We start from the raw sequence: 53,893 nt of genomic DNA, 5'->3' as shown, positions 1-53,893 counted from the left end.
CACTTTGAAAATCGTCCGCGGGGCCTGCATGTAGCACGTAAGAGTGGTGGCTATGCCGATTTTTTTTTCTACCCCAAGAAACGTTTTTGCTTATTACGCTACTGATTACACACATCAAAAATCACTCAAGCATATTTTTTTCTCACATAACTCACTGAATACAACTACACTATCTACTGTTTCAAAGACACCATACTTTTTTTCTCCAAAGATTGGTCTCCAACTTCAATTATCAGAGTAGGCGTTTTTTTTGCAGTTCAAGCACTAAAATGGAAATTTCTGCAGAGATTCAAGAAGGTTTGCAGTTAGCTGGGAGCTCTGCTAGAGTACAAGATAAAGCCTTTGAGCCATTATTGCAGAAAATATTCTCAGACGTGTCGGAACCTGGTAGAAATGAAGATGGTGGTGAGTCTAGGTCATTATTTTAATATACAATTACAAGTCCCATACGTTGAAATCTATGCTGGATAACGATGATGTAAGAAGAATCATGAACACGACGCGATGCGCGATGCGATGTGGATAAAATTGAAAAATGATGAATGATGAACAAAATATAATAAGAAGATGATAATGGTGATGATAGTAATGATGAACATGAGGAGGAGGAGGTCTAACATTAAGGAGGTAAGAATAGATGAAAAGAGTGGGCAGAAATAAATGGAGAGGTGAAGAAATAAAGTTTATTAAAGTCAAGAGAAAAAGCACTCTAGCAAAGCATAGTAGGGTCTAGACCTAGTCGATGCTAACACGTATTGACCTCTAGCGCTGTATACGTGCTGAGAGGCATCAATTTTGTACACACTTGAACAAAACAAGTGGGAGTAAATGGACATTATTGTTGACTTGTTGTACTGTAGTAGGGTCTACTTACTTTTGTAGTTTTGAATGCGATGCTCCAAATTTAAAATGATGATTTTGTATGGTCAACACCATTGCGCTCCCTGCATAACCATAAGTGAGCCCTCTCTAACTTGAAGTCAAAACTGCTCGAGCAAATCAGCCAATCATTAGCTCAAAGTACAGCGCTCAGTACGTAAATTTCTACGTGCTTGTGTTACTCCTCATCCTCTTATTAATATTAATGAGATCCTGTGCTTTTATTAATTTTAACATTATCATCATCATTATCGTTATTACCATAACATCATCTGTTTTGCTCTTGTGCAATTTAATACTTAGGCTCTGATTGAGAAGTTTTTCAAATTTCTTACTAGTTTTTATTTGTATTTAAAACGATATTACCGGTAATGTACATGTATTTACCACTCCCATCCAAGTCCAATACAGTGTAAATTGTACCTAGACAAAATTATTCCTTGAATGCTCCAAGTTAAAGCACATTATGGCAGCTGGACTAAAGACAAGGTAATGATAGTACTTAGTAATGCACCTTGAGCATCCCCTGGGATGAATACCATATGTGCTTAATATTAATATAGTTACAAAAAACATGTCTCATTATTTTTTTTTTAATTATCAGAATAGCAAATTATCATTCATTTTAGATGGAGCAGTGTCAGCTATCGAACCAGCAGTATTGAAGGAAAGCTATGCCTCCCTGTATACACTGGTGTTAGAAGCAGCTAAACATGATGCAGACAACAGTTCCATCAGGTGGGTTAAAATGATTGCAGGTGTACTATTCGTCTATTCAGTGAAAGTTATTATTCCCCTCCCCCCCCCCCTTTTTTGGGGGGGGGGGGGAGAGTGCATAAGTCTCATCACAGTGATCAAGTTGATGGAATGCAAGGAAGCAAAGTGACTGAGAGGAGTGGGGAGGAGGCTCTTTCCCTTTCTTTCACTCCCTCCTCCCTTCGCCAAACCAACATCATTCAAGGGTGTCAAACTATCTTTAGAAGTATTAACTCCACAGTTTTCTCTTATTGAAGGTGTCATGGCATATTTCTTCTTTGAATTCTTATGTACACATGTAGAATCAGATGTTTGTTACAGTTTTTATAAATTGTGCTTATACAGAAAATAACAGAATTGAAATTAGAAATCATAAAATAGTGCACTATTTGCACGATTGAAATTTATCAAATTATTAAAGAAAGGTTAAGAATTTAAGAGGTAGCTATTGAATTTCGAAGTATTAACTATTGCTGAGTTGCATAACTACGAATGTTATGATACATGAAGCAATTGTTATTTGCAATGCTGATTACAAGTTGTTTATTTGCAAAGCTGTTGATTATAATTGTATTCTAGTCTCAGGGTTCCCGATGCTCACTTTTCTCAAGATTTAACTCAAAATCCCATTTCCCCAAAGTGTAGACATTCCTGGTGTTCATAGACTTACATGTGTACTTAATGGGACTTTACTCTAGATCTCCAGGAAAGAATGGTATTGCAATTTTATATTATCAAATACTTTCGAATAGGACCTACAAATGCAATGGAACCAGGCGGTTGTACTTGCACTCATATGTATCAATATAGTTCTCAATCAAATATATTTTTTAAACCTCATTTTCCACATTGAATTGTTAGCTCCTTCTTAGAAGACAATAAGTTCAGTCAGGATAGGATCGATGCCTTCCTCAAGCATTTCCAGGAGAAGAAGCAAGAGATAAGATCCATGCTGAGCAACATCGGTCACACTCCTCCTCATATTGTTGATGTCGATTGGCGGTTAGACTTCTATCTAAAGGTATGTATTGAATGCTCCAACACTTTCTCCAGTGAGAATGGTTTTTGCTTTTATTTTGTTAAAGATATAATGCTTGGTTTGGGGTAATGTAAACAATATGCATTATTCAAGGACATGTACTGGTTTTGTGTCATGAATTGGGCCCATGACCTTTGCATCTCAAGTCAAACGATCCAGCCATTCAACTTTGACTCCTATCAAGAGCACAACTCAAAGAGAGAATTGTTCTCTCTTTTCTCATGACAGCAAGTATTATAAATAAATGCCATTATTGACCATCTGTGTGCATTCACAGAGCTGTGAGCTAGTGTCAGCCTAGTTTCATCTTGCTAGCATCAATATGTATACCATAGCCTGTCCAGTTACCTCTCCACTGAGCCAAGTGGCTTATTAGACACAAGGGCTGTCTTCCATCACCCAAGTTTCTCTGGTGCGCAATGAAGGCATGCAACTATCTTGCCTATGACAGCATACACACTGCAAGGAACATGTGCATAAAATATGGTACACTGTCGATCGTGCAATGAACAGAGATACACATAGGATGTCACTATGCAGCAGTGAGCATTGTGCTTATTTAGGTGTGCATCATTATTTAAAAATCATTAAGTTCCTATTCAGAACAGTCAGAAAGAATTACCTGAGCAAATTTCTTGCGGAAATTAATATTTATGAAAAAGTTATCGATGCTTGAACTTAGCCATGCAGCCCTACCATTATCAAAACAATAAACAACAAGTTGCATGATTTTTCAAAGGCAGTAACTGGATATGTTCCCCTAGAGATGATAAGTTTAGCATGACGAAATTGATCAAGATCTTTCTTGAGTTTCATAACTGCATGTGAGTGAAATTAGGGCGGAAAAGAGCAGGAAAAATGCATGATCTGATTTCTGAGAAAAACTTTCAATTATTTGAAATTTCTGAGTAGAAATGTAAGGGGTTAAATTATTTGTATCTCAAAGTGCTCAAGATTTCATATTAGATCATACAGGCAAAATGTTTTTCATTATATGATAGGAGTATTGCACTCAAAAGCATTTACTAATCGATTATATTTCTGTTCTCCATAATAATTTGGATAACGAAGCACATGTACTCCACAAGATTTCTTAGAATTTGATAATTAATTCTATCTTTGAATCATGTTGATTATCACAAATTACTGTCACTCAATCATCAAGTAGGCAGTTTTTATGTAGTAAGAAAAGAAGATTGTTACTGTCCTTTCTTGGGTCTTATTCTCAGAACAAGCACATCGATAAGATCAATCAGCCGACCTATCTGATAAACCTCAAGACAGAGCAGGGTCATCGAGGTGCCAAAGATATACAGTTTAGCTGTTCGCTTGAACAGTTACAGGTGAGTTGAGTTTTGTTTCAACTGATGATGATGGTGGTGGTGTTGGTGGTGGTGGTGACACTGATGATGATTATGATGATAATTTAAAAAAGGAGGAGGAGGAGGAGGAGGAGGGTGGTGGTGGTGATGATGATGATGATGATGATGATGATGATGATGATGATGATGGTGATGATGATGAAAATGCAAGTGATGATGAGGATGGTAATGATGATCATGATTATGATGATGAGGTTAATGATAATGTTGGTTTTGGTGGTGATGGTGGTGGAAATGATGTTGATGATGATAGTGATGAAGGTGATTTTGTTGATGATGATAAAGGTTATGATGATTAAAGTGATGATGATGATGAACGTGATGATGATAATAATGAATGAGTAATGATGGTTAATGATGGTAGTGCATGAGGATGAGGATGGAAATGATGATGCTGATAGTGGTGTTGGTGAAGATGATTAGGATAATGATTATGGTGATGATAATATCACAAATAGCAGTTTACCTAGTATTTAAATGTATTTAGGACTTAAAGCAGGACTGCACTACTCATAGCCACTTGCGCCCTCTTTATAGCAAACAATGGTAACGGCTGGTCCCCCTTGGTCCCCTTGTTCTTATGTTAATTGAGAGCTGATTTGATGAGATATTAACCACCTGTCAGTGACCATGCAGGGAGGTCTAATCTCTCCTGGCCACACTAGTACAGATTGGCTTTAACAGAACCTCAGACTGGAACAATGATCTAAATAACAATTGCAGTAATATTGTAGTCTTGACTACATGAACAGGCATGAATTCATACAAGAATACATTTTTCAAATTATTGTTCATATTAATGAAACTCATTGTTCTCCTTTTCATGTAAATGAATTTATGAAATTCATATTTATGGCATACATAAATTACATGTAGAATAAAATTTTTCAAAATATCTCTTCAGTAGCCAAAAAACCCAGACAAGAAAATCCTTATCTGCTATTCAGTCAATTCTACCAAATTAGATTGTAATTAATAAAACAAATGATTGTGTTTTTATCTTGCAGGACCTAGTTGGAAAACTGAAGGATGCAACAAAAAGCCTAGAAAAAGCAGCTCAAGGCTCATAGCAGTACAACCTTTTAGATGTAAATATACAGAGAGTAGTTTTATACGGGCGATAGCTGAGGATAGTAGAACAATATCTTATAATATTACACGCAACTTATGATAATTCATTCCAAGGTTTCTCAAACCATTAGCATTTAAAGATGTTTTTCAAGAAAGCTAAGATTTAAACTGTCAACATTTGAGAAACGACAAACAATGGTCAACAGTGAAAATATAATATAGTTACAATTTCATCCTCCAGAAATAGGGATGTTTGGTCTCTTCAAAGGCATTATAGATCTTTGTGTCTCTTTTAAATTAAAGATAAACTTTAGTACTGGTAATGCGATTGCATTGTGAAAGAAAAGGTGTGGAAAGGATCAGAAACAGTTGATCATGTAGCATGTAAGTATTGGTGTGCACTGCAAGGTTCTGGAGTCATCAAAATCATAATAAATTTGACCGAGTCTTGGTAAAGTAACAAGCACTCACATAGAAAGCTATATATGGGACAACACACATGGTGTCGGGGCTAGTACTACATTGATTTCCTGTCTTTCTATGCTCATTACTCAGCCAGTATACATTTTCTTCCAAAATTGTTTGGCACATGTCATTTATTTGTAATCTTGCACATTCAGTGTAAGTTTCGTTTGATTCTGTGAGAATTTTTTTTTTTTTTTTACCAGTACTGGAGTTTATCTTTAAGGTGATGTTGAGTTCTGGTCACTTGTTTACATTGTGAGGTTTTGGAATTGTAAAAACTATAAGAAATTGGCCCAGTCTTGATAAAATTCACATGCCCTGTACATAGAAATGTGTATATGTGACTACACAAATAGGTGGCATGAAAGTGTGGTCGACAACATTTACCTATTACTTGTCGTATGTTGAACTTGAGGTTAATTGAAGAGCCATCTGTTTCAGTGGACATTTTTCTTATCTTACTGATCATCTCTGATATAAAAAGAATAGAAAAGATCTGACAATTATTTTTTCAACTTCCCCAAAAGTCAAACATTCTCTATAACGCCAGATGCAGGCAAGTTTGTGATTTTTATGTGCTCTTTCCTTTGTACTAGAAGTATCAGGTAGCTTCTGTATGAAATCCAATAAAATACGCAAAATATGTTTTGACATGTGTTACTAAGTGACGTTTAAGTGACTAGTAGTGTATCGAAACAGATGTAGAAATTTGACTAAGCTTGAAATATGTAAATTAAGTTTTGATAGTGACAGTCACTATGAATATGACTGACAAAGAAAGCGGACAAAATATACAGTTCCTCAGGTAGACAAAGGAACATCCCTTCACTGCTATTATGTAAAAATGTGTAGAACAGGTGTCACATGCATATTCACCTTTTTACATAATAGCAGTGAAGGGATGTTCCTTTGTCTACCTGAGGAACTGTATATTTTGTCCGCTTTCTTTGTGGTCATATTCATAGTGAGTATGAACACAATTTGTATTGTGTCTTCAGATTAAAAAAAAAAATCTTAGATATCTGTCAATTTCACAGCTCATTCATGTATAAGTATTTGCAAAAATATATCTTTGTGGAGTACCGGTACTTAAAGTAGTATTTCAAAAATTGGTCATGGTTATGAAAGTAGGTGAAATAAAATGATCCCTGACTGAAAGATTATCAACTTTAGTTGTGTATTAAAGCCAAAGGTAATTTTGTAAAGGAATAATCATATATAAACTCTATTTTGTACAAATAAATCTAATATACAATGTAGATATCATGTATAGAGGGGAACTTTCATAGTATATGCATTACATTATCCCCATCCACATGCCGCTTCTCTTTAATTCTTTGCATTGATTTTAAACACTTATTTACTCAAAATCAAGTTTTTTTTGGTACTTTTCATATTGAATACAGTCGATGGACCGTTGAAATGACTTAAGTCCCTTTAAGTAGTTGTAATTACCACCGTTAATTTCATCTAATGCTTTATCGCTGTTCATAACCAAGCATAACTACAGGTAGCTTCTCTTTCTTTCTTTTTTTACTGAAATAAAATAGTTTTCTGTTTAAGTGGAACTTTGAGAGAAAATTTGTAGATCACTCAAGCAGATTTACATTTTTTTTAGTCGGTTTTAATTTAGGATTGTAAACTCAAAATGCACAGACGTTGACGAGCTATACATGTACATAAAGTACAATTATTTTGTATATACATTTATTCTAATAAAGACTATTATCAATAATGATTGAAGTTATTTATTTATTTTATTTTATTTATTATTATTATTATTATTATTATTATTATTATTTTTTTTTTTTTTTTGGGGGGGGGGGGCATTCCGCCCAAGCCCCCCTATAATTTATGACCCAACCCACTCCATTCCGTGTTTGGCCGCCCCTATTCACTGATTCACAATTATTCTAAACCTAACAGAAAGTTGTCATAGTTAACCTTTGAATGTCATATCAAATGTCATAAAGATATAGAAAGATCTATCACATCCCTTTTACGGCACACAGAAAAAAGGAAGAATGGAAGAAGAAAGAGAAGAAGGAGAGGAGAACGACTTTTGCTTCATGGATAACGTCGCGTTCAACAGAGAAAGGAATGACTGGAAAGAATGAAAATAGAGAGGGAGAGAGAGAGAGAGAGAGAGAGAGAGAGAGAGAGAGAGAGAGAGAGATAGGAGAGAGAGAGAGAGAGAGAGGGGGGATAGGAAAGGAAGAGATAAAGGGCAAAGAGATTTAAAGAGAGGAAGAGGGACATAGGTAACTAGGGGAGAGGGAGGGGGTAGGAAGAGAGAAAGGGGAAAATGAGGAGGTGGGGATAGCAAAAGAACGAAATAGAATTAATGACGAAAGGGACATGTTAAATATGAATTAAAGGTGATCATAAGTAAGAATATTTTGCTGCTGCTGCTGCCGTTGTTTATGTTTTGTTTTTATTGTTAGAAGAGGCCAATTGCAGATGAGTCTATATCCTAAAATTGATAAAAAATCAAATATTAGTAATAGGCATAATTACTCCCTTCTCGCTTCTGATAAGTCACCGGACAAAATGGAGTCTTTATTTAATATTTTCAAGTTAAACTCTTTCATCAAAACGCAATAGAACGTGATAAGTTATGAAGGGACTCGCTGCTTAATTAAAGCATCGTTGCTGTCAAATGAGAAGGTGAATGATTAAAGTTACATCTTGAAAGTGAAACTAGATTTACGATGTATGTGTCCATTTAAGGGGAAGTCCAGAAGCGCTCGCATGATACGTCTCAGTGTTGCCAATTTTTGTTTCATTGAAGAAAACAGTTTGTAACTTTCCTATTTCTAATTTTCCTCAAAATTTCACTAATTTGTTTATCTAGTTTTCTGCTTTTATTAAAACGAACTTGATATCAGGGTGGGCTTCCCCTTTAAGAAAGAATTGACAGTTTTAGCTTTACATTAGCTCAGTAGAACTACATGAACATGGTTATAACTACACTGTGATAAAGAATTGTGTTGGAAATTTTGAACTGTACATTTAAAAGTTTATCATTTCTTGTGTTATTTGCTGTCGTAAGGAGGGGGAGACAAGCAAATATCTCTTCCAAATGGAAACAAGAAAACCACTCCAAACGCATTGTTTTTATAAATAAGTTATTATTTATAAATTCATAACGTAAAAATTCATGTTTACTATGTCTAGGTGTTTTGATTTTATTTGTGAGAACAAAATTATCTTGCAAATAGAAAGAAATTTACACTAAAAATGACTTATTTATCAATAATTTATTTATCAACTCATATTCCGTAAACAAAATTTATTCAAGTTGAATGACATGAATATGAATTGTCTGGAAACACAGAAACACTATAATGTCTATTTCCATTTCCGAAAACAAAACTTATTCAAGTAGTATGAACATGATGATGTCTGTTCGGGAAACACAGTATGTCGCTATAATGTCTTTTTAATAGGAAAATTCTCAAATATGTCTATTAAAAGCCATTTTGAACAACAAAAAAAAATCAAAAAATCATGGAACACACTAGTCATGGCGAAATCATGCTTATTCAACCAATAGTCCATAAACAGATGTCTTCCTGTATGTAGGAACTTATGTAAATTGGTAACACCCCCCCCCCCCAACAGAAAATGTATGTTCGTGGTGAGAAAGTACTTATCGATCAAAAATAAGATTATTTGGGGAAAAGAATAGGATTTTTGTTCAGTTGGCGTTGGCAGCTCTGTATGCATGCATCTGTGAATTATCAACAGTTGGTTTATAGTATCCAAATAACACACGTGGATGAATATTATGTACTTATAATCACAATTAAACAATCGATCATAATCATTACAGCGATTTTCTAAAGTTGCAATTTTGAGAAGTGGCGTACATGTAGCATGGTTCCAGCCATTTTTTAGGGGTCGGAGGGGTCGTATCATTCTTCTGTTCACGTTCTCTCCCCCTCTCTCTCTCTCTCTCTCTCTCTCTCTCTCCCTCTCTCTTTCTCTCTCAAGCGCTCTCTCTCTCTCCTTCCTTTTCTCTCTCTCTTTCTCTCTCAAGCGCTCTATCTCTCTCTCTCCTTCCCTTTCTCACTCTCTCTCCTCAACTCTCTCCCTGCGGTCTGCGGTTAATCGAAAATACCTTACAAGAAGAATCAGCTTAAACAAGTCATGTAAACGTCGATTTGTCAAGAAGTTTATTTTCTCATTCAATGCTAAAGAGATTATTAATCATAATTAATGATGACGCCTTCTCACGTAAGACCTTCTGAAATATCCTATCTGTTAGAGTTGCTGATTAACAGATTTTTCAACACTATTTATGGTCTGCAGTGTTTACAATGTTAGCAATTTACAACTCGAATGTAGCCATCATAGTGCTGTGTATAGATTAATTATTTCATTACAAACTGTTTAATAATTAAACAATAATTTACTACTGTGTCTGTTTTTAAAGGGATAGTTGAGTTCTCTTTTCAGACCGCAATTGCCTTCAAAGTGCATGGTTATTGCTCTTATTCTATATGACATTTCTAGTGCCCTTTGAGGACCTAAAATTGCTATGAAGATAATTTTAGACCCCAAAATGTGTGAAATTTAGCCAATGCAATCATACCAATTCAGCTCCACTTTCCAAAAAATACGGTGACCGTTTATTAATTAATTAATTAATAACAATATATGGGCGGCTGGTTGGGCTTAATATAACCAACATGAAAAAGCCAACAAAAAAGTCAACATCGGCATTGGCTGAAATACAACGTAAAAGGCGCAATCCGTTTTTTCAACGGCATTTTCAAATTATCGAATATTAATTTTGTGGTGGTACACAAATATTAGAAATCGTTATATTTATGGATATTTTAGCCGTCTCTGAACCGATTTTGATGAACAAAGATGATTTTGACATTTAAATTGTATATGTTCTTTCAAATTTGGCACTCAGTTTTTCATAATCTCACAAAAAATTATTTTGTGTAGCGCCCTCTGCAACAGAACTCAACTATCCCTTTAATATTAATGTGAAAGCTATCAAATTTGGTGAATGTGAACTTCCTGTTTAACTGATTTACGAGCAATTACTTTTAATAAATCGTTCGTTGGTATCGCATGACTTTTTAACATTCCAGTTTCAATGAATAAATAATCATCCTTCACGAAAAACGTGTTTGTCGTTTACTCATTGCATTGGTTAAAAACTTATCAGGAATGAAATATAGGTATCACAAATGTTAGACCTGAATGCCTCTACTGTGATTATGTTTCCGTAAAATCTCGTTATTAAAATAGAAATGAAATAGAAACAAATGTAAACATTATTGAATTAAACCAAGCGTTTCTTTGTTTCCTGTATATGTTTTCCTGTATGAATTTGGATTTTTCAACAACTTGAGAAAGTTAAGATGGAAAAGAGACGACGGGACAGTGAAGCAAAAACAATAATTCTAAAGTCGGAAAGCCTGTTCCCTCCATCAAACGAGTTCACAAAATCTGGCTTTGAGAACTAGGCCTATAATACGACTCCATGCAAGATCATACCTCAGTCACTTTGGCGAGTCTGAAACGAAAATATTGGCATAAGTAGCCTACTCACGAGACCGAAACCAGGTCGACAACAGACAGAACAAACAAAAAAAGATAACACTAACAGCAAACAATGGCAAAGATTCTGTCGGTTTTTAGTCGTTCTGGAGTCACTGTTTGTGACCGAGGTATCAACAGGTTCAACAGTATTACCAGCGTTTTCACCGGGGGGCGAAACCAATATGTGTGTATAAATCTAATAGTACATAGGTTTATGGCTCAAATAAAGATTTACAGCTGTGTAACAATATCATCAAACTGATGTGCCGGCCGGCCCGGCCCTCCTGGCCTCCCATATTAGTAAATATGTCAAAACCCTTCTTCAAATCTGACACGTCTCTCCGAAACGATGGACCGCACTGAACCGGCGTCTCGGGAAGGCATTGAAGCACCTCTCCGCTGGTAGCGATGGTCTTGCGGAGGAGGCGTCTCTCTTGCTGTCTCCTGCTGAGGTATCGGCGGAAGGGGTCGGGATCCCATATCAGGGACAATAGTTCCCCTATCGGGATTGTCCTCTCGTTGAAGACCTGGTGAAAGTGAGCTTGTAGGAACCCCCTCTTTTGTGTTCACTGTGCTTAGAGGGGTTTCAATCTCTTCCCCCTCTTGACTTACGTCGAGGTTTATAGGAAGATGTCTCTGTGGCTCTTCCCGTCGCTCGCGGGACAGATTCTTCTCCGTGGGCCACTCCCGAGGTTTGCCATCATCCGATTTGCAAGGAAAACTGTAGGTGTTAGAGATTGCGGAGCTTTCATGATGTGGACTGGTCATGTCTTCATAGTTCTGATTCGAGACCTGAGGAGCGGGTTGTTTCGATAAAGATGGTGAAGAGCGACACAGTGGATTGTTCCATAGATTGTTGCTTCCCATCGGGTATCGGCCTGAAGACCTTGGATCATAATGCCTTTGAATTTGGCTTCCCCGCGTCTTCTTGAGATTGATACGAATATCCTCTTCTGAGAGATGACAGTCAATCCAGAATCCTCCATCGGTTTCTTTGCAGATTGTCTCCAAAGACCTGGACAGCCTACGATCTTTGAAGCTGTGATTGAACGTTTGTCCACATCCGTCATTTTCCCCCAAGACTTTTGGCCTGCTGGTGTTTTCTTTCATCAGATCAGGCGTGATCGCCGACATCGCAACCGCTAGTGGATTACGAAGCGACGGACGTCGTTCATTGTCCATCTTGAGCGTTCTCTCCTGGTCCGAGCGCATCGACATTGTATCGAGGTGGTCATCGACATGGTGGATGAATATCATGGACGAAGAGTGGTTGCGACGGTGACGGTTACGACGAGAGTAGCACATGTAGATGATCACCAAACTAGAGACCAAAAACAGTGTCCCGAGAGTGATTATTGTGGTCTTTGCCCCTGATCCGACCGATGGAGACACTGTGGATTGGTGAGATTTAGAGACATTAATGACGGAAACTGTCGGTGACAAGTGAATTTTCGAATGATTCTGAGAAGTCGTGGTTTCAACGTGTGTACCCATTCTCCTTGCCAGCCTGCTGTGGAACGAAGATGATTCTGTCCTTACGACTTTACGACTTTACTGCCAGTGGATGGATTTTACTCCAATTGCGTTACTTTCCTTTTAATATCATCAGTTGTTTCTTCAGTGATTATTGTCACTTCTGTTGTAGTTTCTGATGTAAAAGTCGATATCAATGTCAGGTGTCAGTGCAGCATCCGTACCTTTAAATCCAGTTGCCAACAGCAACGATCATCAAAGAAATTTGCGTTCGGACAAAAGATGAAACCCCCAGATAACATGTAAAAGTTTCATAAAAGGAACCTTCCGTTTCCCTTAGTAAATCGTATTTTCTTGATCGTTTATCCCCGGTAGAAGTTGTAGTTTGAAAATATTCATGACATACATAATTAGTAATGCATAGCAATATAATTTCCGTGCGAAAAGGAAGTAGTACCGTATTTAATATGTGAATAGTTTTTAGCATCACCGTCTTTAGTTCTACACAATGAGGATATATTTTATTTTCTTTCGTTTTGATTGAATTCAGAACATTATCATCAATTAACCATGTCGTATACAAAGAAGCATCACAACTAAACCTTCGTTAATGGACTCTTGTACTTTCAGTTTTTATCTGACCCATTTGGCAGGTCGATAAATTGAATCATAAACGGTGGGGGTATAGGCAATGGGGACAAGGTGGCACGACAACGGAGAGAGAGAGATAGAGAGAGGGAGAGGGAGAGAAGGAGGAGGAGAAAAAGAGAGTGGGAGAGTAAGAGGAAGAGAGAAAAAAGGGGAAAGTGAAGAGAGAGAGAGAGAGAGAGAAGGAGAGAGAGAATGAAAGAGAGAGAGAGAGAGAGAAAGGAAAAATGATTACAAAGTAGCGGGCTTTTCGACTACCCCTTTTCTTCTTCTTGATTGACGATTGGAGTGTTCTATTGAATATAATTATGTTTCTTCCATTTTCTTACTCCAGAGACTGAATTGCAATAGTCACAATGAAGTTTACATAATCAAATCACACCAAAACACAACAATAAAACACAAAGAAAGAAAGAAACAAACACACAATGACACAGAATTTAAATAGTTCAATCAATGCTAATACAAGAAAATAAGAATAATAAAAGACAAATACATATCAATTTCGTTTTAAGTAATACTGGGGTATTTATAAAAACAAAATAATTACAGTAGAATAATTGCAAAATGTATTAACTTGCATTATACATGAAGCAATAGTTTTGTGAGTTGATTATCCATATTTTCTACGTAGAGGGAGAATAGAATATGGATCGAAAATAGTATAGACCATACCATTGTTTCAGCACCAACATTCTTCTTCTTCCACTTCTTCTTCTTATATTCTTCTATTTCGTCTTCTTTTCTTCTTCTTCTTCTTCTTCTTCTTCTTCTTCTTCTTCTCCTTCTTCTTCTTCTTCTTCTATTTCGTCTTCTTTTCGTCTTTCTTCTTCTTCTCCTCCTACTCCTCTCACGCCTTTGCCATCGTCGTCGTCTTCTTCTTCTTCTTCTTTTCCTTCTCCTCCTACTCTTTTCTTCTTCTTCTTCTTCTTCTTCTTCTTCTTCTTCTTCTTCTTCTTCTTTTTCTTCTTCTTCTTCTTCTTCTTCTTATTATTATCATTATTATTATTATATTTCTTCGTGTGCTATAAGATAAATGCATGAAGTGATTGATGTCCTATTTATGATAATGATAATATATAAACATATATTTGTTGTTGTTTTGTTGTCAACTTTTTTCCCCAATAAATGTTTGTTTGAATTTTAGCCGCTCCCTGCATTTACTGATTTTGTTTGAAGCCGAGTTGATGTGGTCAATACATAGAGATTTTCTTTCTCCACTACGTTCCGTAAGAAAGTTAATTTATATTCTATATCTACCTTAATACAAAATAAATGACAAGTTTGAAACAGGATATTGGTGAACAGATTGGTACGGAGCAGTACTGGCTCTTACGGAGCAGTACTGGCTCTTGACTCTTCTTTATTATTGTTTACACTTCTTCTTTCAATTTGATGGATAATAACACGACGTGTAATGTAAACCGTAAACATGAGACACGTTTGAATATGTACTTTTAAGTGACATTCTTTTTATAAACAAAAAACAAAAAAAACAGGTAGGCTGTATTTAGGCGCCTACGGAAAGCATTACATGCGCACGAAATATATACATCAATTTTGTTAGGTGGAAGCTAATCGTGCGATTTATCTATATATATATTTTTTTTTAAAGGATAAACCTAGCGAAAATGGAAAACAAGGCGTCCAGTGCCTAGCTAGTGTTGGACACTAGTTTACGGAGGCCACGAACAACCCCCAATGTATTTGTTATTTTTTGGAGGAAACGTGGTTGCGACCAAGGGAACTGAACGAGGGCGCACTCCCTGTTCCTTGTTTATGAAAAACCGTGCACCTACAAGTATTTTGGATAAGAGTTTTGTAGGTGTCATGTAAACATACATGTAAAATAATGAAATTGTTGGCAACATACTACGAATATAATTGCTAGATAGTCAAATATGAACGATAGTGATTCAAATTCCGAGGCTCTGTGAAGGTATGAGGTCAGACTTGGCGTCGGGTTGTAAATAAACGTTCCTGGCCTTTGTTGACTACCATCGTCCGTGCCTTGAAATCAGAAAAGGTGAGACATAGGCGTTTAAAGCTGCAGTTGCCCCTCCCTTCTTTTCCAAGAATGAAGATATTGCTTGGTGGTTGAAGATGCCTTGGCAGTCGTCAGGAGTGAAGGAAGATCATAGACTGCCAAGGCTTGTAATGATGGGTCCTGGAGTGGGGAGGACAGCTTGCTCCATTCTTCTGCCAAATGGAAGATATAAAAAAGAAACAAAACAGCAAATCCGACAAAAATAGCGTGGTCGCATAAAAGGGCGACAACTTTTGACGATCACGATCATGACACAAATAATGACCGGTGTAAATAAATGCTATGCATTTGCTTCTTTAATATGATATACGCGATAGTTTTAAAAAGGGAAGTTATTTTGGGATGGGAGGGTAATAGAGCTCTGACTGCATAACCGAGAATGAGCGTGTAAGCTCGAATCTCGAATAACGAGAATGCATATAACAAAAGATTACGTAATGCAGCTGTTCGCGGAGGTATGCGTTCGATAACGAACATAAATTTCACTTTCTTTCTCCACTACGTTCCGTAAGAAAGTTAATTTATATTCTATATCTACCTTAATACAAAATAAATGACAAGTTTGAAACAGGATATTGGTGAACAGATTGGTACGGAGCAGTACTGGCTCTTGAGAAAACGCCAAAGAAAGTTGGAGAAGGCGGGTAAAGAGTGACACTGATGCTTGTACATTTTTGATGCATTAAATCAATATTGCATACCAAATGATGCATTGAAACGATTTATGCATACCAAATGATGCATTAACATTTTATGCATACCAAATGATGCGTTAAACGATTTTGTGCATGCCAAATGATGCATTTAAATCAATGTTGCATACCAAATGATGCGTTAAAACGATGTTTACATGCCAAATGATGCATGAACAATTTTTGCATGCCAAATGATGCATTGAAAACGACTTTTGCATGCCAAATGATGCATTAAATCAATGTTGCATACCAAATGATGCGTTAAACGATGTTGGAGTTTGCATGAAACAATGAACTAAAACAAAGGTGCATGTCAAATGACGCATTAAACAAAATAGCATACCTAATGATACATTTTAGACACATGTTGAACAGTATCCCATTTCCGTACAACAAGATCCCCGATTATTCTGTCGGGGTGGACGTTTATGGTCGAAACGGAGAGCCAAGGAAAGAAAAGAAGGGTTCTCATTAAAAACGGTTGCGACTCCTAAAGAAGATGCATAGGCAACCATTCGGGATATATTATGACGATATTATGAGTTTGGCACAAATCGAAAATTGCAAGAGCAATGTCATGAAGGTCTGGCTTGACACTCCCGCTCTTGATAATGCGTGGGACATTTTCATTGTCTGTCATCCACTTGAGCTTTTGATTTTGGAAAAGAGAGTGGCCTTCAGAAATTATTCGAAGTACGGCGGCCAGTTCACGCCAAGTAGAACTTTTGAGCGACTCTGCGCGAGTCCACTTTCCGTGGAAACGCGTGTGAGTGTTGTCCTGTACGTAGCCTCCGTAACCGGTATCGCTAGCGTCTGAAAAAAACTAGCGCAGATGGGGCTCCAAATTCTTTATAGGTACTGGTCGTGCTGACTGTGTCAAAGAAACAATCGCTTCGATGCTGAGCAGCAATTTGTTGATCTTAGATTGTGGTACAAAAAAAATGCTCTGTTATTGAATCTAGAACGAGACCTAGCTATTGGATTTGATTGGTGGGTTCCCATTTGCATTTTGTCTTGCTGGGGACAAACCCGCTGCGGGTAAGGGTGTCGCGCACTAAGGTCATGCTCGATAGAGCCGAACTGAGGCTGGGGGAAATGACGAGACCGTCGTCGATATAAACAAAGGAAATAATGACGCGGGCGCGCCAGTAATAGACTAATGGTCTAGTTAGATTGGTAAACAAGTAACATGCGCTGTTGAGGCCAAAAGGTAGAACCGTGAACATGTAATATCTAACAATTGAATCATTATGAACCCAGGAGAAGCCTAAGTATTGCTGGTGTGGGGGAAGATATCGACGTGATGATATCCGGATTCTAGGTCGAAAGAGAAATAAAATTGGTTTGGACCGAGTACTTGCGAAATGTGGGGTAAATCTTCATACTTGAATTTAAACTTCTTAACATATTTATTTGGGTGGCGTAGGTCCAGAACCAATCGTAACTTTTTGCCTTCAGTGACTGTTAATGATTGCAGCATGGCCATTCGACGACGCACTGTCTTTTCAACAAATCGGCAAAGGCCGTCTCAACAAACTCAGAATGATTCAAAACTTGATCTGTTATTCTTGCATAAAACTGAGGGGGAAATATGTCAAAAGGTTACTTATAGACTTCATTGATAAAATCAAGAATAAATGGTGTGGCTTTAAGCTCAGACTTCCAAAAATTATAAGATCATTTAAGTCTACCTTTGACTCCTGGTGGTAGCTTCACTCTAAAGGATTCCTTGGGTGACGCCTGGGGGCCCTGGTTGCTGGCGTATTGGCTGTCGACTGGCTCCGATAGCTGGGCAACTGGTACGCACGTGACCGGCGATGCCGCACTGGAAGCAGACACGGTTATCATAGCGGCGCTGAAAGTTTGGTATGAAGGTGGCCGGGAAGCGAATATTTTTTTTACACGCTAGCCTGGCCAGTTTCGCCGTAATACTCGTAAAAGTGCGCTGGTGGTAAAGGCTACATGTAGGCATGCACACTACCGCAGGTTAACTTGGTTGCTCTCTAGCTGAACGTTCGTTCGTTCGTGTCTCCTTAGATCAAGATTAATGTAAAGTTCCTAAATTAAATTAAATTAATTTTTTTGAATTCCATCGCCCGATGGCTGCGGTGGTCGTCTCATTTACAAGGGTCAGCTATGTCTTTATCTGATGATTGTCATGCATGATGTATGTGTATCATCATGCAGCTCGCATGTAGGCTGCTAGACTAATATTAGTCGTTTCCATGGTGTTTATCATAGAAATGGCCAGGCTAGCGTGTAAAAAAAAATTGCGCGGCCGGGAAGCGGCGAAAAGAACCAAGAGGGCGTTGAACAGGGCGAGGGTATGGGCGGGGCCTTCCCCGGGTCGACTTTTCGGCCGCGGATTCCGCTCTTTTTGCAGAAGCGGCTTTCTCCGCCTTTCCAAGACGCTTATCGCCGGAGTCGTCGGCAAGTTCATCGGCGACATATTCGTTTACGGTTGACCATCCGAGTGGCGACCGATCAGCGATTCTTATCAACTTTTGTTTGTTCCCTTCGCTCTTGAATGTTGGGATGGGTTTGGGTTGTTGAACCGTCGATGTGCAGGTGTCGACCCGGCGCTGTAAGACGTGGATGGCCGACAGGATTTCTTCGTTCGAGGCGGCGGGAATTTCGTCCATATCGTTATGGGTGTGGCAATTAGCTTGAAGTACTTGTTAGGCCTATAAGAACCGAGAGCTCTGACTGCATAACCGAGAATGAGCGTGTAAGCTCGAATCTCGAATAACGAGAATGCATATAACAAAAGATTACGTAATGCAGCTGTTCGCGGAGGTATGCGTTCGATAACGAACATAAATTTCACATCTCTATGGGTCAATACTATTTTTGATCCATTTTATGATATCCCTCTACGTGCAAAACAGGACAATATACAATCGACACACAAAATCTCTGTGAATTCTGAAATCGTACAGTATAAGAAGATGAGTCAATCGAGATGCTAAATTCTGCTGACGACGTACGGGCGAAAGGAGAATATCCTACCAAGGAAATAAAATTGTAAGCCATTTATTGATTTTGTGCAATTTATGTAACCATTAATGCCATTATTATTTTGGCAAACTGTGATAACCCTTACCAATCTGTTGTAAGAAACAGAGAGAGAGAGAGAGAGGATGTTTGTGTGTGTTGCTTGCATTGTGACTCTCGGGGAATGCTTCTTCGGTGAGCCGCTGAAATCTTCCCCAAGGTTCGGGCACGTTGAGGACAACACAGCTGCATGCATCATTGAATATTGTATGCATGAGCGTACTCTCGAATTCAATACATGACCTAGATCTAGACAGCAATAACCGTCTGGTATGGTATGGGTCATTCTTTAATAAACTGACATTTGTCAACATTCCCATTGATCCCAAATCAGATCAACAGGATCTTGCTGATGCAAAACGTACAGGAATGTATGGCGGTGTGAACATAGATCTAGTCATACATAGATCGATCTAACTGTTAGTCATAGATTCTAGACAGTTTGCGCGCATGACGGCTAAGTTCGCCATCTCAAAAAATTGGTAAGATTTCAAAAATCTGATATCACCAATGGAAAGAGGAACATAAAATTACCTATAGGCCTAGAGGGAATTTTCTCTGGAATCAGGTGTGAAATATTGACAAAAGTTTGGCAAATTTTGCGGTCATTTGCGTCCGTTCCAAAAAAATTACTAACTGACCGATAAGGGTCTGGAAATCTTCATTTTGAGAGCAGATATCCTCAAAATTTTAAGTAATAAGTGGTACAGACTAATTGTATGATATCTCGCCTTGCAAATTATGAAATTACTTTATTTTTGATGGATTGTATTTTTGTATAAATCAGCTGTGAACCCCCGTACGTGAAGTTAGGTCTCGTTTTTTAGATGCAGCACGCACGCACGATCGGACATCAAATTTTTAGATAAGATTGCGATATCTCCGAAATCCTTCCAACGATAAATTTTCTAGTTGAAGCATTTGTAGTAAAAAAAAACTTTGCCGTCTATTTGGTAATAATTGAATTAAATAAATTTGAGTAGAATATGAGAAATCATAGATCCAATATCACATTTTGTAATATATTCTAAAATGTCCGCGAACTTTGGTCACCCTTCATACTATTACTAACCACAATACTAACAGTAACAAAATGCAAAAAGGAATTACATATACTATTGCAATTTGCTACATAATAGTAGTAGTACAAAGGATGCAAAGACATTTTATCAATGAATTTTTAGCTGGAAAAAACAGATCACCAAGATGTTCTGAGGTGGATAAACATATCAAGCAGGTTCATGGAGAAAATATGCAACTTACATGTACATACGGTATTGTTAATGAATACAATGACTTTTTGTAAATATAATACATGTACATTACTAGGTAAACTATTTAATAATGGCATTCATGGGTTATCACTTGAAAGGTTTACTAAATGTATTATGTACAATGTACATGTACATGTACATGTAGGTACTTTCTTACACTATGAATATGACTGACAAAGAAAGCGGACAAAATATACAGTTCCTCAGGTAGATAAAGGAACATCCCTTCACTGCTATCATGTAAAAATGTGCTCACTGGTGTCACATGCATATTCACCTTTTTACATAATAGCAGTGAAGGGATGTTCCTTTGTCTACCTGGGGAACTGTATATATTGTCCGATTTCTTTGTCAGTCATGTTCATAGTGTTAGTAACTGATTTTAAATGTGGTCAACCCCATCAAAAAGGAAGACGTGGTATTCCACAAATATCAGTATTAGGGCCAACTCTGTCTTTTATCTATAGATATGAATGATCTGCTATAAGTTACTGATTATTGTAGCTTTCTGCTGCTTGCTGATGATTTCCAACCTATTCTATTCTTTTCCAGGTATATAAGTATGAATGGTAAACTGGAAATCACTGGAGAGGAAATTAAAGAGGTTGATGTTACCACTTTTGTTGGGTTTAGCATTGATCTGTCTTGGAATAGTCATATCTGTTTTGTAAATCAGTGTATTAGAAAGAAGTTGAAGTTAGATTGCATCATTTTTTTTCCTAGGCGTATTTTGATATTTTATATAAATCATTTTACAAAACTACACATTTCTTACAGAATAGAGTTGTGGGGAAGCACTTGTAAGGCTACATGTACATGTAGCCTAAGGCTAATCACAGAAAACGGAAGTTCGTGCTATATAGCATTCAGTGAATGGAGAACTCATAAAACTCCACTATTTAAAAGATTGTTAATCCTAAATGTGTATTTATGGCATGGTCTAGAAATTTCTACTTTCATGTTTGATCTAGTTAATAAAAAAATTTCTCATACGAAATAGAGTAGGCCTACTGTGACATTATAATAGAGCATAGTTATTCCACAAGACAAAAAAGAGGTTTTCAATTCCGTCTTCCAAAGTTTGAACGACATGAGTTCAATGTTTGTGGTCTTTTGTGGGCAGTGAATTTTGGAATAGATAAGCTTTTAATGTCAGATTAACAAGGTCTAGAAATAGGTTTTGGAATTATGTCACTAGACATTTGCTGGAAATTAAAAAAAAAAAAAAATCATAAATGATAAAATCCATGCAAAATTTCATATTATCAGTTCATATACACCTGTATGTATATTGTAAGACACTGTTAAAGTGACTCGGTAACATTGTTGAAAGTTGATGCAAAAACTGCTTAATTTTTGTATGAAAAGTTACTTATTATATTCCTTCTACTGTACTAACCCCCTAACATGCATAAAATCCTGACAAAAATCTTAAACCACAAAGATATTTGTGGTTTTCTTTGAAGGCGACACCCTCTAAACATTAAATTCTCCAAACCATTTTTTAGTTCAGCTGTAAGGTATTGGGCTTGACTAGCACTTGTGCTATTATCCTGCCCCTTTTTCCAACCAATAGTTTCTCTTCTTGTATAAATTTAAATATCATTGTATGAAATTTATTACTGTATTGCTGTTGGTAAATTGGTAAATATTAAATAAAATCAATTTAAAAAATGAGGGCATTTAAAGAGTAGACCTTTGTCAGAGACATTTCTTGAATTTTCTTCTATGATTTTCTTTAATACAAACTGACATTTAAATAGAATGAGACAGCACACAAATTATCTGTTCCAGAACTTGACCTTCTCTTTAATTCATATTAAATTTTAAACTTCTGTTACTGAATCATGGAGATTAGTACAGCTGTCATGGTTTTATACCACAGAAGAACTAGTATCCTCAGTTCTATGTGAACATATAATATGCATTCATTATTATTATTGTTCTTTCTTTTCTTTCTGTCAAGCAAAGGGAAACTTGGGATAACAATTGAGACGACATCATCAAATGTTTGGTTTATTTTTCAAATTTGAAAGGTCATTACATTATTTAGTGATCTATGGTGGACTAGTATGTTGGAGCTCTTTCCTAGTCATCCCAGATGATATGTGGTTATGTGATTTGTGCAGCTGTTATGGTTTTATACCACAGAAGCACTACATACATTATCCTCCAATATTTACCACAGTAAACATATGATATTTATTCTTTATTTAACTGTTCTTTCCTTTGTTTTCTGAAACTTGGGATTACAATTGCGATGACATCATCAAAATTTTGGTTTATTTGCACATAAACAGAGGATTTTTCAAATTTGAAAGGTCATTACATGCTCTATGGGAGACAAGTACTTTGGAGCTCTTTCCCAGTCATCCCAGATGATATTTAATTTATGCAGCTGTTATGGTTTTGTATCACAGAAGAACTAGTTTCCTTTAATAAACAGTGAACATATGATATGTATTCATTATTAAACTGTTCTTTCTTTTCTTTATGTTAGGCAGGCTAAGGAAACTTGGGATTACAATTGAGATGACATAAGAATTAAGAGGATGTTTCAAATTTGTCATCACATTTTTTGGTGCTCTATGCGGGACAAGTATTTTGGAGCTCTTTCCCAGTTATCCCAGATGATATGTGATTTATTTGTATGTACATGTATGAATCGTCTTCTTTTGGAGCAAGAAGGACTTTAATATTGTACCCAGAGTTAGGGCGTCTGGCTCTAAGGTATCTGAAAAGCTGAATAGCATTTCAGAACAAGAGGGAGTTTACAATGAACTTGTGTGATCCATATGTACAGTGTGTGTGTATGTAGACCTGCATGGGACCATGGATTCTTGCTGCTTGTACATGTATATTGTAGATGTACATGTATACATGTATGTTTTCAACTTCGTTCAGTTTCAATTCAATTAGATGTTATTCAATCTGAAAGCATATAAGATGAACACAGTGCAATGAAATTAATAAATCTTGTTTCAAAACTCTAAAAGTAATCACGACCATGCAATAACACTTTCAATAACATTTTCAATAATATATTCTGCTCACCAAGATGCAATACTCCAAGGAAGGTACAAGTGTCATTGTATTTGTAAGCCCTGTTTGTTACATTTATACATGTACATGTATCTCTCTTTTCTTCTCCCTCTTTCATTAGTTAATCCATTCTGTATGCAACTGAATTCACACAGTGTATCATAACATCTAATGTTATCAATATTTTCAGAGTCAATAGTCCCATTTCATAATCAAATTTAATGCATACATGTAAATCTTGATTGTATATGTACATGTAAGTTCAAATTATTTCATTCATCTGTTATGAATAATTGTATTTCGATAGTCAAAATGTGAATAGCATCCATTAATCGTTGCTAGGTAGGGCAAGCATCAATTAATGTATGCTATTCGCATTCTGACTATCGAAATACAATTATTAATGAGGCACTTATTAAAGATTTGTGCATTAGATTTAAATACATTTCAAAAAGGTTCTATTCCATGCAGTGGTGTACATTTTTGTGTGGGCATCTGTGCGAGTGTACATACAGTACAGTATGTGATACTGTATGAACTGAGTATGCAAAGTCTGAAGTGCATTGTGTTCCAACATTACATCGTTTTTCTGACATTTCCTAAATTTGTCCATATGGTGCCTATATCCTGTAACCTTACAATGCACTGTTCTCCATTGACTGGTCAAGTTCGCTACAGTACATGAATCTCTTTTATGAGAAGGGATACATGTAGCTACTCTCAGACTATGAACAATTTAGAATTTTAAAAAAAATCAAAATACTTCTCTGTGATTCTGTGCAATATGTACCATATGACATACATTTTGACCCCCAACCTATTTCATAAAAAATGAAGAACCTCCTGATTTGATAATTGAGTAATGATGCTTTCTGGTATCACAAAATATCACTACCATTATAGACATAGTCATATCAAGAGACTTTTCATTTATGGATGAAATATGATAAATGTCATGTCCTATACATGTTTGGCTCAAAAACTTTTTAGAAGTACATGTACATAAAGAAATGTACCTACTGTATACATGATCCTGTTATTGTAATGATAATAATGATAATAATCACATTTGTAAAGCGCTTAATAGTACTATTCTTACTGCCTTAATTTTATTGGGTCCACAATTACTATAAAATATTTTCCTTTCATGAGAGAGCAGAAACTATCGTCAATAATCTTGCAAGGAAAATGTGCTTTAAACTTAATATTAGAAACTCCTAATTTCTTTCTTTCTTTCTTTTGGGTCTGACACTTGTTACAGGATGTACAGATCATGACTGAACTAGTGGTGCCACAATGCAACTTATAAGAATCGCTGCCTTTGAACTTGGACCTGGCTGAACCAGTCAAAGCACTCCGACCCACCCTCCTTGGTAAGGGTCAACACACCTTTTACAGACACTAGGAAGGTCAAAGGCCATCATGTGGCTGAGAATGCTGAGGTCCCGTCCTGTCCACATGGCTGTGGTTTCTGGGATCAGTGTCTATGTCCTATTGACTGTCATAGGGATGTTGGTGCACAGCAATGGGGAACAAGCAAGCGCCCGTGCGAAGCAGCGGTACATTGAGATGGCAAGGCGCGTCCAACGCGGCGACAAGGGCATCATCCTCATGAACAACCCTGACACCTCCATCGCCAAACATCAAGTCGTTGACGGACAGAAGAGAGAGGCGCTCGTGGCCGCACCGAGGGACGATAATTTCATCTACCTTGGGAAGCAGGGGGCCGACTCGCCTGTGGAGTCAGGCAAACTGAACCACATTGCCAATCTCCTGCAGAACATTGAGGCCAAGCTGGAGGATTCAAAGAAAGACGGAGGCAATGTGAATGAAGACTTGAAAGATGTTAAGATTGCCATCAAGGAGATGATGGGGGGAAAAGAAACGGGAGAAAAGGAACCCAAAGAGGAGAAGAAAATTGGACTTGTTTTAGAACAGCCTGCTGAGCCGGAACCAATAGAAGCTGTAGACATCGATGCTTTACCATTTGTCATTGATCCATCTCAGTCTGCATCGGTAAGTACCACACTTTTATTGACCCCTACTGTACTGGGCTATTTTGAGCCCCTCATGATCTCGGCTGTCGAAAGTCCGATGAACACGAAAATTTGCATGTTTGTAGATATTTACGTAAGGAACAAAATAGTATAATTAGTTTTTTCCTAATATGCAAATTTTTGTCGTTATAGCCTAATTAATTATGCAAAATGCTAAGTTTATGCATTTTAGTTTAGCTTTAGTGACCACCTGTATAAAAAGGCCAGCTGTCTAGATAAAGACCACAATTTTTGTGTCTCTTGAACTGCATTTCTCATTGAAACATGTATTATAGAACCTTTACAAAAAGACTGCATGCTCATAAAGACTGCATATTAGTTGTCTCCCCTGAGTTGGTTTTACTACCGTAAATCTCCGTGTATAAGGCGCACCTGTGTATAAGGCGCACCCCTATTTTTTTTTTTGGGGGGGGGGGGAAATTGTTTTTTGTTTTGTTGTTGTTGTTTTGTTACCGAAAACCCACGCGGGGAAGGACCTTCATTTTACATCGAGGTGCAGTTGAAGTTGTGAACTTGTCACAAATAACTTTTACAACAGTCTAAGGCTTCATGATACCAAGTGTCCCACACCAGCCTCCTCACATCACCTAGCAGAAGCACTGTGTTCTATGCCAAACATCAATAGTCATGCATGATAAGATGATATGAATAGCATCCTCTAAATTTCTGACAACGGAGTACCTAGGATAGAACCTTGTGGTATACCATTTGTTATAGAAAAAAAAAATTGAGGAATTATTATTATAAACTACATATTGAGATATATTAGAAAGATTACTTTCAAACCAAGATGACAGACAAATTTGAGTGTTGTTGTAGTTTCCGAGTGGTGAGTCAACACACTGATTACTGAGCTAGGAGACATTGCCAGGCATAGCGCCATAAATCGAAACTAAAAAAAAAAACTTTTTTTCTGTACTTGTGTATACAATGTAAGATGCACCCCCGACTTTCAAATTTTTTCGGCGGCAAAAAAGTGCGCCTTATACACGGAGATTTACGGTATACTGTATTGTACATGTACATGTATACAGTCAAACCTGCCTAAGTGGCCACCTCTCTATAAAGGTCACCTGTCTATAGTGGCCAAGCATTTTGTCTCCCTTGAGAAAGAAATGTGTGTTGTAGAACCTGTGTAGAAAGACCACCTGCTGACAGTTACTACTTTTTTGTTTCTTGTGGGTGGCCTTTAATAATAGACAGGTTGACTGTTTGGAGAATTAAGGGAAAAGTAGTAAAGCTGCCCCCAGAAAACAAAATTCACAATTGTTGGTTATGTTTTTTATCTAAAGGTGCGACTATAAGGACCCCCCCCCCCCCCCCCATAAAAGAAATTAAAAGTGTAAAGTGTCATTAATATACATGTACTGCTCCAATTCAAGGTTATTTTTTATTTGCTGGTACAGGGTGTCCCTAAAAAGGAAACCACTATGGTTTACTTCAGCACCGCATTATTGAAACTAACCTTTATCATTTCCCATGGCCTTTTCCTCAGAATTAAACTCTGGACTTGTGGGCACAAAGACTAAAATATCAGCATTGACCTTAATCTTGGCCTTGGTTTTTTTATCACCATGGCTGCAACCATAAATGGTGTGCAACTGTGCATTGATCGATGCGTAAAAGACGGATATTAATATCAACAAATTTACAAAAAGGGGTTGGATGTTTGATTTTATTGTTTGGTTAGTAGGGACGAGCAAAAATTTGCCATGGTAGAGGACTATTTGGTGCCCACACCCAGTAGTGCAAATACATGTACAGCTGGTATTGAACTTCAACTTGTGATCATGTATAGACCTACATTTGTACAATGTACGTGTACTTAATTTACTCTAACTGTATGTGGGATGTCATGAGCGAGAATCTCTGGTTAGTCAGATGGAAAGACAATTACATACAGACGACCAGATTGAAGTAAAGGGACTTTGTAACATTGTTCAGATGAGAGATAGTGGTGCTAAGGTAGTGACTTCAATGCTACATGTACAATTAAAGATAATCTGAAAATTTGAGCGAAAACGGACCATTATTCATGGTACAAATTGGGAGAAACTGATCCGATCGATTCCTTAATTCTCCCAACTATATTATTACAATTTAATTACATTTTAGGTGAATGGAAATCTCACAAAGCAATAAAATGGCTCTACATTCCATTCCAGACATTTAAGTGTTGACAGATTTTTTTATAGCCTGTTTTTATGTCTTTTTTTTCATGGAAAAACGGTTGGGAAAATTCAAAAATGGTTGGGAGAATTTAGATTCAGAAGCGCCGCACATCGACGCCCGTTCGAAAACCCGTTGAACTTTGTTAAAAATCTTCATATTGCGGGAATTAATTTGGGGCATCGTAGTTGGATAATCCATACATACAAACATAATTTTACGTCTTTTGCATCCTGATTTAACAGATTTGTGATATCAGCCATCACAATGTTACTAAGTACCTTTAAACAATGGAAGGCCATTCTTGTAACTTTCAAGAAAATAACGAACTAAACTTTAGAATACCCCCACTAAAACGCAGTATGTCCATTGGTCATCCAACAAGCAATTTTGATTGAGAAAAAACCCCAATGATTTTGTACCTCTCCGCATGTTTCCAATTTATAGATTTTAAATTTTATTTCTCCTTTTCAAAATCCCTGGCATCAATAAGATCACGCAACATAAATGGACACATTGTGCAGAAATGTTTGCCCTTTCTACTCATGTCATGCATCTGATATAAATTGTAGATTATTCATGTAGGGCTCTGAATTTAAAGAATAATATTGAGCCAAACCGATACACACCTTTTTGTAAATCTGCGATCGCCGAAATGAGAAAGGACGCAACCGTGTTTTGAACTATACACTGAACAAGAGCCTAATTCTGACCTGAAAAAAATGGGCATAAACACACCCTAAGAAGGCTGGACGTTGAGTGCAGTTTATATTGACCAATTTTTTGCCTAGAATCAGGTTTCTCAAACTTCTTTCAGGAAAATTTTTAAGTTGATAAACGCAAAGCCTTTTTCAAACGTCTTTAGATATGAGCATATTGTAACGCCAAAAAATTGAGTTTTGAATGTGACATACAGTACAGCCAGAATCACGTTTCCGAGACCTGATAAACGCAAAGCTGTTTTGAACCCCACATACAAATCGGACCATTCCAGGTTAATTTCCGGTTGGGAGGCTAGCGCTCGCCATGTGTTGTGTCATGTTGTTGTACAAGCATGTGTGTGTAGTTGACCTCTGAGAAACTGTCTGCTTCCTGGGTCAAATGGCGCAAAGCAGCTGCGTAGAAACAAGGCCTTTATTTTGAATCGTGAAGAGACGATAAACGCGACATCACGCAAATCACGTTTGTTTAGTGGGGTTCGATATACATGTATACATATCTAGTGGCAAGACATGATAAACGCACCCTTAGTCTGGACTTAAAGGAAACCTCACCCCAGAAAATAACTTTACTTTTTCTGAGAGATTTCTTGCCCATTAATCTACAAGATTCCCCACCAAGGTGTACATCTATAAGAGAGGCATAAAGCAAGAATAATGAACGGTTTCTCAGCATGACGTAGGCATCGCCATTTATTGATAATTATGTAACGTACAGGTACTACACTGTACATATTAAATGTGAGGTTGTTTGTCAAGTAAATGTATTCAAATTTATGGATGCTTCCTCCCTAGGTGTGTGTGGTGATGAAGCATTTCATTCACCTGCTATAACTGTTGTACTACATGTACATGTACAATTGCCAGAACGCAAATTGCATATTTGGTGCTCTTCTGGGGTGAAGGCGTCTCATAAATGAAATAGATTGGTCAACTGTTATATTTAAGTATTTTAAAATGAAAAAGATACAATTGTTACCCTGTTATATATTTTCCACCAAATATAATTTCTATCTTCTCAGCTATGATTTTTTTCTCATTGAAAAGTGAAGGTTTTGTTATTGATTTCAAAAGTCTTTCCAACCAGAGCTTGGTGCATGATACAACTTAAACTGGTATGTCACACTTTCAAGCAAATGACTGCGCCCAAAAGGCATCATATCATGCCAAGAATGTCTTCATTTATATATATCTTGTACATCTTTCTTAAGGAATATTGTACATCAAAGGGTAGGAATACATCTCATTTTTCAGAATACCTACACTAATTCTTTGGGGTGAGGTTTCCTTTAATCCTCTTCTACCCTAGTCATAGGAAAAAGGTTTTAGAAGATCATGAATGGTCTCCTGTGGTTTATCCAACCCAGATATTTTTAATTGTTACTGAACAAAAGACACAGATTTGTTAAATTGGCCATTTTGTACATGTACACATCAATGTTGGTGTTTTGTGTTCATTAATGGGGTGATAACCTTGTGTACAATGCATGCAGGCCATTAAACTTGACAAGCATTGAAGCAATTAGGAGTTTGGGTAATAATTGGCAGATTGCCTCATCAGTCAAACTAGAAAGATCTAGGATATGGCTTATTATCTGTCTTGACTGCTAAAATTATACAGTATAATTATGATGTCTGATGGTTGGTAGAGTCTCTCTCTCTCTCTCTCTCTCTCCCTCCCTTTCTCTCCCTGTCTCTGTCTGTCCCTCCTTCTTGCTCTCTCTTTCTTTATTACTCTATCCTACTCTTACCCCCTCTGTCTTTCTTTCTGTCATGACTTTATCATTTGTACTACATATAAATGTACATTATAAAGTGTTATTGTTTGAATGTTACATGATAATATGCCAGTAAATGCACTTTTAAACAATTATCTAAAACTAAATTTAATTACTACATGTACATGTACATGAACACATTTAGATGATGATGATGATGATGATGATGATGATGATGATGATAATGATGATGACATTAATAATAATTATGAATACTATCATTATCATTATTATTATTATTATTGTTATTGTTGTTGTTGTTATTATCATTAATTGTTATTGTTGGTATTATCATCATTATTATTATTATTATTATTAATGTTATTATTTTTATTATCATCGTCGTCATTGTCATCTTCATCTTCATTATTTTATTATTACTTTATTACTTGGTGTACAGTATGTTGTTGTTGAATTAATATTAATTACTGATATAATAAAGCCCATTGACTGAGAAGTGTCTGTGTATTTGAATTGAGTAAGGCTGCTTGTACATGTACATGTAGTCACAGACATTTGACTGTACTTCCAGTGTAATAAATATTAATGCTGATTGCATATTTTTTTTGTGTGTACAATGTAACGGATGGTCTCATTGCAACCCCTAGAAAATGTACACACACACAGTCCACTTTTTATCGTAGCTACTAGCTATCGTGCTATAACTTATTAGTAAGGACTAGGTTACCATTATTATTGCCTTCATTGGCTGTTGCTATGTCAGTCAATGACTTTTGTTTGTCACGTTCTATTTCTCCTGTAAATCCATTGAATTCAAATGACTTTTGTTTGTCACATTCAATTTCTCCTGTAAATCCATTGACTTCAAATTGTCTATGGCAGCTATTTTTATGACAAGAAACTTCATGAACGGCAACAACTTTATAGTGTTAAGTAATTACACATGTTGATCACACAATATGAGTAATAAATTTGTATAATTCAACTTCTGCAAATAAGTCACAAAATCCACAATTCGATGTTTTGATCACCCTGGTTTTACATTAGCTCATTATGTCAATACATTGATACCATTGAAGTCTTGTTTTTCAATAATAACAATGAGCTCTCTCTGTCTCTCTCTCTTTCCTTCTGCAGCAATGTCCAAAGACAGTTCAGACCCTTGCCAAATATTCAAAATGGTTTCGTACACGTTATGAGCATGGGATCAAGCTCTTTTCCAACTTGGAAGACATTCAATCTTACCCAATCTACCATAAACTGGAGCATTACACACCACCGTTTGGCTTCAAGAGAACAAAAAGAGATCGTAAGTACTCTTTCATACTCAAAGATTTGGCTGTAGGATTAATCATTATTCACTTTGAAAATGACTGGCAATACTGACATTGAATGGCAGTGATTGTAACATGATTTACATGATTAACAATACTGCAGCATTTTTATAATAATGATCATATTAAAAGTAACTACAGGTGTAACTCTTCTTATCAAGCGATTTACCATTTACAACATTGCAGACCATGGTATTGAAGCCTAATATGAGATCAGTTTGCTTGAAGATATTGAATCTTAATCCCACAGAATTGTTCTGTAGTTTTAAACCTGCTTCGTCATACTTTTTTGAGGAAGGAAGGTATCTGTTTTTAAATAATCAATAAAAAAAAACAGAAGACATGTACCCTTGTTGACAATTCGGTTAAGAAATTACTGTGCACATTTTCTTGATCCAGATGTACATGTACATACAGTGTATGTAGTGCATGTACATGTAAATGGTATTTATACATTACCATTTCCAAACTGTGAGTCTGTGACACACAGTTGCTACACTTCCATTTGGCATTTATTTTATTTTTTTAAATCTGTGTTTCATCATGGACCTTATTCGACATTCGACAAGATTCTTTCTTTGATCCAACAAGATCGGCTGCCTTCTGATTATGTGCATCTTTATAACGAGAACATTCAATAATGACTGGTAAGCATTTTTGGTCATTGACAAAGGAGCAGTTTCCCTCTCTTTGGTTTCGTTTAGATGGTGTGCTTAAAGAGTGTGTCTTAATTTAAAAAAAACATTACCAATGGGGAGCAGCAAAGTTTAAATGCAGACGATTTGGCAATATGAAATTTATTATTACTGATTCGCACACTTTCGCACGCACCAATGATCTTATAAAACAATTAGGAGGCCATGATCTCGATAAGCCCTGTGCATTGTCTCTGAAATGTTATGAGGAAACAGGAATTTAAGTCACAAACAATCCAAATAGAAACTCTATCTGGTATTAAAATATCAACGTGTTTTTCAAAATAAAGACAGTAAACGGAACAAAAATTTACGATTATAAACCAGAACTGCGCACCGATTTCCCATGATGTAAGCGATTTTTTTATCTTCTGCGCATGTAGATTAACATGTGTAAAAATCTTGATTCTGTCCTGGCTTATCGGCGGCGGACCTTATGAGATCAAAGTGAAGAAACATGTACGGAATGTTATTGAGACAACATTGAAGGAAACAATCACAATGAATTTGTTAACAAAACAACGAATGTCCATCCGTAATAGGTCCATGGTTTCATGCATGGTCTCTTAAATTATTTACCATGTTTGCCTGTAATGAAGACACACTCATCCAGTGATGCTTGTGGAAAAGGAAGGGGTACAACACGGTTAACTTTTATGATCGCCATATGTAGAGCTGTGGAGGATCTTGTCCACATTTTTTAGCTTGGTTTACAGGCTGTTACCTTGTGGTTTTGAACTTAATTGTCTTCCAATTATATTTCCTTTATGAATGGATACAGCTTCTTTTGTCACATTCTATAATCGATTGAGCTTGTTTCTATTTTCTTGTATTTCTGTGCAATAATATCTTCTCTTCAAAAATTCTGCCATATTATTGACTTTGTTTCTTGCTGGCTTTCCTCCAGTCATTTGTAGTCCTGTTGAGATAGTTCCTCTGCCTTCAAAGTTCAAGCATTTCCTTTGACGCCCATACACTGTATGTACACATACAAATAGACCAAAATGGAGTATGAACATTAAAATGTCATTGAATGATCTTTTCCATGCCGTCCTATATCTTCACACTTGAGCTCCCTATACCAGGGGTTTTGGAACATATCACATACATAAGGCCAAATAAAAAAAAAACATGTTTAATAGCGCCCTGTTTTTTTTAAAAATAGGAAGGAGGCCCTTTTCTTTTTTTTCTTTTTTTTCTAAATGGCTGCTCAAAATGGCTGCTCAGTAAATTTTCCCTGACAGTCGGGCTATTTTTCAAGAAAAAAAAAAAAAAAAATCGAAACAAAATTTCAAAAAAAAAATCAAAAATCAAAAATTTCAACAACAAAAAAAATAAAAATAGGAGGTGGCCCCCTAAAAGGAAGCGGGCGGAGACGCTAAACATGTATATTTTTTTAATGGCCTAATTGCATTTTCAAAGTGTTTATAATTTCAGACTTTTACCTCTTTAGATGCATTACCCATGCGCATTTAATTTTTTTGTTCACAAATCCCATTACCGTAAGTTATCACTCAGACTGACTGGGATTATAACATATCAATATGTTCAGAATGAGAGGCTAATACAAGATCAATACAGGTACTTGTTTTTTCTGTCACTCTGGTAGGCATACTGACCAATTGTGACAGGTGATATCCACATCAGAGATCATCTATTTTTACTCTTTCATTTGCACAAAAAATGTTTTAGTTAAAATCGCCTGCAATAAAATAATTTTTGGTTATTCATGTCTATATTAGAAAGAACCTTTTTTAACTGACATGAAATTGGTTTCTTTTCTTTGGAAAATATATAACATTATACAAAATTTGCTCTCTTTCTGTGAAATTTATACCTACAGTGTAGTACATGTATGATTAAAATACAATATTCTCATCTTCTGCAAGATCCAGAGGTATGAAATTTACTTTTTGAGATATAAAGCAGTACCTTTGTGGCTGTCCCTATACTACCACTTTCTGTTGATAAAGTAATTCAGGAAAATCTCTACCACCGTCTGAACTCTGAAACGTATTGGAAATATTTTTCTGATACAGGAACTCTCTCTCTCTCTCTCTCTCTCTCCCTATCTTTCTTTCCCTCTTTCTCTTTCCCTCTTTCTCTTTAACTCCATCCTTTGAAAAGAAAGTAGAAATCAACTCTTTATAATTATTCAAACCGAATCACCACAAAAAGTAACAAATGTTTTGGCTGAAACAATTTTACCCCTGATGCTGAAGTAAAATATAACGGAATAACAGTAATACATGAATGTTGAAAGTGAAATATAAAGGGAGTTGTTTGGCTTACATGTGTATCAAATCACTGTAGTGTACATTCATGTTGTGTCTATTTCATCAGGTTTAATTTTAGGAATGGAACATACATGTACATGTACGTGTAGTAATTTGTTCATACATTAGATTAGATACCCTGTTGCTCATTTGTTGAGCAGAGGAGAGAGATAGACAGGGTTTCAACCGTCATGAAAATGTTGGGCCTGCAGTGTCTTAATCATCAGCCAAGGTTGAATTAGGAACAGAAACTACTCAGGAGGGGCATTTACACTTGAAGAAAAAAACGATGGGTTTTTCTCACTTTCCAGAGTTTTGTCAAAGGTTGCAAGGCAACTAACCGTAATCACAATGTAAAACCTGAATCCTCAAATCCTCAAACCCACCTGTGGAGTGTGGTCTTTGAACACTCACACCAATACTCAACCTGTTTATGCAGCATAAATTCAGTTTCACAAAACACTGTTAAATCATCCAGGTTTTGCTCATGATCTTCGAGCTATTTCATGAAAAGCAGCGATAAGTCCCACATGTGTACTACTCACCACCCCTCCCCCCCCCCCCCCCTTCGAACAAAAAAAAAAAGGTTGGGTGACAAAGAAAACAATTATCAAAACACCAACTGTTTTATACAGGGTTTTCCAGTAATGTAAATGTTACTTTAAGAAAGTTGTGTTGTTTTTTCTTTGTGCAGTGTAGATGGACTCTGACCTACAAATGCAGCGATTGTATGGTCATATATGTACATGACATTTTGAACATGGAATGGGGTTGCTTGATTTAATTAAATACCACACAACACTCATTGCCTGATCAAGGGTTCTCTGGAAAGAGGGAGGGGGAGCACAAGTTCTATAATTCTCTGACTGGATGCATGTGCCTCCACTCCCACCCCTCCTCGATCTACCACTGAATATATCATGTATTATTACCCGTATCAGACATCTGAGCTGGTCATTTACAAAACCGTATTGCCCTAGTTTTCACTAGCAGTGGGAACGGAGGGGTATATTCTTTGTATTTTCCTTGGTCTCCCTGCGCGTATTGACTTTGCGTGTAGAGACGAGTGAAAATATACCTTGGTATTTTCTACGGTCTCGCATTTTCATTGCGCATCTATTAATATTATGCGTACGAGAACCTGCGCTCTTTGCGCGCACTCTATTGTGACGTAATAATCACACCAAATACACACTGTTTGTAGTGTATCGAAAATTTTGTCAAGCACTGGATTCACAGTGTTGGTTTGACAAAGTTTGTTCAGTTCTTGAGATTGTCATGGTGGATGTCTGTATTTGCTCTAGATGTCTGATTTGGATAACAATAAAAATATTGACTGGCTTTACTTTCGGGGGATATCAGGAATATTGACCGCGCTAAGACCATATTGCCCTCGTCTTTCGACTCGGGGCAATATGATCTGAGCTTGGTCAATATTTCTGATATACCCCTCAAGGCCAGTCAATATTATATAAATGTTTGTACAGTGCAGCATACATTAAATGTAGGGTCTATAAATTGCTCCATGTAGACCTACAATTACAATCAGCACAGAAGAAATACAGGAATGGGAACTTTGTTCAGAATTAGCCAAATGTACCATTTTCTTATTTTGAAAGAAACAGCAACATGAACAAACAAAAGCAATCTAAATAATGTATGACATATTTTTCGATATTTGTAATAAAGGGAACTACGGTTACACTGAACTGTATCTGGTAAATTTACAGTTAACAGCAAATCATGGGGGAAACAAAATTAGAGTCCCATTTTATTGTTGATGCATGACAATACACTTTAGCTTTGAGATATTCCAATACCGGTAATTGAAAAATACTAACGAATAAAAGCGCTGTAAAATAGATTTTGAACAGATTCTGGTCACTCTCAGTTTCACTCAAAAAGTAGAAAATAAAGCAGAAGATAATGTAAACAGGATAAATTTATAGCCTATTTGCTATTTTTCCCATTTTGTTCTAAATTCTGTTAAAATCACTTCAGTAGAAACTGATACTGATAGATGCTTTTGTGGCTATATACATGTACATGTACATGTACCATATAGCCATGCATTTATAACCATATTAAAGCAAGTTATACATGTACATGTTGGCCTAGATTTAGTCTGCAGATGCAGACTCTAATTTGACAATTTACCACAATTCCTAAAGCCTTGAGTGTAGCCTAGCTCTGTCAGTCTCTAGGTGTGTCTGGAGTAGTTGAAGTACAGAGCCTATGCAGTATAGCTTTGGCTTAGTCTCAAAATGCAGACGTTGTTGAGAAGTATGACTGACAAGAGTTTGTGCCTGCAAACTAGCCTACATGTACATGCATCCATCAAGTTAAACCTCTAAAGATCATTGCTGAATATTTTAAAAGTAGCATCAATCACTTGCAGACATTGAGAAAGCCTCATGATTCTCAATCTCAATCCTTTAATTAGCATCGCCACATTTGACTCAAATTTAGAGCAAATATGGTAAGTTTATAGCTAAAAGCAAACTGTCCAAAAAGATTTTAGTACATAGCTGAACCCTTTCTGTACAATTTGATAAATATTTTAATACTTTAGCCCATGATGCACACTTTGCAAGTTGTGTTAAAATAATTTAACTTTTTCTGTACACTTACAGACATATTGTCTGCAGCACGAAAAGCCATTTTAAATATTAGATTAATATTTTAAAGAATTAATGATTGGAAGCTGGTAGATACATCACAAATTGCACACCCACAGTAGCAGACTGTATAAAATGTTTTTAAAATGTCTAATGTGAAATCTGCAAGAAAAGAAGGAATGATAACAATGACATGTACAGCAAAAAATATGAATGGGACTACATAAAAATTGCTCATCCTATTATGATGCATACAGTTATGATGCATACAGTTTAGATGACCATAAAAGAACAAAAGAATGATTTATTTAATGCTTAAAATGTTGTTTCTTTAAAAATTGTAATTTGTTTACAATCTCAATGTGTCCTGTCTGTCAGGTTGTTTTATGTCCCGTCTGTTACACTCATTTTCATGGAATTTAATATTTAAATGTACACTAGCAGCTCCTACATGTAGGTTACATGTACATGTTGGCCTAGATTTAGTCTGCAGATGCAGACTCTAATTTGACAATTTACCACAATTCCTAAAGCCTTGAGTGTAGCCTAGCTCTGTCAGTCTCTAGGTGTGTCTGGAGTAGTTGAAGTACAGAGCCTATGCAGTATAGCTTTGGCTTAGTCTCAAAATGCAGACGTTGTTGAGAAGTATGACTGACAAGAGTTTGTGCCTGCAAACTAGCCTACATGTACATGCATCCATCAAGTTAAACCTCTAAAGATCATTGCTGAATATTTTAAAAGTAGCATCAATCACTTGCAGACATTGAGAAAGCCTCATGATTCTCAATCTCAATCCTTTAATTAGCATCGCCACATTTGACTCAAATTTAAAGCAAATATGGTAAGTTTATAGCTAAAAGCAAACTGTCCAAACAGATTTTAGTACATACAGTAGCTGCACCCTTTCTGTACAATTTGATAAATATTTTAATACTTTAGCCCATGATGCACACTTTGCAATTTGTGTCAAAATAATTGAACTTTTTCTGCACACTTACAGACATATTGTCTGCAGCACGAAAAGCCATTTTAAATATTAGATTAATATTTTAAAGAATTAATGATTGGAAGCTGGTAGATACATCACAAATTGCACACCCACAGTAGCAGACTGTATAAAATGTTTTTAAAATGTTGAATATGAAATCTGCAAGAAAAGAAGGAATGATATCCCATCTGTCACGTTTTAACAATTACATGTACAGCAAAAAATATGAATGGGACTACATAAAAATTGCTCATCCTATTATGTTGCATACAGTTATGATGCATACAGTTTAGATGACCATAATAGAACAAAAAAATGATTTATTTAATGCTTAAAATGTTGTTTCTTTAAAAATTGTAATTTGTTTACAATCTCAATGTGTCCCGTCTGTCAGGTTGTTTTATGTCCCGTCTGTTACACTCATTTTCATGGAATTTAATATTTAAATGTACACTAGCAGCGACTACATGTAGGTTACAGGAAGGCACTTATAAGTAATCATGTCAAAATACACACTTTATTCTAAGATTTTCCAGTGAGGAGAGTTAAATCAAAAGACATCAAAGTAAATTCATGTCCCGTCTGTCTCGTTGAACTGCTACATGTAGCAGTTCAGAGGATTTGGTTGAATAAGTTACAAGGATTTGAATACACTAACTTCGGTACTGTTAGGCCATGTGTGAGTTACAAGGAAAAGGAATTACATACCTTATGTTACGAGGTTTTGTCAGTGCAGCTTCAAAGGGGGTTAAAATTACGAGGTTTAGTTTAAGGGTGTTTGTGTGGAATTTGTGAAAAACCGAGAAGGAGGCGTTCCATGGATTTATCAGGTGGTGTCGTAGGCCATTAGGTACAAAATTATGCAAAAAAAATCAAAATCTCAAAAAATTGAGATACAAGGTTTTGTCACCCCACCGACGATATGCATCATTATTCCATTAATTACCAAATACTAGGTACAGTTGTGACATCACAATGAGAGGGTTGGGTATCCCATCTGTAACGCTGGAATTGCCCCATGTTTTTTCTCAACATGCCCCAGAGAGAGCCTCCCTTAAACGTAAAGATCAGCTCTGGTCATGCGATTGCATTTTGAAGAAAAAAACGTTCGAAATCGATCAGAAAAGGTTGACCATCTAGCATATAAATGTTGGTGTGTACTGCAAGGTTCTGGAATCATCAAAATGATGAGAAATTTGGCCCAGTCTTGGTAAAGTTACAAACGCTGTATACAGAAAGATATGTGACATGTGCACAAACTCTATCCGGTCCAGATAGATGTAATAATAATTTACCAAATATCAATTAGTAGGCGGTTTCCTGGCAAAATTTGCATAATCATGTATTAGTCAAAACATATTCTTTCACATGATTGGTAATAAGATTAGAGCTTCCATTCCATTTTTTGAGAGTGGGGCGTTTCCAAAACTGGTCTCTACCTTTAACATTTTCCCTTAAAAGCAGCAGATACAACATGTACATGTAGAAGCCGATAAGCGATGCAAAGAGAAGCAATGCGAAACCACCAGTTGAATGATGGCAGATACATTAACACTGATCGCTCCAATGAACACCCAAGAAGTATCACCTTTCTCCTGCTTATATCTATAAATATTTAATGTTGTAAAGGAAGAGATGCTGCTGAAAGAAAGATTCCATCGTGTTTATACAGGGGATGTACATGTAATGATCTACAATGTCGTAGCCTACACTCAAGAGTCACTGCTTGTAGATCAAGCATGATTTCCAACTTTTTTTTCTCAGTTTTCTCATCAGTTAGATTATTACATGTATGCATGTAATAATAGTGATAAAAAGAAGAACATTCCTTTGGAATAATGTACACAATACTTACATGTATGTAGAGCACAAATCTATCTTGCAAGGCTCTCAAGGCACCCAACATTAATGTACATGTACATGTACATGTACATGTAGGTAGGCTACTGATTTTGATGCTCAATGTATTCAAGGAAGTCCCTCTTAAACCGGTACCCATTTATATCCTGGGTGGATAGTGGCAAATGCTGATTTACGTCTTTAATATCAAGGATCCGGGTGCCACTCAAGATCCTGGCGCCACTCCGGGGCTCGTATCAAAATTGCTTTTGTTGATTAACTTACTCTGTTCACATATGTATATTTCATATGTATTGTAATTTGTAGGTTTATTTGCATTTTCTTTTTGTTTTGTTTAATATTTAATTGTTTATCATTGTATTTTGTTTGATATAGCGCTTAGAGACTTCGGTGATAAGCGCTTTATAAGCACTGTGTACATTTGTTTAAACCGCTTTTACTATGACACCTCAATGCTTATTGATCTGTTTATGTGAGCTTTCTGGTCTCGATCATCACTTTACCTACCGGTAGGCTTACCCCCTGTCCACACACAACATTTTCCGTGATTAGCTACATGTATACCGTTTCGCGATAGTGATACCGTTTCGCGATAGTTTTACGATGAAATTGTGTGTGTGGACGCTCACTAACGATACGTCGTATAACGAAACTAGTCTAACGAAACGCAGGTTTGGGCATCGTTTCGAACTGAAACTCAATAAAGAATCACGCTTAATCACGAAAATGTTGTGTGTGGACAGGGGGAGTGTAACTAGTGTAACTAACTGGGCGGGGCTTAACGTGACCTCGAGCGAAAGGAGACCAGACTAGGCGCATTTATACTGTCAAATACCTCATTTTGAAAAGTCGCGATGTTTCGCGCACCCGTTTACACTTGTGCGGAAACATCACCGACTGAAAAGCTCAGTGATGTTTTGGCGTGTTTCAGTTAGTAATGCGCATGCGCGGCACTCCGATGCAAACACTTTCCTCTTTCTATCTTTCCTTGTTATTCTTTGTTTTTCCTTCTATCGATCTTCTCTTATGTTATTCTTTATCACTTCCTTCTATCACTTTCTCTTTCTGTGTTTCCTTATGTTATTCTGCATTCATTCATTTTATCACCTTCTCTTGTGTTATTCTTTGTTTTTTTAATCATTCTATCACTTTCTCTTTCTGTCTTTCCTTATGTTATTCTTTGTTTCTTCCTTTTGTATCACCTTCTCTTATGTTATTCTTTGTTTTTTTATCATTCTATCACTTCCTCTTTCTGTGTTTCCTTATGTTATTCTTTATTTCTTCCTTCTATCACCTTCTCTTATGTTATTCTTTGTTTTTTATCATTCTATCACTCCCTCTTTCTGTATTTCCTTACGTTATTCTTTGTTTTTATCATTCTATCACTTTCTCTTTTTGTCTTTCCTTATGTTATTCCTTATGTTATTCTTTGTTTCTTCCTTCTATCACTTTCTCTTTCTGTCTTTCCTTATGTTATTCCTTATGTTATTATTTGTTTCTTCCTTCCGTCACCTTCTCTTATGTTACTCTTTGTTTTTTTTATCATTCTATCACTTTCTCTTTCTGTGTTTCCTTATTTTATTCTTTGTTTCGTCCTTCTATCACCTTCTCTTATGTTATTCTTTGTTTTTTATCATTCTATCACTCCCTCTTTCTGTATTTCCTTATGTTATTCATTGTTTCTTCCTTCTATCACCTTCTCTTATGTTATTCTTTGTTTGTTATCATTCTATCACTCCCTCTTTTTGTGTTTCCTTATGTTATTCTTTATTTCTTCCTTCTATCACCTTCTCTTATGTTATTCTTTGTTTTTTATCATTCTATCACTCCCTCTTTCTGTATTTCCTTATGTTATTCTTTGTTTTTATCATTCTATCACTTTCTCTTTCTGTCTTTCCTTATGTTATTCCTTATGTTATTCTTTGTTTTTTCCTTCTATCACTTTCTCTTTCTGTCTTTCCTTATGTTATTCCTTATGTTATTATTTGTTTCTTCCTTCTATCACCTTCTCTTATGTTATTCTTTGTATATATCGTTCTATCATTTTCTTTAAGGACGACATCTAGCTCCGCTCCTGAAGTTACGTCACCTAACATCGCGATGTTACAACCGGGAGCGTTTATACTTGCCAAACACGCCAAAACACGCCAAAACACGCCAAAAGATCACACTTCGATTTGGAATGTTTTGGAATTGGCATTTCTGCCGGTAATGCGTAGTTGCCCTTGGTAACATCGCGGCCAGGCTCCGGTTTGGCATTTTTTGGCGTGTTTGGATGACAGTGTAAATGCCCCTACTGTAGAGTTTCAGGATTACTTTCTTCTGTTTATGGACATCCTTGAATTTATACGATGATTATTTATATGACGTTTCTTGTGTGTGGACACTTAAAATTTATACTATGATTCTTTATACGACGTTTCGTTATAGAGTTTCGGGATAAATTGTTTTGTGTGTGGACACGCTGTTAAACACTAACAAGCGCCTGGGACACATGGGCACCTAAAATCTGAGTCCAGACCCCCTAAATGTTGAACATAGAGCCCATGCATATACAGTGTTGTAAAAAGCTCAATCTGGACCCCCTTCCCAAAAAGTTGGTGTGGATCCCTGTGTTACCAAAATTTCTACAATCTGTATTAAATGTCAGATGATGTCTATTAAAAATAATATTCGAAGCTCATATTTTGAATACAGTATAGCCACATGTAGAATTACTTATATCAAGAGCAAAACATATTTTGGTGATTGCTACAGTTTGATACACCATGTAGTTCTATAACTTGTATTTTTGTCAAGTTATTAGTATTCTTAGTGATTGATAATAACTCAGAGCAGTTAGGTTTACTCTTGTAAGCAATAATCCAAAGTCTGCTTTCTTTGATTGTTCTTTATAATGACGATGAATTATATTGTACTTGACATGTACCCTTTATTGATATACAGCGAGAGGGGGAGGGGTCGTGCAAGAAAGAAATATGAAAATATATGTGCATGTATGTTGTGCTTGTGGTGTACTTTCAAAAAATGGTAAACAACACTTGTGTAAATATCATAGGACAATTCGAAAGGAAATTGTTTAGTCCAGCTGTGCACTGACTGTTTGATGATGTGCTTTCAAAATATGATGAATTATAACTTCAACATTGTGATTAACTGTAATTTCTACATTTCTTTTGTCAATGTCATGAGGGATGAAACAAAAGAAATACCCAGTAGTTTTTTTTTCTTCAGATATATGCAACTTTGGAACAACTTGCCTACTCAAATAATGAATCACACACAGCCCTGGGAAAACATTGGAAGAACAAGAGAACAAAGGAAAAGGGCACGAAAAGAGAAACACTTAAATTTGGATTATACGGGTGAATGTAAAATTAATTGATTTTTTATATTAAATCTCCATGTCTTCACTGCACTTTATTAGTTTTCATAGGTGGCGAGAGAGGAAATAGCATCATTTAGTATAGATACTATTCACAATTCACTCGCTTTGCTTCTTTCATGCAATCTCTTTGAATAGACTGTAACATTTCTCTGACTATATATTTAGCATTTTATACATGTACATGCATATAGGCCATTAAGGCCAACATTACAATTTAAATTCATTTGTTTCTTTGAATAGAATTCTTACATCAAAGGATTAAGATGAAATACAAATGAATGAGGAAATGATGTAAATCAAAATGACTTTTGGAGTGCAGATTTCACAAGTCATTCAATTCATCTCCACTCTACATTATTATTCTGCCTAGTTTGCTTGCAGAAATGTATGCTACTGTTGGGCATGAGCACCCATATTTCTTTAACCCCCTCCCTCTCATCCTCTCCCTTCTTCCTTCATTCTACCTGTTAGAGTTGGAGCATCTGTACAGGTATCTATCTACTATTGATGGTGGGAGAAAAGCAAGCCCAGATTCGGCATGATTACCCGCTTTCTTAACATTGTTTTTTATAACACTACAGTCTATTGGGGAAAATGAGGTATGGTAAAATCGGTCACTCAAAGATTTTTACTATTTTGAAGCACTTCAGGATCATTTTGAAGCGCGATTTTCTTCAATATTACACCATATCACAGACAAACACATACATGTACATGTAGGGCCATTCATCTTAGATTTGTAAAACTGGAAATATTGTTAAACAGTTTCCTTTAATTCTCCATTGTTGCGTTGGAGAAAGCAAGCTCAGATTGGGCATGAGCACCTGTAATATTTCATTATTTAAGGATTTAGGCAGCTTCTCGATACTCCTTGGTGATTGTCAGTTCAGTCCGGTTATAGACGCTCCATATAGATGTTAGGTGTGATACCTGCCACTTCTCAGCCCCCCTTGGAAGAGGCAGTCAATGCACAGGAGTATCAAGATTCTTAGAGTGTACTTGGTGTTTTTTCTGAGAGATGGCTGAGAGATGGGCGAGGGATGCATGATAGTTCAAAGGCACACTTCTCAGCCCCCTTTCAATGCGGGAGTCAATGCATCGGAGTATCAAAAGTATCCAAAGTGTGTAGATTAGTTTTTTTTTGGGGGGGGGGGGGGGTGGGGAGATAATACCTCAGAAAGCAATAATCCAAAGTAAGTCTGTTTTCTTTGATTATTCTTTATAATGATGATGAATTACATCGTACGTGACATGTTCCCTTTATTGATATACAGCGGGAGAAGGAGGGGTCGTGTAAGAAAGAAATATAAAAATCTATGAATATATGTATATTGTGCTTGTGGATATATATGTACTTTCAAACATTGGTAAATAACACTTGTGTAAATATCATAGGACAATTTGAAAGGAAATTGTTTAGTCCAGCTGTGCACTGAATGTCTGATGATGTACTTTCAAAATGTGATGAATTATAATTTGAACATTATGATCAATTGTAATTTCTACATTATGATTAATTTTTTTCTTCAGATATGCAACTTTGGAACAACATGCCTGTTCAAATAATCAAATAATGAATCACACACAGCCCTGGGAAAACATTGGAAGAACAAGAAAGGAAAAGGGCACAAAAAGAGAAAAATCTGACATGTGGATGACATGTAAAATTGATTGATTTAAAATCTCCATGTTACACTATGATGGATATTCCAGAGGAAATGCATCATTCAGTCTAGATAATATTCACAATTCATTGGCTCTTCTTCTGTCATGTACATTAATCTCTTTGAATAGACTGTCTGTATCATTTCTCTAACTATAGAGCACTTTAATACATGCATTTTGTAGGCCAACATTACAATTTGAATTAATTTGTTTCTTATCCACTAGACCACAACGCCTCTAGTCCTCTATACTAATCACACAGACTGAATTATATTGCTGTGTATGTCAGTAGTTCCATTACTTCTGAAAACAAAAAACCTTCCAAGTTTGAATACAATCAAAGTAAAAACAGACTAGGGGGTACATAGACTAGTTGACGCATCTGTACATGTACGTGCTCGCATAAAAGAGATCTCGCAGAGAACCCAAGTCCAACTTGGGTTCTGCATCTTCCGTGTGTGCAGCTTTATATTACCGGTATTCTTTATTTTTGTTATACTCTAATACATTAGCCTATATAGACTACAGGGTGAAGTGTTGTTTTTAGGTTGATTTTATACATTCTAGTTGTACCCAAATGAATGTTTGGTTGGTTGGTACATGTATACTTTTAAAGTTATTATATTAATCCTCTCTGCAATGATATGAGGTACATTTAATGCCTTTTCTGGCCCCAAACAGACAATATTGTAATATTACTAAGTATTGCTCTGATAGAAAAAATATTCCATAACTTCAGTATTGAATTTTACAAATATATGAAGTACTGGTGGTGTCTTTGACTATTTGTTTTTCTCACCATAATTCTGCCTTCCCATGCACTTCCTTTCATAATGCATTCATGAATCTCACCTTCCTTTTTCTAAAAGATTCAAGAGTCAACCTCGCTAATGAAATCATGTGGGAGTGCGTGCGTCATGCTTCATCTCGTATTTTTATTTGAGGTGAAAGTCCATCTTATGCTTGTCTTGTTCATATTCTTTATTTATAATTTTTCTGTTGACCTCATTATGTACATGTGATTGTAACTCACAGATGATTTTCAATCTTAAGTAAATTGACTAATTCTTTTCATCAGATTAGCCAGAGCTACACGTACATGTAGAACAAACATTGCACTTATCGACAAATTTTGTCTGCCATCCCACCATTAAAAAAAAAGACTAACAATGCATAGATCTGCATGATGTATGCATGGAAAGCCTCGCATTATATTGGATTCTGCCGTTTGTTTTATTATCTTCAGGCTGTTGCCATGTTAGCAAGATGCTAAAAACATTTTCTTTCCAACTTTGAGAGAATGACATTTCAGATTGCTTTATTAGAGTAAGTGGTTCTTTATCTGGTATATATTCACCTATTTTGTCACCATAACATTTTATTTCATAAGAGGAATTTGTGTAAAGTACATGTACATGACACAAACAACAGCAAGCAGCTTGTCCAAAATTAACAGATAAACTAAAATAGGTTGTGAGAGGGAAAGAAAAAGCAGATCAGACAAACAAACAAATAAAAAAGAAATAAGTTTTTTGAAAGAAGACTTATCACTCCATTTGGTTCTATGGTTATTTTGTTTGTCTTTGGACCCCTGTATTTTTATATCCAAAGATATTTATATATTTACATGATAATTAACACCTTGCTTTTATAGCTCGAAGACCCTGTCAGAAATGAAAAATGAAATGGATTAATTTTGCTTCATATGAAAAGCTTATAGGCCATAGATTACATTGATATCAATTATATGCTATTTCAGTGTCTTTCAGAGGAGTATATAACAGCTCTCTGAAAACTTGAAATCTAAACCTTTGAAAAAAGCAGGCCTGATAATTACCCGATTTAAATAGGTTTCCCAATTTGTTTTTCCCCATTTTTTTCCCCCGATCCCCCCCCCCAATTTTACCCGGTTTTCCTTGGTTTATTCCCAATTTATTCCCAATATCCTTACTCAAAGGGGGGGGGGGGGGCATGTTGTTAGATGCCATTTTTGTTTCCCCTATGGGGGGGGGGGGTGGTTGAGGGAAGAAAAACAAATTTAGTATAGTATTAATGACTGCTTTGAGAGAAATAGTTGTTTTTATACGCTCAAGGAAAGGTTACAATTGTGCTATTGCCCGAGGCGTGCCGAGGGCAATAGCCCAATTGTAATCTTCCTGAGAGCATATAAAAACAACTATTTCTCGAATAATAAAGCAGTCATTAATACTTTTATATGCCAAAAAAAAAAGTCAACTTATGACACCACCTTGGCCTTTCTCTAGTTTATCTGCACAGTTGTTTTTTTTATGAGTGTATCTTTGAAAGTATAGACTAGATCTAGATTCTAGATTCGGCACGCCTCGGGCAATAGCACAATTGTAATCTTCCCGAGAGTGTATAAAAACAACTATTTCTTGAATAATAAAGCAGTCATTAATACTTTTATATGCCAAAAAAAAGGTCAACTTATGACACCACCTTGGCCTTTCTCTAGTTTATCTGCACGGTTGTTTTTTATGAGTGTATCTTTGAGAGTATAGACTAGATCTAGATTCTAGTCTAAGCAAGATATTTTTACAATTTTGGGGGTGGGCCGACAGTCCGACACTGTGGGGAATATGGAGAAAAACCTGCGCTTTCATATGACACCTCACTTATTGAGTATCACCCTCAGAATCACAACAGATAAAGGTTTGAATCTCGAATTGAAAGAAAAAAACTTGACTTTTTTTGCATGGTCGCGCAATGCACGTAGACTGCATAGAGACTGCATTGCGTGCAATCTCTATGGGAAGAATTAGCACACAACATCGGGTGCGCGATCAGACACCCTGACTACTACTAGATCTAAGCATTTTCAGCAATTAAACGAACATGTTTATGGATAATTTCATGTACCCTTTTTGTTGTTCTTGCTGTCAGCGAGTCTTGCATTTGATAAGTTGAAATCTTGGGAGAGTTTCTTTAGCCATTTTTGTCTTGTTTGGAATTGTCTTGTCTTGTATGAAAATACCAACCAATTCTTCGCACACGTACGGTATGCTCGATCGCTCAAACCATTTAACCAAGACTGAACTATTTTTCTGGTAACCATGGTAACTGGGATTTTAGAACTATTTTTAGAACTATTTTCCCAGTAACCATGGTTACTGGGATTTTAGAACTATTTTTAAAAACTATTACATGGGTTTGGAATTTTATCGGGAATTTTACAGGAATAGTTAAAGTTTATGAATGCAATTTCGACCAATCAGATGGTATAATGCTCACTATCATCCCTGAAAAAAAAAGTTGTCAACATAAACTTGATGATAACAGGAGAAATAAGTAATAATAGTTCCTGCAAGAGACACAACGTATATATGGCTTCAGGTAAAGTACAGACTTCTTCAATTTTAAAGATAAACTCCAGTTCTGGTAAAAAAAAAAAAATAATTCTCACAGAATCAAACGAAACTTACACTGAATGTTCAAGATTACAAATAAATGACATGTGCCAAACAATTTTGGAAGAAAATGTATACTGGCTGAGTAATGAGCATAGAAAGACAAGGAAATCAAGGTAGTACTAGCCCCGACACCATGTGTGTTGTCCCATATATAGCTTTCTGTGTACAGTGGTTGTTACTTTATCAAGACTCGGTCAAATTTATTATGATTTTGATGACTCCAGAACAGATATAGACAGGAGAACATGATAAATGTTTTTCAGACACAGACTATTAAAATTTAGTATAGGATCTGGGCAAAAGTGAGACAGGGGCATCAATATTGGGATACAAAATGATAAATTATAATTATATAAAAAAGCGAATACGACAGTTCGATTTTCATCAATAAAATACAATTTAATTTTTTTTTTTTTTTTTTTTTTTTTAAATATTTTTTTAAATAATTTTTTTTTTTGTTTTTTGTGTGTGCCATTTTCAATGGCAAAATGCCCATTCTGTCCTGTCAAGTATCCTACAAGCATCTCCCATCGCCAATTTGGGGATATTCATTGGTTCATCGAACACAACAGTCGTGACAAATTCATGCACATTCAACCAATGATCCAAAAACCAAACCAAAAAAATTCTTCCTGTATGTAGGAACTGTAAGAGGCATTGATCCACGTAACAGTTCGTGTTTATTTTTAAGAATACACCTTTTGTCAGTAAAATACAACTTTTGGGATTAAAGAATACAGTTTTTGAATTCCAGAGGTTGGCAGGTCTGGATAGGCCTTTGGTTAGCTTTAGGGAATGTGTAGGGTCCAGGGTTTGAAGTTTAATAAAAATAATTAATGTAAGATATAAACCATGGTGCAATAGTCACCCGACTCGCCAGAGCATGTGACATACAACCATTCAAAAATTTGTATTCTTTTATTTTTCTGAACAGGGTAGCCCATTCAGTTGGTCTCCGACATGTATGGGACCCTTTGAGTTAAACCAATCATGCGATCAAATGTTCTGAATGGTATGCTCTATAAAATCACAACGTGAACGTGACATAACGTTCCCTTGCCTGAATAGGTATTAATTAATAATGACAAATGTTCTGAATGGGATGTTCTATAAAATCACAATGTGACATATAATTCCCTTGCCCGAATAGGTATTAATAAATACTACAAGATATCGATCAAGTGCTCTGTAGCATTCATTTATTTTTCTTAACAGGGTAGCCCATTCAACATCAGTTGGTCTCCCACATGTATGGGACCCTTTGAGTTAAACCAATCATGCGATCAAATGAATCCCAATGACAAATGTTCTGAATGTTATGCTCTATAAAATCACAATGTGACATATCGTCGCTGTTTTCACGAAGTGACGGTAGTGAAAAAAAATTGCATTCACTTTGCGTTATGATTTTCCTCACTACCGTCACTTCGTGAAAACAAGGAAGATATCATTCACTTGCCTGAATAGGTATTGATAAATAATGACAAATGTTTTGAATTTTATGCTCTATAAGATCACAACATGACATATTATTCACTTGCCTGAATACATGTACTGTAGGTATTGATAAATAATGACAAATGTTTTGAATGTTATGCTCTATAAGATCACAACATGACATATTATTCACTTGCCTGAATAGGTGTTAATAAATAATGACAAATGTTCTGAATAGTATCTAGTTCTATAAAATCACATCGTGACATATAATTCCCTTGCCTGAATAGATATTAATAAATACTACAGGATATCGATCAAGTGCTCGGTAGCATGCAGTCAGAAAACAGGAAACAAATTCAGGAACAAGGTACATTTTGTGTCCTTAAAGTCAGGAGTTAATTCATGTACTTTAAAGGTACCACATGTATGTCCCATTTGCAGGCTAAAAAAATGAAAATGTTACATTCCATAGGCATTTGGAAGATAATCCTGATTTAGTTCTTCCCTCGAAACGAAAGGGCTTGAAAATGTCTACCGGTATTTGTTAGTTAGGGATTGCAATTGTTTTAGTAAATAGTCTGATTTTCAGACCCTTGTACCTAATGGTGTACGTTTTGTGCTGCACAAAGATTCAATCAGTTTAATTTTGGCAATTACAAGAAATGAGTTATTGATGTAGACAAATGCTCATATACCCTTTACAGCTCATGTTATTACCAAAGAAGAAAAAGATGTCAGTCAGTCACTCACTAGTGTCTAGAAAGTCACCTCTTTTTTCACCTTTTTCCAGAACTCAACCTTCTCTTTAATGTTGGCTGCAAATGGGACACTAGTACCTTTAACTAACACTGAGTTTAATCAATGCCCTTTTGGCTCCTCAACACATGAGATAGCAGACATATACATGTACAGTACATGTACATGTGTAGCAGTAATATTATAAACTGTAAAGTTTATTGTTAAGTGGGGTTATTATTGACGTGTAAACATTTAATCTCTTTTTTCCATTAAAAACCTACATGTAGCTAAGGTATGATATATTTGCTGAAGAATCCAGTCTAACATCATGTATAAGCCTACATACATTTGGCTGTTGATATTTCAAACAATAAATACCTGTATCTTCATTGTGTAATCGTTTTAAAGTAGTCTTGACAAAAGCTCAGTTTCGCCATACTGGTATGGTTTGCTTGAAGCTAAAAGGTCATTAATTCTTATACTTTTAATAACAAGGAGATAATGCCCTTTTGGATCTGATCAGATGAATAACATGCATTTTACTGTACAGTTGTATGTGTATACACTATTTAAAAATGATTCTGTGTGAAATATGTTACCAAGGATAATTTATATTTCCCAATAATATGAAATTACATTTGAAGGTATAAACATCGTTACTTTTTTAGTGCGGATTACCAGATGAAGTAGGAGACCAAAAAAAAAAATCAAAAATGACAAAGTCTTCCAAATTTTCTAATTTATTTTTTCCAAGCTTTTAAAGATAGACTTTTTTTGCACAATTACTGTTGCCACTCTCAAATGTAGTACCATAACTCCATGTGTGTAACAAAACTCTTCAGGAAGTACATGTATTATGAGAAAATCAGATTCACCTTTCTTTAATACACATCCTGGTTGAGTCTTCATTTGTGGTAATGTAGATCTTAAGATAAAGACTTGTCTGGTTTCCAAGATTGAAGTATTCCAAATTGTCTAATTAATTTTTTCAAAGCTTTTAAAGATACCAGTAGACTTTTTGTACAATTACTATTGCCACTCTCAAATTTATAGTACCATAAATCCATGTGTACAAAAAAACAAAAAAGTCTGCATGAAGTATTATGAGGAAATTATATTCGCGTTTCGTACACATCCTGGTTGAGTCTACATTTGTGGTACGGTAATGTAGATCAAAGATATGGGTTTAAAGATGTGTGTGGTTTCCAAGAAATGTAGTTTACAAAAAAGCTCAAATTCCAGTAAACACTTGATCAATGGCTGTGTTCTCACTCAAAAGAGAATTATTGTTTTAAAAAGCTTGTAAATTTGCAGAAAAGTCATATGGCCAATGTAGTTTGTGGATTTGTATGTACACATGGAAGTCATGGATTTGCATTATCTGTAAAAAAAAAAATTCAATTATTATATACATGTAGTGTACCAGTAGTCGTAATTCATTCAAAAGTTTTATTACAATTGCACTTAAACAATTAATAAGTCCAGAAACTTACATGCTATAAAAGATCTTACATCAGTATTCTCTTTGACAAAACCCAGCGTTTTCTGAATTTGTGTAAAACTGCTGATCAATAGGTACACCTACATAGTAAATATAATATTCCATTTTACACAGTAGTCATGTTTGCCAGGGAGCCTATCTTTCTTCATAGCAAACTGCTGTATTAAAAAGTAATGAGCAACAAATATGCTGTCATATTAAACAGTGGAAATAAAAGTATGATTGATAGTTTTTGGGCCTACCGTATATGAAGGAGGAAGGCATTTGGTGGCACCAAAGTGTGTATCTGAATAAATATGGATTTGATGAAAAAGTCAACAGCCTAGCTTCTTTGGTTGAGCTCTCTCCAAAGTCCTAGCGCAAGATGAAATTGGTTGTAGTAATGTCGTTTGCACAATTGGACAAAATGGGATGAAAATTAACTCGATATTGGATGCACAGATGAAAACGGCTTTCCTACAAAGTTACATCATGGACCTACTATAGTACGTCTAGTAGGTCCATGGTTACATTGAGTTGATGGCTGCAACATGTACTTGCATATTGTTTATAACGTATGATATCCTTGTCATATGGATAGGCCTTTTACCTTTTATCAGAGGTTTTGTTTAAATGCTATACCGGGTATGTAGATCTATATCTGTACTCTTTTCCTTTGATTTTGAAGTGAAACAATCATAAAAAAATATAATGCTTTAATTTATTAGCAGTTCCATGTCATAATATCTGTGTGTTGGTTTACGTTTTTCTTTAGTTTCTTCATTCTCTCAATCCGTAATCCTATAGAAAGCCAGATGAATTTTTTGAGGCTGATATTTATACATTCTACAGTACACAATTACCTTTTTAGGCAATTGGTGCACTTTAAATGAAATATGTTCTTTACTGTGGTTTTTTGTTGTACTCCCATCCTCTCCTTAAACCTCATTAAATATACCCCATCTGCTGGCTAACATTTCTTTTTCTCTCGTCACTCCATTTTCTTCTGCAACCTTTTTTTTTTTCTTCTGCAATCCTCTCTATCCATCCCTCCCACCTGCCTCTCTAAATCTCCTTTCCTTGCTCCCCTCCACTCTTTCTCTTCTCTCATCCTTCCTATATCTGCCAAAATTTGTTCTTTCTCATTCTCCTCCCTCAATCCTCCCTGAAATCATCACTCTCCTCTCCCTCGTCTCCCTTCCTCCCTCCTCCTCCTCTCTCTCTCCCTTCCCACCTCCTCTCTCTCTCCCTTCCCACCTCCTATCTTTTTGTCTCCTCGGGCCTCCCCATTCTTTCACCTTCATTCTTTCTCCCGTCTGCTTCTCTCCATCTTTCTTCTACCTCCTCTTTCACCTCTCCTCCCTCAACCCTTCTATGTTCCCCTCTTCAATCCTTAATTTTTTTTTCTTGTCTGTTCTGCAATATATCCCCTGCCCCCCGCTCCACATTCCTCCTCCATGCTCCTCCCTTCTCTAGTCTCCCTCCTCCCAATCCTCCACCGTCCTTCTTCCATGTCTCCCCTCCCTCAACCCTCCTACATCTCACCTCCTCCCAATTCTCCATCCCTTTCCATTTTTTCTTTTCTTTTCCGTACTCTTTTACCCCTTTTCTTTCCTCGTCGATACTGTGCCCTTTCCCTTTCTTCTTTAGCCCCTTCTCCATCCCCCTTCCTTCTCCTTCATTTTAAAAAAAATCCTGTCTCCTCTCTCACCTTCCCCCTTCTCCTTTCTACATGGCCAAGGTATAAAAGGCATGTATTTACATTCAAATACTATCTGAAATTGAAATGTTTCCATCCCCCTTTCAGCATACAAATATATTCAAAATTGCAAAATCTCCCGAAACATATCTGTTTGGAGCCAGAAGGGAACACTTAAATAATTTTCTTACTTCAATCAGACATTTA

At 36.2% G+C, this 53,893-nt stretch overlaps 2 protein-coding genes across 4 annotated transcripts; both read left to right on the top strand.

The window, feature by feature from the left end:
* The first annotated feature begins 200 nt into the window (after nt 1–200).
* LOC115918842 (COMM domain-containing protein 3-like) lies at nt 201–5,520 on the top strand. Of its 2 annotated transcripts, none has more exons than XM_030992271.1 (5): nt 201–405; nt 1,509–1,617; nt 2,497–2,656; nt 3,904–4,017; nt 5,064–5,520. In XM_030992271.1, the coding sequence occupies exons 1-5, from the start codon at nt 270–272 to the stop codon at nt 5,124–5,126; spliced, it is 582 nt and encodes a 193-aa protein (XP_030848131.1). In that variant the 5' UTR covers nt 201–269; the 3' UTR covers nt 5,127–5,520. The 2 variants fall into 2 exon arrangements, with proteins under 2 accessions (XP_030848131.1, XP_030848140.1); XM_030992280.1 differs by having other exon boundaries at nt 311–405; nt 1,484–1,617.
* Nucleotides 5,521–19,001: 13,481 nt separating this feature from the next.
* Nucleotides 19,002–33,286, top strand: LOC115926831. 2 transcript variants are annotated; one of them, XM_030992257.1, is made up of 3 exons: nt 19,002–19,044; nt 24,652–25,406; nt 31,212–33,286. In XM_030992257.1, exons 2-3 carry the CDS (start codon nt 24,813–24,815, stop codon nt 31,458–31,460), a joined length of 843 nt encoding a protein of 280 aa, XP_030848117.1. In that variant the 5' UTR covers nt 19,002–19,044; nt 24,652–24,812; the 3' UTR covers nt 31,461–33,286. The 2 variants fall into 2 exon arrangements, with proteins under 2 accessions (XP_030848117.1, XP_030848121.1); XM_030992261.1 differs by lacking the exon at nt 19,002–19,044 and having other exon boundaries at nt 24,640–25,406.
* The last annotated feature ends 20,607 nt before the right edge of the window (nt 33,287–53,893 follow it).

The sequence above is a fragment of the Strongylocentrotus purpuratus genome, unplaced genomic scaffold (assembly GCF_000002235.5).
Source record: "Strongylocentrotus purpuratus isolate Spur 01 unplaced genomic scaffold, Spur_5.0 spur5_contig_846, whole genome shotgun sequence".
Lineage (NCBI taxonomy): Eukaryota > Metazoa > Echinodermata > Echinoidea > Camarodonta > Strongylocentrotidae > Strongylocentrotus > Strongylocentrotus purpuratus.
The sequence above is the reverse complement of the archived record's forward strand: the minus strand, read 5'-3'. Positions and strand labels throughout refer to the sequence as shown.

Excerpts from the sequence above, each read along its gene's own strand:
- LOC115918842 (XM_030992271.1), top strand. The coding sequence starts at position 270 with ATGGAAATTTCTGCAGAGATTCAAGAAGGTTTGCAGTTAGCTGGGAGC. Across the intron at positions 1,618-2,496 it reads GCAGACAACAGTTCCATCAG|CTCCTTCTTAGAAGACAATA; the intron begins GTGGGTTAAAAT and ends TTGAATTGTTAG. Across the intron at positions 2,657-3,903 it reads GGTTAGACTTCTATCTAAAG|AACAAGCACATCGATAAGAT; the intron begins GTATGTATTGAA and ends TCTTATTCTCAG.
- LOC115926831 (XM_030992257.1), top strand. The coding sequence starts at position 24,813 with ATGTGGCTGAGAATGCTGAGGTCCCGTCCTGTCCACATGGCTGTGGTT. Across the intron at positions 25,407-31,211 it reads ATCCATCTCAGTCTGCATCG|CAATGTCCAAAGACAGTTCA; the intron begins GTAAGTACCACA and ends TTCCTTCTGCAG.